The following is a 72089-nucleotide window of genomic DNA, read 5'->3' on the forward strand; positions in this document are numbered from 1 at the left end:
GCTGTCTTGCATGAGAGCATGCGAGCAGTATACACTGTGTACATTGTTTCTTCTTCCATCTCCAGTCAGCTCCTTCTCTAATCTCTTTTCTTAGGTCTTTTTTAATACACACAACGATGCATCAATTTGAGATAAGCTCTACATGAAAAAGATGCGCATCGATATTATGGTTTTATTTTTGTGATCTATTCATAGTTTCGTCGACCGTAAATGTTTAATTTTGTGTTCATGTTTGAAGCTATTTTTGATGAATTTTGTCAAATTCTTCGCGCACGGTCGACCGTTTGAATTCTTCTTTGATCAGTAGCTTTACCTTACAGTTTCGCACAACTTTCGTGTTGGACATTTTCTGTTTCGACAATCGTAGATGATTAAATCCGACATCGTCCTTGTGAAGTATATACGCATATGTGTGATTTGTGTTAATGACACTCCTTAAGCTCGATCTCCTCTCCTCTATCCTGCTACACATGCGTCACCGCCGGCGTCACTCCTCTCAGCCTCCTTTCCCGCGTGCTGTTACACTAGCGCCACCGCCTCCTCTCGGCCTCCTTTCTCATGTCCTGCTACATTGAAGCCATCACCGGCGTCGTTCATCTCGCCTTCTCGCTCACGTCCTACTACAATGGTGTCGCCGTCATCGTCGTTCCCTCATGCGTATTGTTGCATTAGCGCCACCGTCAGTGTCGTTCCTCTCAACCTCCTCTCCCACGTCCTACTACACTCGCTCGGTCGTCGTTCCTTTCTGTGTCGTCTCCCATATTCTGCTACACTGAAGCCATCACTGACGTCGTTCCTCTTGACCTTCTCGCTCGCGTCCTACTACAATGGTGTCGTCGTCGTCGTCGTTCTTCTCGGCCTGCTTCTCCGTGTCCTACTACACTAGCCCTGTCATTATCGTCGTTCTTTTCGGCCTCCTCCTCCCCGTCCTACTACACTGACGCCGCCATGACGGGCACACTGCATCTTTTCTTCATCATCCTCTGCCTCAACGCCCTTCTATTCGTTACTCCACACGTACTTTCTCTGCGGCGGTGGCGCTAGCAAATAGTTCACTACACCGACGATGAGGTCGCTCGCCCGCGACTCCATGCTCATCGTGTCGAACGCAGCGCCGCAACCACCGCCTACCGTTGTCGCCGAGGCACTCTAGTGTAACACTGCGTGTTATGGGTAGCTATTAAGTCTTAATCATATTCCGTGCAAGCAACCAAACAACGTGCACTCATCTGACCACATACAATGCGAGCAACCAAACACGATGCGTAGAGGCTTCGTTACGATGCAGGGAGAGAACATGTAAGCAACCAAACTAAGTGCAGATGTTGGTTTTTGGTCTGCATTTGCTCGGCCAGCCTCAACTGAGACAAGTAAGAAAAAGGGCAAAAAATGGTGCAGGTAACCAAACGTGCCCTAGGTATACCGGTTGGCCAAACTCGAAGACGAGTGTGAGGTTGCGATTTTGATTCACAGAGAGACACTTTTTTAGATGTTTTTTCGCCCACCAGGCGCTGCTTGGTTCAAGTTTGACACGTAGGTCGCTGATAGCCTGGTATCTGTATGGTCAGGCCCATTTTCGGGTTTCTTTCTCACTGGTTTTGGGAAGGTTCGTTGTTGAACCTTCCCTGAAACGGGTTTCCTTTTTTTGCATTTCTTTTTTCTTTTATTTTCATTTTCCTTTGTTTTTCCCTTTTCTTTTGTATTCTACGGACATCCTTTAAATTTGTAAATATTTTTTATACTCATAAGTATTTTTTGAATTTGTGATTTTTTTAAATTAAGAATATTTTTGAAATTATTCAACGTCTTTTATAAATTCGCAAAAACTGTTTTATAAACTGTGAATTTTTTTCAAATTCACAAACATAAACATATTTGGAAATTTTGTAGTTTTTTAGAACACATGATTTTTTAATTGGAGAACATTTTCTGAAATTGGGAAACAATTTTTAAAATTCACGTTTTTTTGAATTCTGTGAACATCTCAAAGATAATTATGAATAGTTTTTGAAACCATAAATATTTTTTGAATACACAAACATGTATTCGAAATCTCAAACATTTTTTGATCGGTGAACATCTATGATTGGGCATTTGTTCAAAATCCATATTTAAAAAAATGGAACTTTTTTTAAAATCCTGTTTTTTTTTTAAACATGAGGCGTCCCGCCTCGCACATGGGCCTGGAGCTCGGAATGGTTTGTGCGTTTTTATCCATAATTATCTTTACCGTTTTTATTACCAAGTAGGAGGGTCCCCAATGCAGCAACTAGCTACCTGGGGCCTGGGCCTGGGAATGTTTCGGCCGAAACTAGGGTGATGCGAACGATCTAGTGTGTTTGGAGTTCTTGGAGGCGTGCAAATACCTGGGGCCAGATGTCAGACCGTGCACATGAATTATATAGCACAAATTCATCATAATTCAATAGCAAAATAAATTATAGTTTAACAATCCGGGCATGGCAAAAAAGAAAAAGAAAAGAAATTCAAGTCCGAGGATGACAGATCAATTGCTGGACGGATCACTGGCCAAACGACATCCGTGCCACCTCCTCCACCGCCTCCTCCGCCTCCATTCGTGTTGCGTGCTCCGACGCCGTCCATGCGGCCTGCTCCGCTGCTGCCATCGCCGCCCTCATCGCCTCACACTCGTTGGTTAATCTCCTTCTTCCTCCTGGCGAGTCATATCTTTCCTTGTGCGTCCAAGAGGCTTGCGTCCGCCAAAATTATCCTCGAATCATTCGTGTTTGAAGCAAGTTGCAAACTCTCCTCCTCAATCTCTATTGATCCAAAAGTTTGGAACTTCTCTATCTCCCATTTGAGACACACATGTTTCTTATCCAGCTCTATCTTCTCCCTCTCAATTGTCAACTCGTTGTTCACGCTTTGTCGGTCCTGATCCATCCTTTCTTTTCCCGCATCCAACTTGTGTTTGTACCTCTCCTCTTTCTTGGTCTCCCCTGTGTCAAAAGTGCCCGTCCATGTGGTGGACATTTTTGTCGCCGCGGTGTCACGAGAGATCCTCCCCTTCTCCCACTTGTTCCCCATCACTTGCCGGTTATTCATTGGCACGTGGCTTTTTCATTCTTCCCTACAACTTTTTTCTCTTTTTCATCCAACCCAATTGACTGATGGGAGCTTGAGCCATCATTTTTCCTGTTGTGGGCCTTGAGTTTTTCAACAAGTGTTGTCCACATTGGTTTCCCATCCAATCACCCAACAATGGCCAAAACCGAATGGCTTCTTCTCCGTTTGTTGGTACATAGTGGCCGCCATCATCGTGTAGCAAACAATAACTATATGACGATGCAAATAAGAAATTCAAATGATGTAAAAAAATGAAGCAATTGAACCTACATTGGTTGCCACTTCCATCGCACTTTGAGGCCGGCCAACATACCGGTTCACTTCCCCTTGAATGACCCCCATCGATGTTGGCGAGATGCCACATTGTGTGTGGTCACGATAGGATGCGGCTCATGACAATGCTTGTAGATCTTCTCACAATACTTATTGCCCTTTTTCTCCGTGCCACATACAGAGTCCATGCTTGTGGCCAAACAAGCTTTGACAACAATATATCCTCAAACGTTGTGAATGTCGGACCTCTTGCCTTGGCTACCTTTGGCTTTCTCTTATTGTTGGGGTTTGATGTTCCACCAACTTCAAACGTCGGACAATTTGGATTCCCCCAATCCATAGTCCATTTTGGTAGTTTCTTGATTGTCATTGATCATGTCCAACATGATATTGTCCTAAAATTGTCATGATCGCAAAGAAACTAACGGTGTATGCAACTAATTGATCATGTCCGATAGAGAATGCAAGGTATTGGCCGGAGAGGAGGAAAAATATACAGAGCTCTGTTGTGTCATTTCATCGAAGAGGATGTGGGTAGCCGGGCGCTGCCACTACCCGTGCTTATCCGTGCCCGTTAGAGCTGCGGCGAGTGACCCACATTGTCCACCGGCGCATGTGTTGACGAAAAACCATCCGGAATGGCCCAGTCGGCCGTGGGGTTGACCTCTCCCTAGAGTGGGACGAACGAGGCCTTCCTTGTCGGTGGCTGGATGGATAGGGTTCAGGGGCCCATGCGCAGTGGACGACACCGCCACATCCCTCTCATGTTGCCTCCTTTGCCGGTCGCTTCGGGCGATGTTCTCCGGCTTGCAGGCCGGAGCCAAGGATGGCAGCCCCACGCACGAGGCCGAGGTTGTGTCCGTGGCGGTGGTTGGGGATGGCCTGGACGACATCTAGGGCGAGGGATGGGGGCCGGCGGCGAAGACGGGGGAGAATGGTGGATGACGACGAGTGCTCGGATGTGGGAAATGGTGGACGGACGCGAGAGTAGGGCGGTAAGGTTGGTGGACTATGTCATTTTGGAGTAATTTGGGGTAGGCTCCACCTGTCTGGTCAGACGTTGGAGCTCCTATACGGTGCAGTACGCGCTCGGACGAGCGGTAGCGCACAACCCTCACTCCCCCAATGCACCCGTTTGGGCCGGTCCATGTCTGAGCGCTTTTTTTTTAATTTTGATTTCTTTTTCATTCCGTTTTCTTTTTCTGTTATGTTATATGTTTAAATAATTCAGTGTTACAAAAAGTTCCAAGATTTTAAAAATGTGCATTTAAAAAAAATTAAGAAATCAATAAATATTTGTGGATTCAAAACATGTTCGTGATTTCAAAAAAATGTTCATGAATTCAAAAAAGTTTATGATTTCAAAAAAATGTTCAGAAATTCTGAAAACATTCGTGATTTTAAAAAATGTTCATGATTTCAAAACAAAATTTTCAAAAAATGTTCAGGGTTTAAGAGAATGTTCACAAATTTGTAAAAAATGTTCATGAAATTTTAAAAACGTTTATGATTTAAAAAAAGTTCACAATTTAAAAACAAGTGTTCGCAAATTTAAAAAAGTTCATAGTTGAAGAGAATGTTCATGATGTCTGAAAATTGTTCTTGAATAAAAAATGCTCACGAATTTGTAAAAATATGTTCAAGATTTTGAAAGAAATGTTTGTGAATTTAATAACTGTTCATGATTCAATTTTTTTCACGATTTTAGAAAATTTTTGCGCTTTCAAAAAATGTTCACGAATTTGTGAAAAATATGTTCATGATTTGGAAAAAATGTTCATGAATTTGTGAAAAATATGTTCATGATTTGGAAAAAATGTTCATGAATTTGAAATTTGTTCATGATGCAAGACAAATAATGATTTCTGAAAATGTTCACAAATTTAAAATATTTCCATGAGTTGAGAAGTCAAAGAATAAAAATGAAAAAGGAAAACAAAAAAGAAAACTGAAAAAGCAACATAAAAGAAAAAAGAAAATGGAAGAAAGAACTGACATAAAATATAAAGAAAAACAAAGAACCGGGGAGGACGGACGCGCGCGGTCACTTAAAAGAACTTTCCCAAAACCAGAAAATCTAGGCCGACCAATGCAAAAAAATAGCTAGGGGGAAGGGGGGGGGGTATGCGCGCGGTCCCTTACTGGCGACCTGCACGCCAAATAGGATTCGTCGTCAGACGTGACAGACAGATCCGGAGCTTCCTTCATCTGTCCTAAATTTGGGCTAAATATGAGGGTGGCGGTCAACCCGGTCATTTTAGGCCGGTATGAGAAGCCTGCTTGGGTCGTTTTTTTACCGGTCAGTGATTGAGCCGTCCACCAGGACGTTGGAGGCCCATTTGAGGCGACAAGCTGTAGATGCTTTTACAAGCAATCAAACACGTGTGTCATGCGTCCGTTCTTGCACTGCATGGATGGATGAGAATGCCGGACTTCTTGCCTTGGCTACCTTTGCCTTTCTTTTCTTGTTGGGGTTTGATGTTCCACTAACTTCAAAGGTCGGACAATTTGGATCCCCCAATCCATAGTCCTTTTGGGTAGTTTCTTGATTCTCATTGATCATGTCCGACATGATATTTTGCTAAAATTATCATGATTGCAAAGAACCTAATGTGTATGCAACTAATTGATCATGTCCGACAGAGAATACAAGGTATTGACCGGAGAGGAGGAAAAAATATACCGTGTCTTGTTGTGTCATTTCGTCGAACATGAGGTGGGCAGTCCGGGCGCCGCCACAGCCGGTGCTTGTCCGCGCCCATTGGAGCTGCAACAAGTGACAAACCTTGTCCATCGGCGTTTGTGTCGCCCAAAAACCATCCGGAATGGCCCAATCGACCGTGGGATCGATCTCTGCCTCGGGTGGGACGAATGAGACCTTCCATGTTGGCGGCTGGATGGACGGGGTTCAGGGGGCGAGCGCGGCGGAGGGGACAATTCCTACTTGAGGTCCACAAACGAACTCCTTGCGATGCCGTTGCTCCTCTCTCATGTTGCCTCCTTCACCGGTCCCTTCGAGCAATGTTCTCCGGCTTGCAGGCCGGAGCCAAGGACGGCAGCCCCGCGGACGAGGCCGAGGCTGCATCCATGGCGGCAGTTGGGGACGGGCTGGCGACATCTAAGGTGGCAGATGGGGGAGAAGGGTGGATGATGACGACTGTTCGGATGCGGGAAATGATGGACATACATGAGAGGAGGGCGGTGGTTTTGGTGGACTAGGCCTTTTTTATGCAATTTGGGATAGGATCCACCTGTCTAGTTAGACATGACCGACGCACCTAGGCCTCCCCTTGTCCGTTCAGATTTGGTTTAGATATGAGGATATCAGTTAGCCCAGTCGTTTAAGGCCGGTATGAGGAGCCCGTCTGATTTTTTTTATCAGTCAGTGATTAGGCCGTCCGCACGCGCGCAGAGGCGGACGGCTGTAGATGCTCTTATACAAGCAAACAAAAGAAGCAATCAAACACGGGCGTCATGCGTGCATACAAGAGCATCGTCCGTCCATTCATGCGCTGCATGGATGGATGAGAGGAAAGATATGCTCGAGGTTCTTTTGAAGGAAAACTCCAGCTGCCACATCATCCAGCATATCCACAACTTTGGACCCTAGCTGCCGCCGCTGCAACTCTCATCATCGTTCATATCCAATTATCCAACAACTAGGCGTTCGGTGGACACATGCCACGACAGTGACAGTGCCACATCAAGCAAGAAAGATACACATGAACTCGCAAGGAGGGAGGACGTGCTATATATGAAAAGCAGACCCCAGCACACGTATACACGCAAGAGGAAGAAGAACCGAAGGCGATCCTCAACTGCGAATCTGTATGTGTGCTGATCTGAAGGAGATTGGTTTGCCTTCCCTTCATCGTTCTCTGACAAGGTCGATCTGTTTCTGGTACTCAGGTTGTGATCTAATGATGGAGCTGACCATGGAGAAATGCCGGCCGGCCGACAAGCTGCAGCATGGCATCGGTGATGGCACCGTCGGAGTACCTGGCGGCGCGACGGCGGCGTGCTGGGACTGCAGCATCTGCCTGGAGACGGCGTCGGAGCCGGTGGTGACGCTGTGCGGCCACCTCTACTGCTGGCCCTGCATCTTCCGCTGGCTCACCACCTCCTCCAAGTCCAAGTCCCGCGCCTCGCCCTCCGCGCGCTGCCCCGTCTGCAAGGCCGCCGTCTCCGAGGACCACCTCGTGCCGCTCTACGGCCGCGCTCGCGCCGCCACCCTAAGCCCCGCCGGAGGCAGAGGAGGCAGCGTCTGTCGGGTACCGCGTCGTTCGCCGGTGCCGGGGCCGAACGTGGAGGAGCGCCTTCAGGGTGCGGACTTGCACGACGGCGGCAACTTCTACTACTACGAGAATATTGGGATCAATGGCCTGGACTGCTCCAACGAGGAGCGCTTGCTCGGCGGCATCGCGCTGGCGGTGCTACTCCCATGGGCGACGAGGGGCGGTGGGACTGGGAGGCCGCCACCGCCGTCGTTGTACCGCGACGGCGAGGGCTGGAGGATGGCGCGCCAGCAGAGGCGGGTGGCGCGCAGGTTGCGGCAGATGTGGGTGTTCCTCGCCATGGTGGCGTTCCTCTGCTTCCTTCTTCTTTGAAGCTGTGCAGAAAACGATGTAATTTTTTTTTGGAATTGGCAGGAGCGTTACATTTCCATTAGAAGGAAAATATGTACATATTGTATATCATGTTTAAAGGAGTACAAGCCGGAAAACCAACAAAAAACAATTACCACGGTCTACTCGTGATTTTAAATAGCTCTCAGTCGAAAAGTTAAATCTCACCGCGCAATCTCCTCGAAGGTGAGGTGGGCCACCTCAACGCAAGTCAATCTCATGCCGTTGAAAATGCGTCGGTTTCTTTCTTTCGAGGCATTTCACATGATGCAGATGAGGACACCGCTCCGACACTTTCTTTGTGGGTTGTCGTTATCTTTGAGCCCTCCCTCCCTCCCACCTGGAGTCCATTGAGGGGAATTCAACCACGGGGCCGCCAAAGGTTGGCTGGTCATCCACCCAGCTGAGCACCAGGCCACGGGCTGTTATAGTGAAAGGGCAGTCTTTGCAGAGGTGAGATGCAGTCTTGAGGGCACTAAGAAAAAGCTGGCACACAAGGTAATGCTGCCAGGCCTTCCTGGCAAGACGATCAGCCGTGAGGATCTTGTTATGAAGGATGGGCTAGAAGAACAATCTACACTTTGGCCCCGCGTGTGCCTTCTAGATTTTGTCGGTTGAGAACTTCAGATGCGAGCCCATGATTTGCACCTGGTAGGCCAAACTTGACGAGTATTCCCCACTTTGATGACAGGTACATGAGATGGAGTCCTGTGTAAGTGGGTACAGAGTTGTGGAGGTGACGATAGTTGCTAGGTCAATGAACTCCCGCAGTTGGCCAGGGCGGCTCAGCCTAGCCGCCGAACTGATCTCGTTGTCATTATGGAGGTTGATATGTACCGATATGTTCTTTTGGGTGGCAATGTCAAATAGGCCTGGGCACTGAGGGCACAAATCACCATAACCAGACCAGTTGTCATGACAGAATGTAGCCGTATGCCCCATCGTCGATGTTGATAGCAGTGGATGCTCTGAAGAGGGCTACATCAGATGCACCACATGGGAGCTAGGAGCTGGGACCCGGACCACGGCCGATCATGGTCATTCCATTGCAGCCAAAGCCAATGAAGCCTTAACGTCCTACCAAAGCGATCCATGTCCACGATTGCCAAGCCCCAAAATGCCTTAGGGCGGCAGAACCTCTTCTAGTTTACAAGCAAATGACCGCCACCCGCAGTCTTGATGTCATCACCACACAAAATGAAGCCCTTAGAGATCTGGTTGACCTTGGCACTAGCCCACTTTGGCCAAGGGATGACTGTCATGTGAAAGATGGCGATGGAAGTAAGGGTCGTCTTCGCGGGCGTGACTCTCCGTGCTCTGACAATGTTTTTACCCTTCTAGCCAGGAAGCTTTCCACCAATCTTTTCAGCAAGTGGTTGCGGGTGGACCTTACGAAGCCGGCGGAAGTGAAGGGGGATGCCTAGATGCTGACCCAGAAATGAGTAGATCTTGGCCTGGAAAATGGTGAGCGGGTCTTGAAGGTCAATGCCCTCACAGCAGATGGGGAAAACCGTAGGCTTCAGGAGGTTGGAGATCAAGCCAGAAGCATTTCCGAAGCAGTCGAGAATATATTTTATTCTTGTGAGCTCGACCTTGCCGGGGTTGGCGAAGATGCTGGCATCATCAACGTAGAGTGAGATCCTACATCACGCCACCCTCGCCTTGACAGGCATGAGGATGTCTAAGTCCGCTGCAAGCCTGATGAGGTGGTGGAGGGAGGGTCGATGGCCAAGATAAAGAGCATGGGTGATAGCGGATCCCCTTGCTGAAGACACCTTCTATGGGCGAAACGGGGCCTCGACTGCCGTTGAGGAGGACGCGTGAGGTCCAAAAAATTGAGTACAAGTAGATCCAGTCACGCTGGCACGGGCCAAAGCCAATATGATCCATCACCTCCTGGAGGTAGGCCCAATTGACTAAGTCAAAAACGTTTGAGATGTCCAAGCTTGAGAAAAAAACTTGGTGTCTTAGATTGGTGGAGCTCTTTGACGAGGTATTGCACGAATACGAAGTTGTTGTGGATGCATCTTTTCTTAATGAAAGCACTTTGGCTTGTGAAGATAATGTCGTCAATAATAGGGGCATGTCTGTTAGCCATGAGCTTGGAGAAAATCTTTGATAGGCCGTGGAGCAGACTAATTGGGTGATAGTTCTTTGTGTAGGTTGCGTCTGCCATAGCAAAGATATCATCGAGTTCAACATGGTAATGATATTATAAACGTTCATAACACCACAAAAGCAAATCACTCTTTGAGATTAAGTTTAGGATGAAGAACACGGACATGAGAGGACAAGTACTAAGAGCATGAACTAGCTAATTAATCACTCGTGCTGCTCTCTCTCAGGTAAAATAGCATAGAACATGTATAGCTTTGCTGATTCATCATATTGGAGCATGCAGATGAACATGTCTCCTAATCGTGGGTTGCGCTTCTGATTGCTGCCCCCTAGTACTTCTCTGTGATCGTTCACAATTTTGCTCCAGTCTTTTACTATTAAGCATTCCTCGCTATTAGAAATCCTGAATGCACTAAAGTGCATTGTAGGATATCTTGGCCGTAAGCTAACAATATTCATGGTATCTTTAGTCTCGATCCAATCAGGCACAACATTCATCGAGAGTCCCTGTTGAAGAACATCGTATAGTAACATACTTAGCAATGAATTTAGCTTAAAAAAATAATGTATGCAAAAGATGCACTGAGGAGAAATAGTAGAAATCTTACCATCTTTCCTAAATATATGTGACCGTAGTTTAGTACGAACACTATTGGTCGCACGTTTTGAGTACTAACATTTCTAAGTGCAGAAAAGAAATTTGTCTTGACAGCATCAAGATCCTCAAGCCATGAAACATAATGACTTGTCTCCTCGTAGTTTAGTTCAGCCCCGGGACAGTGGACGGTCCTGTCTACCAAGCGCCGGACATGTTTGCTTGATTGGAAATAAGCTGTCAATATAAATTGAGATCTATTAATTATTCAACTGGTTCAAATAATCTCACATCGAAGACATAAATATGGTTGAGAAACTCACATAATGGTAGAATTGGAGGCATCTGTACATCGACACAGATGTCTCTATTACCTTCAGTACCATCATCCGGACGAATATTAAAGGTGATAACCATATCAGGCTCAAATGCATAAGTCTTGCATTGTGACGCCCGAATAATTAAGCTACAGTAATCCCCTTCTAATGGTGCCATGTCATCAGGCTACTATTGCTAATCTCGTCTGGATTCAAAACGGTTCAAATTCAAATTTGAAGTTTAAGTCAAAAATAAAAGTTTTCAAATGTCAAAACTAAAATGTGCAAACCGGGGAAAATAATTCATAAGTGTTATTAGTGAAGAAACCATATTTTTATAAAAGTTTTAAATGCCTTAAAATAACTAAAACAATGGCTTAAACAATTAGTTAAATGCCTTTTAAAAAAATTCTAAAACGTTGAACTATTTTATTTGAGTACCAAACTTTTTGTGGCTGAGGTATCAGTAATAGTACTAATTTAGAAAGTAGTTTTGTATTTTAATTAACCCAAATAGTGTGGAGATTAAATAAAACATGAAATTTGTAAAAAGAAAAATTAATAAACCAAAAACAGGAAAAAACAAAAGGCCCCTCCCCACTACCCTGGGCCAAGTGGCCCAGCTGCCAACAGGCAGCCCGCCCTAGTTTCCCAGTTCCCCCTCTCCTCTCCCCTCGCTCCCTTTTCTCGATCTGGACCGGCGCCCGAGCGCTGCCATGGCTGTGTCGCCGACATTCGCGTAGCCGCCGGCCTCCTCTTGCCTCTCCGTCGAGTCCACGAGCTCCGCCCGCCTCCGCTACGTCTTCCTCGACCACGAGCCCGAGCCGGGGAGCGCTGCATCGAGCCCCACGACGCCTTTCCTCCTCCTCGGGTCGCCGGCGAACTCCGTCGATTTCGGCCACTCTGCTGCTACTAACCTGTCGCCGGCCTTCGTGAGCCGCCCGGTGAGCTCCTGCTCCCTCCCCTCCCTTGCGTCGTCTTCAGTCGCCCGTAGCTGTAGACGCCGTCGCCCCGACCACCCGCGTCGTCCGTCCCACTACATCGGCCGCACCTCGTACAGGCCCCCCACGCGCCCAGGCGCAAGTGCTCGCCGCCCCGCACTGCGCTCCTCCTCGCCCCGCGCTGCAGTTATTGCTGGTGCCTCTAATGCCCCGCTCGCCGGCACGCCCGGCCGAGCCGCTGCCGCCTACCCGCACGCACACGCGCGCCCCACACCCAGCCGCACAGCCCGCATCGCCACTGCCTGCCTGCTGCTTGCTCTGCCTCGCTCGCCGACCGCTTGCTGCTACGCGCTGCTACTGCGGTGCCTCGCGCGCGAGCAGTCGCGTCTGCCGCAGCTCCGGGCCTCCCGCGGTGGCCTGCTGCCGCTGTTGCCTCCGGCGGCCGCTCGCTGCCTTGCACACCCGCGCACGCACCTAGCCGTGCCGGCCCTGCTTGCCGTCCCGCGCGCGCCCCTGCGCCTGCCTGAGCTGCTTCTGCTGAAGCTCTTGCCCTGCTTCTACGCTAATACTGCTGCTGCTTACTGTACTGCTAGCTAGCTTTCAATTTTTACATTGACTAACCTCCTAGACAGACCCTAATCTGTGGTTGAACAACCGGTAAAATGACTGAATAAAATATGAGTAGGTAGTATACTCGACAAACTCCATTTTATCCCATTGGACCAAACTCCATTTTATCATATAAAAATCACAAAATGCTATGTTCAGATAACAGAATTAACTCCTAGCTATGTGCGTGTGTGTCTGTGTGTTGTGTGTGCCTTGTACAGCGTGGTGTGTGCGCGCCGTGCGTGTGGCCGGCTGGGCTATGCCGAGTAACAGGGGCGGAGCTAGCCTAATCCAAGGGTATGCAATGCATACCCAATATTTTATACAGAAAAGTTTCAGTATATATGCTCATATATGCATTTATATAGTGTATGGCCATCAGTTACGTACAGCGCTGGAGACAAACGAAGCAGAAAACAATCCGGCTGCCACCTGGGGCCAACATAATAATTAGGCTGGTACTCTACTATCTATTGGGCCTTAAGGGCTTGCCGCTGGCCGATTAACCCCAAGTCGAGGAGATTAGGAGCCAGCCGAGGTGTGCGGTTCCAAGTTCCAATCGCAAAACCGGGCATCGCCTAATTGCTGTACCCGGATGAGGGCGCCGTCGTCCGTCGTGGATTAGGCTGCCGTCGGTAGATTGTCTCCCCAATCACCATTCCTCCATAGTTCACAGCGACCCAGGCACACGGCGCATCGGGCATCCAGCAAAGCAAAGGCAAAGTTGCCAACATCAGTGTGCTAAATGCCTCGATCATCTGATCGTGGTTGGTTAGAGTTCTATCCATTTTTCATTAATCTTGATTTCTCCAAACTACCAATCGAGAATAGATCATTATTTTGGTTCCTTATGTGAAGAATAAGTTAAGAGACAAAACGGGGAATAATATTTAAATGATTGCTTGGTTAATTGTGAGCACAATTTTTTCATGAAAGAAAAGGAAGACACAATCATTTCTCGCTTTTGTTATGTTATTGTGATTCTTCTTGTTCTGCAATGTAACCAAATCACTGAAGACACATTTGCTACAAAGAAAAAATTATAGTTTAATTGGTATTATTGTCTACTCCCTTGGTCTCAAAATTTATACTAAAGCTGTACTAAATCAAAGGCAGTACTTTTGGGATTGGGGGGGGGGGGGTACATTTTTTTATGTCTTGCATTATTGTACATCAAAAATATATTTTTTGACTTCGCATACCCATGTCGAAAATCCTGGCTCCGCCACTGCCGAGTAATGGCCGGCCCTTACTTAGATTAGTACTACTAGTAGGTCTTAATTAGTGCTAAGTTAGTCTAGTAGTAGATGACATGTAGGCCCTGATTAAATAAATTAGATTTATTTAAATTGGTTAGATAAATAGTCTATGACATGTGGGCCACACATGCCTTTTTGACTAGTCAAATTGACTGGGTCAATTCGGATTAAACTAAATATAATAAATCCAGAAATTTCAAAAAATATTTAAAACTTTGGAAAATCATAGAAAATTAACTGTAACTCCGATGAAAAAACTTTGTACATGAAAGTTGCTCAGAACGACGAGACAAATCCGAATACGCAGCCCATTCGTCCGCCACACATCCCTAGCATAGCGAACACGTAACTTTCCCCCTCCGATTCATTTGTCCGAAAACACGAAACACCGGGGATATTTTCCCGGATGTTTCCCCCTTCACCGGTATCATCTCATACCGCGTTAGGTCACCTCTAGCACCGCGTATTGTCTTGTTATGCTTTGTGATACTTTGATTGCTCTATTATTTATTGCATTCCCCCTCCGTTACTCTTTTCCGGTAGACCCCGAGACTGCCGGCGACCCTAGTTCGACTATGGTGTTGATGACCCATCTTCTTGCCAGAGAAACCAGGCAAGCCCCCCCCCCCTTGATCACCAGATATTGCCTACTCTCCTCTATACTGCTTGCATTAGAGTAGTGTAGCATGTTACTGCTTTCCGTTAATCCTATGTTGATGCATAGCCTGTCATTGTTGCTACTATTGTTGATACCTTACCTGCAATCCTACATGCTTAGTATAGGTTGCTAGTAATCAATCAGTGACCTTTCATTCTTGTCCGTCTGCCATGCTATACTATCGGGTCGTGATCACTCGGGAGGTGGTCACGGGTATATACTTATATACATAATATATGATACTTGAGGTGACTAAAGACGGGTCGGCTCGTAGGAGTACCCGCGAGTGATCCACGGATTGGGTCTGAAAGGACGTTTGTCCCGACGGCCCTCTGAGTGGATCTTTGTGGCGAAGCGACAGGGCAGGTTGAGACCACCTAGGAGAGAGGTGGGCCTGGCCCTGGTCGGCGTTCGCGGTTATTTCAAAATAACACGTTTAACGAGATCTTGGTATTTGATCTGAGTCTGGCTACTGGCCTATACGCACTAACCATCTACGCGGGGACAGTTATGGGCACTCGACGTCGTGGTATCAGCCGAAGCCTTCGTGATGTCAGCAACTGAGCGGCGCGCGCCGGATTGGACTGGAACGCCTGCTAGGCTAGGTCTGCTTCCGGCCGCCCACGCAACGTGCAAGGGCGATGGGCCCAGACCCCTGGGCGCTTAGGTTTAGACCGACGTGCTGACCTCTCTGTTGGTCTGGGTGGGGCTGCGATGTGTTGATCTTCCGAGGCCGGGCATGACCCAGGAAAGTGTGTCCGACCAAATGGGATCGAGCGTGTTGGGTTATGTGGTGCACCCCTGCAGGGAAGTTAATCTATTCGAATAGCCGTGATCTTCGGTAACAGGACGACTTGGAGTTGTACCTTGACCTTATGACAACTAGAACCGGATACTTAATAAAACACACCCTTCCAAGTGCCAGATACAACCGGTGATCGCTCTCTCATAGGGCGACGAGGGGAGGATTATCGGTTATGATTATGCTATGCGATGTTACTGGGTGAACTTACCATCTACTCTCTTCTCCTGCTGCAAGATGGAGGTTACCAGAAGCGTAGTCTTCGAAAGGACTAGCTATCCCCCTCTTATCCCGGCATTCTGCAGTTCAGTCCACATATGATAGCCTTATTCCAGTTGATACCAATGCATACATATGTAGTGTAGCTCCTTGCTTGCGAGTACTTTGGATGAGTACTCACGGTTGCTTTCTCCCTCTTTTCCCCTTTCCCTTCTACCCGATTGCTGCGACCAGACGTTGGAGTCCAGGAGCCAGACGCCACCGTCGACGACGACTACTACTACTCGGGAGGTGCCTACTACTACGTGCAGCCCGCTGACGACGACCAGGAGTGGTTTAGGAGGATCCCAGGCAGGAGGCCTGCGCCTCTTTCGATCTGTATCCCAGTTTGTGCTAGCCTTCTTAAGGCAATCTTATTTAACTTATGTCTGTACTCAGATATTGTTGCTTCCGCTGACTCGTCTATGATCGAGCTCTTGTATTCGAGCCCTCGAGGCCCCTGGCTTGTAATATGATGCTTGTATGACTTATTTTATTTGTAGAGTTGTGTTATGATATCTTCCCGTGAGTCCCTGATCTTGATCGTACACGTTTGCGTGTATGATTAGTGTACGGTCAAATCGGGGGCGTTACATGCATAGTGATTGCCAAGTTTTGCATTCAAAATAGGTGTATGTGTCTACATTGTATAATTTGACGTTGAAGGTATAACCATGCTCGGTCTTCAAGTAAACTCTTTTTACCTCCATAGTTTCGTTAGGACTGAAACCTATCTTATCCAAGACAAAAAATTTTGCATGGCAAGGGATACGCTAGTAGAATAGTGAAAAATTAAAATTAAAAGTTGAAGCAAATGAAGCATAAGTCATGCTTAATTACGAAAAAAGACTTGTCGTTGTGACTTACTGTATCCACTTCGAAGTTCTCATCCAGCTTGATGCTGAAGCGTCTATCATTAACTAGAAAATTTCTGCCGCACAGGCCGCGCTGGTCTTCGCAGTATTCGCACATAATGAAATCGTGTTCGTCGTCAGACGACATTTCTATGTTCATAGGTGAAACATTAAACACTTATTAGTTCTATTAATTCAACTAATTCTGTTAATTCAACTAGTTCAACTAATTAATTGAACTAATTCAACTAAGTACTTACGAAAAATATACCTAATTAATTGAACTAATTCAACTAACTAGTTCAACTAATTAATTCAACTAAACTAGTTCTATTAATTTTCTTACTAAAAATAAGGTAGCTAGTTCTATATAATAAAATGTTAATTAGATAATAAAATCTCATATAACTAAATTAAATATATATCTAACATATAATTTATATCTAATTCATCTAACATTTGACATTAATATATAACATATGTTCATATATAGGTGAAACATTAAACACTTACTAGTTCTATTAATTCAACTAAATAAACTAGTTCTATTAATTCAACTAAGCATTTACTAAAAATAAACTAGTTTTATTAATTTCTTACTAAAATAAAGTAGATAGTTCTATATAGTAATATTTTGATTAGATCATCAAATCTCATATACCTAAATTTTCTTACTAAAAATAAACTTGTTCTATTAATTTTCATACTAAAAATAAACTAGTTATATTAATTCAACTAGTTCAAATCTCATATATATCCCTAATTAATATCTAGCTATACTAATTCAACTAGTTCAAATTGTTCTAATTCATGTAAAATTGATATTAATATTTAACATCTTTTCCATATAATTCATCTAACATTAACATTCTAACATTATTATCTACGTAATTTATCTAACATTAATCTAAACAACAGAAAATAGAAAATAAGTAAAAACAATGTGTGTGTGTGTGTACGAGCGGGGGGCGGCGGCGTACGGGCGGCGGCGGGCGATGCGACGGGGACGGGCGGCAGGCGAGGCGGCGGCGGCGGGCGGCGGGGGCGATGGCGGTGACGACGATGACGGGTGGCGGGGGCGACGGCGGTGACGGGTGGCGGGGGCGACGACGGGCGGCGGGGGCGGCGAGGGCGGCGCGCGATGGGCGACGGGCGCAGCGAAGAAGTTGGATCGAGAAGAAGTGGTGATCGATGAAACTGATTTTTTCGTAAGTGCCATATATATAGGAGGGGTCTTTAGTACCGGTTGGAGCCACCAACCGATACTAAAGGCCAATTTTCGCCAGGCCAAGGGGCGGAAAACGACCCCTTTATTACCGGTTCGTGCCACGAACCGGTACTAAAGGCCCAATGGCTCCAACCGGTACTAATGGTTGTGCGCTGCCACAGGCGGTGCATAATGTTTAGTCCCAACTCGCCGAGCGAAGGGAAGCCGCACTGATTTATAAACCCAGCCGCGGCTGCTCCTTCGAGCTTCTCTATATATCTGTCTTCTGGGCCTAACTAGGGCGCGCTGCCCTGTGAGTCTGCTGGCCCTTCTGGGCCTGCATTTGCACACTCTAGGTCTGGCAGGCCCACTGGGCAGCGCCCCAACAATTTTTTTATATAGTTTTTTCTTTTCTGCATTATTTATTTTCTTCTATTTATTTTTGAGTAATTTTTTATATAGTTTTTTCTGAATTATTTATTTTCTTCTATTTGTTTTTGAGTAATTTTTTATATAGTTTTTTTCTTTTCTGCTTTATTTATTTTCTTCTATTTATTTCTGAGTAGTTTTTTTCTGACCCTCTCTACTCTGATACTCTGAAATGATAATACCATTGCAAGTTTCAACATTTTCAGAATTCATTTTGTAGTGATTTTCAATTTCACGGTCATTTAGCTCTCTAAACAATTAGGTAAATGACCAAAAAACAAAAAATGATGTCAGAACATTTTGGAAATTGATGACGTCGCTTTGAATGCTGCATACTGAACACAAAAGAAGTCCGGAGTTCAAATAAGTTTAAAAAACATTGAAGTGCCCGTGTAACAGATGAGTTCTCGTCCGAAACCCTGATACTCCGAAAGAGTTTGTCCAGTTTGTACACGAAGTGCGTCCAGTTTTTGCCATGACCCTCTCTACTCTTTCGCACATGCTATGCGGGTGAAATGATGATACCATGCCAAGTTTCAACATTTCCAGAGTTCATTTTGTAGTGATTTTCAATTTCGCGGTCATTTAGCTCTCTAAACAATTAGGTAAATGACCGAAAAACAACAAATGATGTCAGGACATGTTGGAAATTGATGACGTCACTTTGAATGCTGCATACTGAACACAAAAGAAGTCCGGAGTTCAAATAAGTTTAAAAACATTGAAGTGCCGTGTAACAGACGAGTTCTCGTCCGAAACCCTGATACTCCGAAAGAGTTTGTCCAGTTTGTACACGAAGTGCGTCCAGTTTTTGCCGTGACCCTCTCTACTCTTTCGCACATGCTATGCGGGTGAAATGATGATACCATGCCAAGTTTCAACATTTTCAGAGTTTATTTTGTAGTGATTTTAATTTCACGGTCATTTAGCTCTCTAAACAATTAGGTAAATGACCAAAAAACAACAAATGATGTCAGAACATGTTGGAAATTGATGACGTTGCTTTGAATGCTGCATACTAAACACAAAAGAAGTCCGGAGTTCAAATAAGTTTAAAAAATATTGAAGTGCCCGTGTAACAGATGAGTTCTCGTCCGAAACCCTGATACTCCGAAAGAGTTTGTCCAGTTTGTACACGAAGTGCGTCCAGTTTTTGCCGTGACCCTCTCTACTTTTTCGCACATGCTATGCGGGTGAAATGATGATACCATGCGAAGTTTTAACATTTTCAGAGTTCATTTTATAGTGATTTTCAATTTCACGGTCATTTAGCTCTCTAAACAATTAGGTCAATGACCGAAAAACAACAAATGATGTCAGAACATGTTGGAAATTGATGACGTTGCTTTGAATGCTGCATACTAAACACAAAAAAGTCCGGAGTTCAAATAAGTTTAAAAAACATTGAAGTGCCCGTGTGACAGATGAGTTCTCGTCCGAAACCCTGATACTCCAAAAGAGTTTGTCCAGTTTGTACACGAAGTGCGTCCAGTTTTTGCCGTGACCCTCTCTACTCTTTCGCACATGCTGCGGGTGAAATGATGATACCATGCCAAGTTTCAACATTTTCAGAATTCATTTTGTAGTGATTTTCAATTTCGCGGTCATTTAGCTCTCTAAACAATTAGGTAAATGACCGAAAACAATAAATGATGTCAGAACATGTTGGAAATTGATGACGTCGCTTTGAATGCTGCATACTGAACACAAAAGAAGTCCGGAGTTCAAATAAGTTTAAAAAACATTGAAGTGCCCGTGTAACAGATGAGTTCTCGTCTGAAACCCTGATACTCCGAAAGAGTTTGTCCAGTTTGTACACGAAGTGCGTCCAGTTTTTGCCGTGACCCTCTCTACTTTTTCGCACATGCTATGCGGGTGAAATGATGATACCATGCCAAGTTTCAACATTTTCAGAATTCATTTTGTAGTGATTTTCAATTTCACGGTCATTTAGCTCTCTAAACAATTAGGTAAATGACCAAAAAACAACAAATGATGTCAGAACATGTTGGAAATTGATGACGTCGCTTTGAATGCGGCATACTGAACACAAAAGAAGTCCGAAGTTCATATAAGTTATTAAAAATAAAAAAGAGGTGCAATGCTGGTTAATTTGCTTCAAGCCTTTTGGAATAGTGTAGACTGCACTGTACATAGGTCAGTGCAATCTATACTATTCCGAAAGGCTTGAAGCTAATCAACGTGCAAGTGAGCATTGCGTCTCGTTGTCATTGTCTCTGCACTCATGGCTTATAAACCGCTCATACTGCCTCTCTCTTGGCGAGGTGGGACTAAAAATCAGCTTACTAAGAAACTCTAGTACCGGTTCATGCCATGAACCGGTACTAAAGGTCTTCATGGGGGCCCCAGCCTGACCACAGCCGCACTGGCCTCATTAGTACCGGTTCATGGCATGAACCGGTACTAAAGGTTTCCCACGAACCGGTACTAATGATGCCCGCCCGCCTAGCCATTGGAACCGGCGCTAATGGTCACATTAGTGCCGACTCAAATTCAAACCGGCACTAATATGCTTCACATTTGACCCTTTTTCTACTAGTGGGCAGTAGTCTGTGACCAGGATCTCGGAGGCATGGACCATGAGCAACCTACTCATGAAGGTGAGCCAGATAACCTTCAGGCTGGCGCTATAGTTGGTAGTCCAAATCCACACATCCAGGGTCTCGGTCGACTCCATAAACGCTGAGCGCCGCTCCAGGCAGACGAAGGAGCAGCGGCGGCCGATGATGCAATCGACAACATGCAGAGTCCAGGCATACGCCATCACGTTCTCCATCTTCAGGAGCACGCAAAAGGACATGGCCACGGCGAAGGCACGCGAGAGAGGGGCCACCAATGCTGAATCTGAAACAAGGTGTTATGGACCTTGATCCCGACCTTCGCTTGTACCTCGTCGACATGCGCCTTGTGCACGAACTTGATGAGGGACACCTCGGTGTGGTGCGAGGTGATAGCGGGGTGCATGAACGATGTAATTATAAATATCACTTTTAAAAAACACTCATAAGTAGGAGTAGTAGATAGTTTTATTTTATAATCAAATAGGAAGAATACTAAGAAATTGTTACTTTTAAAAAACAAAATGTGCCTTGTATTTTATTTTGAATTGGATTAAATATTTCGTTTGGTTACAAAATGAGTGTAAAATTGCCTCTTTTTCTTCAACCGTAGAAGGGACGTCAAAGTCTCATTTGAGGAGAGCGCAAATGAAGTGCCAAAAGTGGACGTTCCCGGTCAAAGAGGAGGTGTGTGTGTTCCTTGAACGGGAATGACAAACAAAAATCAAAACCTTAGGAAATCTCCTCCTCTTCTCCACCACAATGGTGTTGCCAGTGTCACCCTACCCGGATGTCTTGCCAATGTCGAAGCTTACACCGATTTCTGTTGCTCCTTCCTCCCCTTTCTAGCTTGACATCGTTCTGACTTTCATGACTACCGCGCTCCAAGGCCATCCCTCGGATAAGAACCTTAATTATCGTATGCAACCCGATGTCAATCTGACAGAAGAATAGGAAGAGGATAATAGTTGGACGAATGTAAAGCGAGTTGAGAAAGAAGACGGTGAAAGGAGCGGAAGGAAGGAAGCATATGACAGGAAAGAAAAGAGTATTGCATCAAGATAGTGCACCACATCGACCAATGAAGAAGAAAGTGAACATGAACAATTGATAAAAACCCAAACGAACAAAAGCACCGACTGTGAATGTGTGTGTGTGGGGGGGGGGGGAGACAGAACGGGAAGAATTGGATGAATGAAAACGAGTTGAGGAAAAAGACAATGAAAGGAGCGAACGGAAGGAGGCATATGACAAGAAAGACAAGAGTACTGCATCGTGATAGTGCACCACATCGACCAAGGTAGACGAATGATAACATTAACAATGGATAAGAACTCGAATGAACGGAAAGCACTGGCTGATAACACATGGTGAAAACGGACAAAACATATAGAAAAGCAACATATAAGAACGGTTACACAAAGTATTAGCACAAGTATATTGCGTTGTATTCACATGATAACTAATTTTCATCTATTTTTCATCCAATATAAGTGGAAACAAGTTTTCGGATCACGACACACATAGACGACTGCAGACATTTCTGTAGGTGCGTGCCCCACCTGCTAGGTTTGGGGTAGTCCTGGTGCATGGTTCTTTCGACTACAAATTTATCGTCTCTTTATTGCAAGTCCTTAATATGGTATGGCAGATTATGCCATCTCACACATAATCCTCGTCCTATTGTGACTTAATTAGTTACATATACCACTGGAATTACATTGTTCCACCCACAGTTGTTCTTCTTCCATTTGATCTTATTCTTAGTGGTAACCTATTAGATCTTGTTTTCTTAAGTTACGTTCTATGAAACTTGCCTTTCATTTCTTTTTTATCATATCTCCCTTTAACTCCTAAGTTCTATGCTCCGAAACTTGCCGGCTAAGTTTCTGTGTTTGAAACTTGCCATACAAGAAGGGCATTATATATTATAATGATATAGAATTACGAAAATATTGTTAAGGGTATTCTATCCCAATAAATCCATAGAACACGATGAGGTACCTCGACTACATTTAAGAACATAACTAAATTAGAGGGCAACATTGAAGAAAGAGTATTCTATCATAACGATATAGGCTGCACAACCATGCTGGGTGAACAATATCATTCTCTGTGCAATTTTTATTTGCTTTCATACAATACTTCCGCCCATCTGTTAATGATTAGACTTTTTTTCCACATAATATGTCTATGTGCCTGTGAAGTTCATATCAGGATGGAGAATAACCATCATTTCACTTGGTTCAACTAGCACACTGAATAGAATAGTATATGAAAATTTACTGTATACGAAGAGTACTTGGAAACTTTAGAACTGAAACATCTGCAGAATACTATTGTATTGTCTATCTCTGCGTGATCCGATTGAAGAGGAAACATCTGCCACACCTCAAAGAATTTAAGCATGAAACTAGAATGAAGGTTTCATATAGTAAGCTACAATGCTAAATATCAGAGGAGATAGACAAAGGCTCCTAGTTGAGTTTTCCTCAGTTATCAAGGTTAGGAATTTGGATCATCATTCTCATTTTGATACACAAAGGAAGGTATGTAGTACGATGATACAGAAAGGGGGATCCATTACCTTAGCGGAAGACTTCAACCCCATCAGATAACTTCACTTTCAAAGTAACAAGTTTCCTTGTACATTTGCGAGTATTAAATACTCCGACCTATGATGCCAAACACATTTTTTAAGATATTGCTGAAATAAGACCTAAAATATCTTGATACTCAACACCCAAAGCTCGTGTGTGCTGCTATGCGGGAGTTTAGCTCCATGTCAGGTCTTCAATTATTTTAAGCGTAAGTGATAAAACATCAACACCTTCACATAGAAGTGGGATATAATGTGTATGGTTGTGAAGGGTTGTTTGGTTGTAGGCAGTGTCGGAGCTTCATGGAGTGCAACCTGGGCCACCGCCCCCCAGCCCATGAAGAAATCTGTCACTACCCCTAGGTATTTGGGCCATAAGTACAGGAAAATAAGGCCAAGCCTCATAATTTAGCTCCCCTAAGCCTATTGCCCCTCTAGAATTTTGGCCCAAGCTCCGCCACTGGTTGTAGGGGTGGTAAGTGCATGCTATGAAGCACCACCATCACTTCATGGTCACATCTCTAGATAGGGGCACATATGTCACCTAGTCACCTACGTAGGCACAATGCATAGAATATCAGCCATCATACTTATGGTGTGAAGCATGCCCCTCACTGGAGGGCCACATGGCTAGTCAGGGCATGGTGGCATGGCACCTGTGTGGGCACAAATAAATATTTGTCAGTGACCATAAGATTTTCGCTTACATGGCACCGCTACAAGCAACCAACACAGTTCGAGACCACAGTAGGTACTTGCCGCACTACCAAAGCGACAAACATTAATTGCTTGTCTTAGACCGTTCAAACATTGTTTGTTGCCTTTTAATCTCTACGAAATTTTGATTTGAACTTAGGATCTCTTAGATTGAAAGGAAAATAAGGGAAAACATAGGAAATTAGGAATATTTTCTATGGTGACACTATTCATCAGTTTGATTTAAATGAATAGACCATAGGAAAAATGAAGTTTTTCCCCCCTTGGATTGGGTTTCATAGGAAAAAAAAGGGATTCTACAATCCACTTTTTTACATTCCTATGCACAAAGAACAAAGCAAAGGTCATAAGTAGCATAATATTACCTTAGCTTACCTTTGGATATGCTTTGACTTTATTTTGACCATGATTTCTGTGTTTTACCTATTACTGTGATTAAACACCCAATTCTGCAGATTGTTTTGCACATGCAATCCTATCGTATTTGCATATTTTTGAAATCATGTGAATCAGGAGTCCCTTAAGCTTTCAGTGAGTACGCATGTAAGTGTCCATCTTCGTTAAGCTTTTAAATCAAGGTAGAACCCTCTGCCTCGTTTTTAAAGGCTCCGTTTAGCATTGAGGTGGATTGTGGTAATTCCTTTGTATTGCACTACTTTTGATATTCTGGAGGCTTGGCTATATTTGGAGTTTTGGACCGTAGAGGATGTAAGGCAAGAGGGAACCATTAGTTAACAGAATTTACCTATGTATTAATTTAATTTACAAAACATAGTAATAGACTTGTGAATTCTTTTCTATAGCAAGTTAACAAGAATATAGAATAATTCAGCAACTGTGAAATGAGCCTTAACCCTTTTGTGTGTGTGTGTGTGGTGGTGGTGGTGGGGGGGGGGGTCTAGAGTACATGGCATTTTACCTGCACATCAACTTTGCACCTAAGATCATTGCTCTTCTCAAGATGTTCCTCACCAACACGTAGCAGTATATCTTCGAACTGAAACAAACTGTCAGGACCATATAAATAAACACAACAGGATTAATACATATAGAAGTACAATCATTACCTGAGCTATACTTGAAACACTCTCTCCTTGGCATGATAAAATAACGTCCCCCACTCTAATGCCAAGCCTCTAAGCGACACATTCTGCTGAAACCTGAAAAGATTTCAAAAGAGTTATATAACATAATATAAGAATTACTAAGAGACTATTAACCAATAGGTCAATAACTTTGTATACCTCTCTTACTATAAGACCAGAGGAGATGTTAAAATTATGTGACAACTGCTCAATACGCGACCTGCCTAATAAGTCCAACGTCTTTAGCTTTAGTCCAAGCTGGGGTCGCACAATTTTCCTGCCAAACAATCGTCACTAAATCAACAAATGTACTTGAAACAGGGTATATTGCATTCAGGACCATACATTTCTACCATTGTTGTAATTTGAACCAAATGTTTTCCGAAATATGAAACCACGTTGTTAGCATAAGGTTGAATCGGCACAAACCAACAGCTTTAGTGTCACCCCGCACCTCTATGCCAGATTAAAGTTGTGCAACTACCCTTACCATCTCGCCTCGCCTTGCCTCTTTCAGGCCGGTGTTGTGGCATTAGTAGAACCCATTTGGTTACTACATCAGTCTAGCCGGATTAAACAAACAGGAATGTGAGTACGTGACTGAGTAAGAGTCAAAGCAGGGTCCCGAGTTGAGTACTACTACCTCCGTTTCTAAATATAAGCCCTTTTAGAGATTTTAATATGGACTACATACGCTCATTTTGCTCTGTATGTAATCCATATTAAAATCTCTAGAAGGGCTTATATTTGGAAATGGAGGGAGTGCATTCTAGTCTATTCGGTTTATATGCATCAAGTGCTGGTTCTCATATAAGAGGGTATGCATTTTGTGTCTTTTGGGCCAAGCAGAAATAAACCCTCCATCTTCCTATCGCTAATCCCTATCCCTCTAAATTCTCTAACCTATCCCCCGTTGTCTCTCTCAACTTGCCAATCAGGCCACCTGGATGCAGAGGATGAACTCGTCCTCCCGTATCGCACCGCTACTACCTTTGAAGCTCTAAGCATTCAGGACCATATATTTCTACCATAGTTGTAATTTGAACCAAATGTTTATCAAAATATGAAACCACGTTGTTAGCATAAGGTTGAATCGGCACAAACCAACAGATTTAGTGTCACACCGCTTCTCTATGCCATATTAAAGTTGTGCAACTACCCTTACCGTCTCACCTCGCCTTGCCTCTTTCAAAATTTCTCCATCATTGGTCAGGGCCGGTCCATAGGCCGGTGTTGTGGCGTTAGTAGAGCCCATACGGTTACTACATCAGTCTAGCCTGATTAAACAAACAGGGACGTGACTAGAGTCAAAACAGGGTCCCGAGTTTTTTTGGAAACGGAGACAAAAGCTTTGCCTTATCCATTAAATAAGAGATAATAGAGTTTGTTACAAGTCACACAATACACGGCATGAGATCACTCTCGCAAAATAATGGACCCTAATTTTTTGGCACCTGCGATGACCCAAAGGTTGGCCTCGGTCTCGATGGAGGCAAGCAATATAGTTGGAGGAGCGCTCCTGTGCTTGAAGACCCTTGCGTTTCGCTCGTTCCAGACAGTCCACGAAACAAGCATGGTGAGGGACGCCTTGGCTTGGCGGTTTGGAGTGGCGTTGTCGCAGGTACTTGCCCACCAAACCTGGCAAAAAAAAAGGTACTTGCCCACCAAGCAGGGTCCCAAGTTGAGTACTACATTCTAGTCTATTCGGTTTGTATGCATCAAGTGCTGGTTCTCATATAAGAGGGTATGCATTTCGTGTCTTTTGGGCCAAGCAGAAATAAACCCTCCATCTTCCTATCGCTAATCCCTATCCCTCTAATTTCTCTAACCTATCCCCTGTTATCTCTCTCAACTTGCTAATCACGACACCTGGATGCAGAGGATGAACTCGTCCTCCCGTATCGCGCCGCTACTACCTTTGAAGCTCCAAGCATTCACATCATGGCTTACTATGCGCACAACAGTCTAGCTTGATTAGAGAAATAAGGACATGAGTCGGCTCTGTAAAGGTCAAAGCAGAGTCCTAGTCCGAGTTGAGTAGGACAGGTCGTAGTCTGTTCGATTTGTATGCATCCGTTGATGATCAAGGGGATGTAATGCTCTTTTAGTTATGTCAAAGCAGAGTAATGCTATCTTCTAATCAGTGAAGACATAAGTGTGACATGCTCTCTTCTGATGTAATCCAAAGAAAGCATGATATAAAGAAAGCATCACTGACACTTTCTTCTGATCGTTCTAGCTTACCCAAAGCAGAGTCCTAGTCCTAGTTGAGCTGTTTGGTTTGTATGCATCAGTTGACGATCGAGGCGATGCATCAACATAAGCGCGTGCCACATTAGAAGATAGCACTATTGACATCCAGAGAAAGCATCATATAACGAATCGTTTCAGCACTGAAACTTAATAAAGTAAAAAATCTTACCCAAATTTTCTCAACAATGTTGAACACTTCGTTATAAGATAGCTTGGAATAAACGCAACAAGAGGAAATGTGTAGGATACTAACCCTACAATTTTCCCATTAAAATCCAACAGTCCACCTGCAGCTCCACACTACATTTAGAGGCACACTTATTTGATAACTTGGATTAGGTAAGAATAATACAAAAGAACAAATATAATTACCTTGTTAGGAATTGAACAGGTGATGAACTTATAATGATTGTGTTGGAATTCACAAGGGCCTACAGATGCCAGCTTGGCTTCTTTGTAGATTAAATCTAGATTTGCATCCCTAGCAACTAACACAAGTGTTTCATTGCTGAACTTCGAGTTACCTTCCAATGGTAAACTCTGCAAGTGTAAACCTCCCGTAGTCTCAAAGAAGGCGATGTCATAATGTTTGCTAAAGTATATCAGTTGACTATCGACGGTTGTGCCATCCAATAGGTGAACAATAACCTAAAATGAAACAGTCGATTAGAAGCAGAAAAAATATTGCACATATTGCAGTAAACTATAACGTCTAACACTTGCCATTTAAGTAACAAAGAAGAATGTAATATTGGTCGCACGATAAAGCAACAACTAAATGTACACACAAACATCAAAGGGAGACAAAAAAAGGGTAATATAAGTTATACCGTGAATGCAAGAGGGCTGAATGTAAATACAACATCGAAGAAAGATACTTATAAGTTATAAGATTCAAAGAGAAGTACATTTATTGTCCCCATTCATATCCAAATAAAATAAAAAGAAAATATTTGTATAGCTAGCTAACATGATAGTTGAACATCACTTTTACCTTAGCTTGAGGAGCATATTCTTTATCCAGCCAATCATTAGATGGTTTCTCTGTGCACTATTTAATATATATATTTTCTGCACCACTATTTTGCTAATTCTCATCACATCTAACTCATTATTTAATATATTTTGCTAATTCTCATCACATCTAACTCATTATTTAATATATTTTGCTAATTCTCATCACATCTAACTCCTATGCCTTAGATTAATGGACCGCTTTTGTGTTTTTGTCCTTTTCTCCCCTGCGTGCTGGACCATTTTTTCTAAGTTGATGCAGGCTGGAGTGTATAATTGTTTTTATTTTCATGAAATAACTAATATTTAAACTAGATCACATGTTAATAGGCTCCGGTGTTTTTTTTCTAAAACAAAAAAGCTGGGAATTAGAAGAAAAAAAGAGCAAAAAAAAACAAGAACCAAGAAGCATAGTTGTATTTTTCACTTTCTTGGAAGAAAAACTATGCTTACCCTTCTTTTTTCGGAAAGCACAGTTGTGCTTCTCGTAGAAGCACACACTGTGTTTTTTTCTTTTCAGGAAGCACAGTTATGCTTCTCGTGGAAGCACAGGTTGTGCTTTTCCCTTTTCAGGAAGCACAAATTGTGTTTTTCTTTTCTTTTCATGAAGCAGAGGCCGTGCTTTTCTCTTTCGGAAAGCAAAGTTGTGCTTCTCGCTGAATCATAACTATGTTTTTCCCTTTTTGAGAAAGTATAGTTGTGCTTCTTGTGAAAGCATAGCAAAAGCACATGTTGTGCTTCTCGCGGAAGAGCATTACTTCTAAAAAAATCGAAGAAAAAACCCTGCCAAAACCTAGGAAAAATCAAGTGAAAATCGGAAAACCAACAAAACTCACAATACAAAAAACCTAAATAAAATCAAAAAATGCGTGCAGAAAAAAACCAAAATCCTGATGGTACACCATTGCATGACATATGGTGGCCTTGGGTGATGCGCTCCCAGACAAAAAAGTGACATTTAGCGGATCCCTCCTAGGGGTACTGATAATCCCTAGGTGCAAGGAATTGTCATATCACTTTTCAATGATGGACGTGGTAAGTATAAAGTGTTGAATCCACAAAGAGCTATATGAAAGATCAATATTCTCTCATGTCCTAACTACCACTGATACAACCCTACATATACCGAGCGTTTGCTTTATCTAAAAACAAGAAATAAAACCACGTTGCGGGTATAAAGAGATAGCTTTGCAAGATAACAAAGAACATAAACATAAAAATTAGGTATTGCTTAAGTAATAGTACAATATAATACAATCTTTTCTACTTATAAAGGTTGGAGTTCGTGATGAGTTCATATGTGAGACCAATAACAGAATAAATAAATATACATCTATCCACATGTGGACTATAAACCTTCTAAGAAACTTAAATAAACAAATCTACTTTTCGTCCCATGTCATGCCTGACATGAATAAAAAAAATACTCCCTCCGTCCCATAATGTAAGACGTTTTTTGACACTACACAAGTGTCAAAAAAACGTTTTACATTATGGGACGGAGGGAGTACACTATTACTTTTATGTGAGAACTACACTCTTGTACAAAAAACTTAAGTAACAAATGCAGAAATATGATTTCACCCAAAATCGTGCTCATGGTTTTAGTTTCTCTTCCTAACAAATTCTGTTGGGGAACGCAGTATTTCAAAAAAATTCCTACGATCACGCAAGATCTATCTAGCAGATGCATAGCAACGAGAGGGGAGAGTGTGTCTACGTACCCACGTAGACCAAAAGCGGAAGCGTTTAGTAACGCGGTTGATGTAGTCGAACGTCATCGCGATCCAACCGATCCAAGTACCGAATGTACGGCACCTCCACGATCTGCACACGTTCAGCTCGGTGACGTCCCTCGAACTCTTGATCTAGTTGAGGTCGAGGGAGAGTTTCGTCAGCACGGCGGCGTGGTGACGGTGATGATGAAGTTCACCGGCGCAGGGCTTTGCCTAAGCACTACGACAATATGACTGAGGAGTTTAACTATGGAGGGGGGCACCACACACGGCTAAGAGAAACTTTGGTGTGTCTTTGGGGTGCCCCTCTCCCCTGTATATAAAGGAGGGAGGAGGAGGAGGCCGGCCTAGGAGGGGCGCGCCTATAGGGGGAGTCCAACTAGGATTCCCAATCCTAGTTGGAGTCCCCTTCCTTTTCCAAGAGGTGGAGACAGGGAAGGAGGAGGAGAGGGAGAAGGAAAGAGGGGGGGGGGCACCGCCCCCTTCTAGTCCAATTCGGACCAACCAATGGGAGGCGGGCTGCCTCCCCTTGTGGGCCTTCTCTCATTTCCACTAAATCCCAATAAGGCCCAATACTTCCCCCGGTGAATTCCCGTAACTCCCCGGTTCTCCAAAAAAAATAACCGAATCACTCGAAACTATTTCAATATTCGAATATAGCCTTTCAATATATGAATCTTTACCTCTCGACCATTTCGAGACTCCTCGTCATGTCCGTGATCTCATCCGGGACTCTGAACAACCTTCGGTACATCAAATCACATAGCTCATAATACAAATCATCATCGAACGTTAAGCGTGCAGACCCTACGGGTTCGAGAACTATGTAGACATGATCGAGACACATCTCCGGTCAATAACCAATAGTGGAACCTAGATGCCCATATTGGCTCCTACATATTCTACGAAGATCTTTATCGGTCAAACCGTATAACAGCATACGTTGTTCCCTTTGTCATTGGTATGCTACTTGCCCGAGATTCGATCGTCGATATCACCATACCTAGTTCAGTCTCGTTACCGGTAAGTCTCTTTACTCATTCCGTAATGCATCATCCCGTGACTAACTCATTAGTCACATTACTTGCAAGGCTCATAGTGATGTGCATCATCGAGAGGGCCCAAAGACAGCTCTCCGATACACAGAGTGACAAATCCTAATCTCGATCTATGCCAACTCAACAAACACCATCAGAGACACCTGTAGAGCATCTTTATAATCACCCAGTTACGTTGTGACATTTGATAGCACACAAGGTGTTCCTCTGGTATTCGGGAGTTGCATAATCTCATAGTCAGAGGAACATGTATAAGTTATGAAGAAAGCAATAGCAATAAACTAAACGATCATAGTGCTAAGATAACGGATGGGTCTTGTCCATCACATCATTCTCTAATGATGTGATCCCATTCATCAAATGACAACACATGTCTATGGCTAGGAAACTTAACCATCTTTGATTAACGAGCTAGTCAAGTATAGGCATACTAGGGACACTTAGTTTTGTCTATGTATTCACACATGTACTAAGTTTCCGGTTAATACAATTCTAGCATGAATAATAAACATTTATCATGATATAAGGAAATATAAATAACAACTTTATTATTGCCTCTAGGGCATATTTCCTCCAGTCTCCCACTTGCACTAGAAGCAATAATCTAGTTCACATCGTCATGTGATTTTACACCAATAGTTCACATCTTTATGTGATTAGTTCACATCTCCATGTGACTAACACTCAAAGGGTTTTACTAGAGTCAATAATCTAGTTCACATCGCAATGTGATTAACACCCAAAGAGTACTAAGGTGTGATCATGTTTTGCTTGTGAGAGAAGTTTAGTCAACGGGTGCCACATTCAGAGCCTTATGTATTTTGCAAATTTTCTACGTTTACAATGCTCTGCACGGAGCTACTCTAGCTAATTACTCCCACTTTCAGTATGTATCTAGATTGAGACTCAGAGTCATCCGGATCGGTGCAAAAGCTTGCATCGATGTAGCTCTTTACGACGAACTCTTTATCACCTCCATAACCAAGAAATATTTCCTTAGTCTTCTAAGGATAATTTTGACCGTTGTCCAGTGATCCACTCCTGGATCAATATTGTACCCCCTTGCCAAATTCATGGCAAGGTACACAATAGGTTTGGTATATAACATAGCATACTTTATAGAACCTATGGCTGAGGCATAGGGAATGACTTTCATTCTCTTTCTATTTTCTGGTGTGGTCGTGTTTTGAGTCTTACTCAACTTTACACCTTGCAATACAGGCAAGAAATCCTTCTTTGACGGTTCCATTTTGAACTACTTCAAAAATCTTATAAAGGTATGTACTCCTTGAAAAATCTTATCAAGCGTCTTGATCTATCTCTATAGATCTTGATGCCCAATATGTAAGCAGCTTCACCGAGGTATTTCTTTGAAAAACTCCTTTTAAACACTCCTTTATGCTTTCTAGAAAATTCTACATCATTTCCATCAACAATATGTCATTCACATATACTTATCAGAAAGGATGTAGTGCTCCTACTCACTTTTTTTGTAAATACAGGCTTCACCGCAAGTCTGTAAAAACTATATGCTTTGATCAACTCATCAAAGCATATATTCCAACTCCGAGATGCTTGCACCAGTCCATAGATGGATCACTGGAGCTTGCACATTTTGTTAGCACCTTTGACATAACCTTCTGGTTGTATCATATACAACTCTTCTTTAATAAATCTATTAAGGAATGCAGTTTTGACATCCATTTGTCAGATTTCATAAAATGTGGCAATTGCTAACATGATTCGGACAGACTTTAAGCATCGATACGAGTGATAAAATCTCATCGTAGTCAACACCTTGAACTTGTCAAAAACCTTTTTCAACAATTTGAGCTTTGTAGATTGTAAGTGCATCTAGTGCCCCTTAGTGATTTTGGTGTATTGAAGACTTATAGGTTAAGGGACTAATGCGTTTGTGAGTGTACACAGGTCTATAAGTCTATGCGGAGTTTGATATTTACAGGAAAAGTCGACCCCTGAAAATGAATATCTTCGACTGAAGATTTTGGTATTTCTGAAGACTTTCATGAAGACTTTGAAAGTGAAGAAATTGGTGTGTCCGTGAAGACTTGATATTCATGCAAGGAATATGAAGCTTGAAGACTTTCGTTTTCATAGTTTTGTTTTTCTCTTTCTTGAGTCATAGGAAACACCGTACTGTTAAAGGGGGTCGAGGAAATACTAAGGAAAAATTTCCATGTGATGCTCAACTCAAAATCCTACATCTACCAATCCCTTCGAGTGAAGCCATTGGAAATCTCATACAGTTCAGTCAATTTCTTCAGTGACAGAGACGGAGTTCTTCTGGTCTCTGAGGAATTTGTCCTGACTAAGGAGTTAGGAATTCACCAGTGCGGATTGCCTACACAGTGAGGAACATGATAGCCCTGAGGATTTTGCTACTCAAAATTCCGACCATTGCTGTGCTATGCGCCATCTGTCCCAAAATATCTATCCACCTAACGGTCATATCATTGAAGGGCATTTATGTCTTATCATGTCGGGCTGCTCCCTAGGCTATAAATAGCCGCCCCCTACAACCACTAGCTGGTTGGCTGCTCCAAGTGAAACTGACACTTGTCATTTGAGAGCAACCCATCCTCTGAGGACTTTGAGCGAAAATTATCAAGTGAGGAAAAACCCAAAACCCAAACACCTACAAACCCCAAGTGATTGAGCATCACTGAAGAGATTGATCCTGCGTGGATTCGACGCTTGTTACCTTTGAAGACTGTGCTTCTTCCAGACGGTTAGGCGTCATGGTCTAGAGCATCCAAGAGGAATTGTGGATCGCCGAGTGACCAAGTTTGTGAAGGTTTGGAAGTCACCTGAAGACTTACCACGAGTGATTGGACGAGGTTTGTGTGACCTTAGTTCAAGGATAATACGGTGAGGACTGGGTGTCTTGGACTAAGTGTCCTTGACTGGGTGTCCGGGACTGTGTGTCCTCGAGTTTAAATACTCAGCCGCTCCAACCATACGTATAACTGAGACAGCAGTTGGAACTGGTCTACCAAATCATTGTCTTCACCAAGCTTACTGGTTCTATTCCCTCAACTCTTTCATTTCCTCATAACTGTGTTGTGTGTTTGTTCATATATGTGTTTGAAGACTTTGACTGAAGACTTTCTCAATTTCCTCAGTTCAATTTCTTCAGTCTGTTTGTCTTCATCCCGAGTTATCATGTGCTTACGCTTCCTGTACTCTGTGCCTGTCTTCATTTCATCATGATGACTATGCTTGTATTCTGTTATGTATACTTTTGAGTACTTATTCCGCTGCTAGTAGTTCTTCGCTAAGGAATTTCCTCACCGGCAAATTCCTCAGTGAAGAATTTCATAAAAATCGCCTATTCACCCCCCTCTAGTCGATATAACGCACTTTCAATTGGTATCAGAGCAAGGTACTCCCTTGTTCTGTGTGATTTTGGTTTAACCACCTGGAGTTTTAGTTATGTCGACCGCAGGTATGATCAAGGTCTCTGCTGGGTGTCCTACCTTCGATGGGACAGACTACCCCTACTGGAAGAATAAGATGCGAATGCATCTTGAAGCAATTGATAACGATCTCTCGTATGTTGTGGAAAATGGTGTTCCCTCAGTCACACCTTCTCTGAATGCTGCTGATGTGAAGAGATTCAAGCAACTCGACTCTCAAGCGAAGAATATCATATGTGGCCATCTGAGCAAAGGACAGTACGGCAGAGTGAGTGCTTTGGAGACAGCAAAGCTTATCTGGGATAGGTTGTCCAAAGTGAATGAAGGAGTCTCAACTCAGCGTGACTCTCGAGTTGATGTTCTTCGCAATCTCTTCAACCGCTTCAAAAGACTCGACAATGAAAATGTTCAACAAACCTTCGATCGCCTCACTGGCATCTCAAATGAGCTTCAAGCACTTGGTGCCACTGACATCACCGACCATGAGGTGGTGAAGAAATTGCTGAGATCGCTTGATTCCTCATTTGACACTCTAGCATTGATGATACAAGAACGTGCTGATTACAAGTCACTTGATCCCGCTGATATTCTTGAGAGGCTAAATACTCATGAGTTCCAACTTGCTGAAAAGAGAGATCTCTATGGTTCAAGCTATGGCAGAACATGTGCACTGAAGGCCAAGGCAGTATCTGAGTCCGAAGATGAAGACTCCGGTAGCAGCCTTGGTGATCCTGAAGAACTGAGCCATGATCTGGCTCTGCTCGTGAAGAAGTTTCAAAAGTTCTCAAGACGTGGTCGCCTTGGAAGATCCTCAAGGAGCAATGATTCCTCACCCAGTGACTACAAGAAGAGGTTCTGTCACAAGTGCAAGAAACTTGGACATTTCATTCAAGATTGTCCTCAGTGGGAAAAGGAATCAAAGAAGAAGAAATACAAGGATTACCGTTCTGATGATGCGAAGAAAAAGAAGAAATCCACAAAATCTTCATCATCAAAATCCTCAAAGTCTTCATATCACAAGAAGAGCAGCTCCAAGAAGGCTAGGGCATTCATTGGCAAGGAAATGGACTCTGAGGCTGAATCTAAAGAAAATGAGGAAGAAGGGACATCTAAGGAGTCCGAATCCGGAGTGGCGAGCCTAGCTCTTGCTACTGCATTCTTCAGCAAGTCTATCTTCAACACTGAAGAAAATGACCTCACCAACAAGGCTGATGAAAGCGATGATGACTACGCTCCCACCTATTGCTTCATGGCAAAGGGTGCCAAGGTACTCAAATATACCTCCTCTGAATCAAGTGAGAATGAATCTGATGAAAACCTTAAGCCCGGCTATTCTAAACTTGCTAAGATTGCTATAAAACAACAAAGGGCTTTAGAAGAGGTTCAAAACATGCTAAATAAAAGTGATGATATGTTGGGTGAAGAAATGGATCGCACTGAAACTTTGACTGAAAATCTTTAGAGACTTCAGTCCAAGCTTGACAAACTTCAAAGTCATCATAACACTCTCTTATCGGATCATGAGAAGCTTTCTTATGAATTTCTTCAAAGAAAGCAAGACCTTGAGAAGCTAAGAGTGAGTTATGAAGATCTTCAGAAGGAGCACGATTCATTACTTGCTCAACAAATCAGCGCTTCTCAGGAAGAATTTGTTCCTCCATGCTTGAAGTGCATTGAACGTGAATCTGCTAATTCTTCACCTGAATGTTCAAATGCTGCTAATGTTTCAAATTCTTCACATGCCTCTACTATCACTAATTCCTCATCTGAGGACATTGCTAGTATCACTGACGATGCAGGGCTGAAGGAATTATACACGACAGGCATGTACAAAAGCCTCAAAGGGCATCAGGCTCTTTGTGATGTGCTTAAAAAGCAGATCCTCAACAGGAACCCTAGGAAAGAGGGTATCACCTTTGAGAGGAAACTCAATGTTGATGGTACATATTGGAAGCCTGAGCAGTACCCAAAAACTACATGGGTTGCTGCAAAGGGACCTCCAGTTGATCCATCTAACTTATCTGGATTTGCATGTGAATCTCCTCATTCTGATGATGAGTCAATTAACTCCAACTATAAGCTATTCAAAAATCAGAATGGTGAAGTAATTGGTAGATATGTTGGCACTAACTGCAGGAACGGCTCCCCTATGAAGAAAATATGGGTTCCCAAAAGATGCCTTGAAAATCTTCAGGTGAATGTCATCATGACGCCACCTGTGAAGAATAGGAACCCCAGATCAAATTCTTCATATGGACCAAATTCCTCATATGGATCAAAGTCCTCATATGAACATCATCGTGCTAACCCGTCTGTTTCGCATGGAAGATCTAAGGATTATGGATATGTGCATTATTCTTCAAATCATTATGTCCATAAGTCCTCGAAGAATTTCTCTGCATACTCTTATGCTTACTCTAACCCCTCTTATGTGAAACGAAATGGACTGGCCTCTATGCCATCCTTCTCGTATGGAGCTCGCAGAATGATGAACTCTTTGCCACCCCTTCAGATATGGGTGGTGAAGAAAAAGAACTAATCTCTTCTGCAGGGTCAGGTCTCCAGACGCACGTAATCGTCTGAAGAATTTGCTGGAGACCTGAGCATGCCTGATAGGATGCAGGCTAATCAGGAAGAAATGAACTTTCATTTCTCACATCCTCATATTGCTTTATCAGTTCTTTTACTTGATGAAATTGATCTGATGAATTGATTTCATATTCTTCACTGATGAAGTATATGAGTTTGTAAGCTGCACTAATTCATCTGCAGGATGATCAACCCAAAGCCACTGAGTGGGTCCTCGATAGTGGATGTACAAACCACATGACTGGTGAAAAGAATCTATTGATGGATGCTCCATTATCTCCGTCACATCTGAAGCATATCATCTTTGCTGACAAAGACAAAAGTCAGGTATTGGGTCTAGGTAAGGTTGCGATCACAAAGGATCAACACATGGACAAAGTCATGCTTGTTGAGTCCTTAGGATACAACCTTATGTCTGTCTCAATGCTTTGTGATCTTGATATGGTTGTTGTCTTTGGCAAGTACCGTTGTGTTGTGGTTATGGAAGCTGACAATTCCAAAGTCTTCGAAGGCTTTAGGAGAGGAGACCTGTATATTGTTTATTTCTCTACAGGACCACAACCAGCCGTGTGCTTACTTGCAAAAGCTTCAGAAGGCTGGCTCTGGCATCGACGACTTGGTCATGCAGGCATGAGGAATTTGCACAAGCTTGTTAAGAAGAAGCATGTCATTGGCATTGAGAATGTAAAATTCCTCAAGGATCACCTATGCGGAGCCTGTGAAGCTGGGAAGATGACGAAGGACAAGCATCCAGCGAAGACTATCATGACCACCACTCGCCCATTTGAATTGCTTCACATGGATCTCTTTGGTCCTAATCATTATTCTGCTATTTCAAATGAAGCATCTCAATATGGCTTTGTTATTGTTCATGATTACTCTCATTACACATGGGTACACCTTGTTACTTACAAACATGAAGTGCAGGAAGTATTCAAACGATTTTCCTCGAGGGATTCAACCAACTTTGGTGTGAAGATCAAGCACATCAGAAGTGACAATGGCACCAAGTTCAAGAATTCTTGTCTCGATGACTATCTTGATGAACTTGGTATTACTCATGAGTTATTTTCTCCTTATACTCCTCAGCAGAACGGCGTCGTGGAGCGCAAGAACATGACTCTTGCTGAGATGGCTCGCACTATGCTTGATGAATACAAAACGCCTCGTCGGTTCTGGACTGAGGCAATTGATACTGCGTGCCACATCATCAACAGACACCTGAGGAAACTATCAAGTTCAAGGCTACTGAGGATGTCATTCCCACTGAAGAATCTGCTGAAGAATTCATTCCAGAACATGAAGAACGTCGAGCTAATGCACCTGAAGAAAATGCTGAAGAAAACGCTGATCAAATTCTTCAATGGCAACCAGCTCATCCTCGCATTGCAAAAGAAGTGCAAGTTGAAAAGATCATCAATGACATCAAAGCGCCAGGTCCTCTCACACGCTCAAAAGCTTCACATTTGTCTAACTTTTGTGGGCACTATGCTTTTGTCTCTATTATAGAGCCCACTAAGGTAGATGAAGCATTTCTGGAGTCTGAGTGGATTCAGGCCATGCAAGAAGAATTACATCAGTTCGAGCTCAACAATGTCTAGGAACTGGTCAAACGTCCAGATCCTTGCAAGCACAATATCATCGGCACAAAGTGGATCTACCGCAACAAGCAAGATGAAAATGGCCTTGTGGTGAGGAATACGGCACAGCTTGTAGCTCAAGGCTACACACAGGTTGAAGGAATTGATTTCGATGAAACTTCTGCACCTGTTGCTAGACTTGAGGCTATTCGCATATTACTTGCTTATGCTAACCATCATGATATCACTTTATATCAAATGGATGTGAAAAGTGCATTCCTCAATGGTAAGCTTGAGGTAGAAGTATATGTTGCTCAACCCCCAGGTTTTAAAGATCCAAAGAATCCTGACAAAGTCTTTAGACTCAACAAGGCCCTCTATGGCCTCAAGCAGGCCCCACGGGCTTGGTATGATACCTTGAAGGAACTCCTCATGAAGAAAGGCTTCAAACTTGGTTCACTCGACCCTACTCTTTTCACTAAATCTTATGATGGTGAATTGTTTGTGTGCCAAATATATGTTGATGATATTATCTTTGGCTGTACTGACCAACGTTATAGTGATGAATTTGCCTATATAATGAGTGAAGAATATCAAATGTCTAGGATGGGAGAGTTGAAATTCTTCTTAGGTCTTCAAATTCGTCAACAACACAATGGCATATTCATATCTCAGGAGAAATACCTCAAGGATGTACTGAGGAAATTCGGCATGCAAGATTGCAAAGGTGTCAAAATTCCTATGCCCACAAATGGCCATCTGTGCACTGATGAAAATGGTATTGACTTCAATCATAAGGTATACCGCTCCATGATAGGTTCCTTATTGTACTTATGTGCATCTAGGCCAGATATAATGCTTAGTGTTTGCATGTGTGCCCGATTTCAAGCTACACCGAAGGAATCACACCATAAGGCTGTGAAGCATATTCTTCGATATCTAGCTCACACACCAACACTTGGATTATGGTACCCCAAGGGCTCGGCTTTTGATCTTGTTGGATATTCTGATTCTGACTATGCTGGTGATCATGTGGATCGCAAGTCAACATCTGGTACATGTCATTTCCTCGGACGATCTTTGGTCTGTTGGTCCTCGAAGAAACAGAACTGCGTATCACTATCTACTGCTGAAGCTGAGTACATTGCCGCTGGTTCTTGCTGTGCCCAATTGCTATGGATGAAGTAAACTCCCAAGGACTACGGCGTCAACATGAAGAATGTGCCTCTCTTCTGGACAATGAGAGTGCCATCAAGATTGCTCACAACCCAGTTCAGCACTCGAAGACAAAGCACATCCAGATTCGTCATCATTTTCTTCGTGATAATGTGTTGAAAGGCGACATTTCTATTGAGCATGTGAAGACTGAAGAACAGCTAGCTGATATCTTCACAAAGCCCTTGGATGAGAAGAGATTTAGCAAGTTGCGGTGTGAGCTAAATATCCTAGAATCTTTGAATGTTCTTTAAAAAGGACACTCATCCTAACACCTATGCAAAATTGATGACTTAGATGTGCAACACATGAAGAAACGTTTTTCTTCAATCAATGAAGAATGACACTCTTAGTGTGAAGAAATTAATGAATAATTTGATTCCCAGAACCCTACGATAATTGTACGCGGTGTCTGAAATCATCATTCTTATACGGTGGGTCACGCCACCACCAAAAGTTGAAATTCCTCAAATTATTCATATTCTTCAACTTTGCATAGTCTTCACTGGTTCCGTCGTTTTTCTTCATTGGATATATATATATATATGAGTTTATGTCCTCTACAGCATTCACTTATTGCTATTTCTTCAAGTTGGTTTTCTGCTAAGTGAATGTGATCGGACCCTTCCCCTCTATGCTATACTCAACCCAATCTGTTCACAAATTCTTCATGTGCGTTCTATTTGAAACTCGTTCAAAATCTTCACTGTGTCCTTGTCAGCTGAAGAAATTGCAAACGGAACTTTAAAACCTATCTTATCTAAATTTTCGGCTTTGCCGCTCAAACCATTCCGCATCCCACGATACACTTATCCACTCACCCACGATCTAACACGATCTCCACCTCTCACTACGTGGGTGACACATGTCATGCGAATGAGAAGGGTCAGGGGCACGTTCGTCCAATTTCTTCGGGCGAGCAGTTTTTCACCGTGGCTATAAATACCCCTCCTTCCCTTCCTCACTTTTTTTACTCCGCTCGACCTCTCTCTCCAGCTCGAGCTTCTCAAACCCTAGCGCCGCCGCTACTTCATCGCCGCCGGTGAGGAAGAGCTTCACTGCCTCGACCTCATCGCCGACGTACTCGCGCCGACCGCGGAAATCTTCACTCCGCCGCCACCGTAGTCGTCTTCCTCCGCCAAGTTAGGGCGTGGAAGATCTGCACAGACGAACTTCACATCTCCTCGCTCCAGTTCACTGCCTCGACTTCGTCGCCGACGTACTCGCGCCGACCGCGGAAATCTTCACTCCGCCGCCGCCGTAGTCGTCTTCCTCCGCCAAGTTAGGGCGTGGAAGATCTGCACAGACGAACTTCACATCTCCTCACTCCAGTTCGTCGTGTTCTTCGTTTAGGGTAATTAAAAGTTACTTTTATTGCGCTCATTGATTCGAATGATTATCAACAAAATCTTCAAATGTGTTTTTCTTCATATCTTCACACACTGAACACCTCACAAGTCATCTGTTCTTGATTCGTTTCTCTAAGCATCATTTTTCTTCAAGATTCCTCAATTGTGTGGATCTTCGATCTATACAACTCTGGAACCTAAGACAAAGAACGCTTAGTGAAAATCTTCAAGACTCATCTGGTCAAATTCCTCAAACTTGTTCTTTTTGAAAAACCTTCTGAGAACGCATATGACCTCTCCAAATTCCTCGCAATTATACTCTGTTCACAGGTACACATGTCAGCTGCTGAATCACTAGGTTCTCATCAACTTAACTCATTTGCAGCATTCCTCCAAGAAAAGTTGCATACTTCTTCAGAGAATTTGATTGTTCAAATTCCTCAACTGAAGAAAATGGTTGATGGTAAAAGGCCACAGAAGGGAGGAAAGAGGCCAGAGGTAAATACAGCGTTTGAGATCCCTGATGAAATATATGATGGGTATTGCACACCTACTGAGGAAACCAAGAATGAGCGCAAAGTGCGCATTCAGAAGATAGAGAGGAGATGGGCAAGAGAATGGAGGGAGTACAGATATGTCACTCCTAAGTATATGAAGAAATTCGCACTCAATCCTCCATGCCCAAGAGCTCCATTGGCACCTGGCCAAATCGCTGATCCCACCAGCCTCAAGCGCGGTGAGGACTATCCTGATGAATGGGCCAAGCGCCAAGCCAAGTTGGCTTAGCAAGCCAAAGAAGCAGTGAGGAAATTCAATGAAGACTTTGCTGCTGCTGCTGCCTCCGCTGAGGCCTCTGCTGTCAAGCCAAAGAAGGCTATGTCTAAGAAGCCTGCGCGCAGGCCAAGTTCCACAGCAATGCCCTCACGACCAGAATCATCAAAGCCCTCACGGCCAATTCCTCATGCTGCTCCTGTTCCTCCCAAGTCCTCAGCTCCTCCGCCAAAGCCTTCAGCTGTTCCGCCTAAATCCTCAGCACCTGTGCATCTCGCCTCGTGCCAAAGGACTGCCGGCATCTCCATTGCCTCGGGTGTCTCAGCTAGTTCCTCAGCTGCACCAAATTCCTCAGCTGGCCCCTCACCGCTGAAGACAAAGGCCAATGCTGGACGAGGTCCTTGCCCAAGTCCTCAAAAGAAGCAAGTCGCTTTCCAAGTGTCGTCTGATGAAGACGAAGCTGATGATGATGAACTTGCAGAAATCATCAGAGACAGGCAAGTCAGGGTCGCTAGAGCCAAAGGATCAGAAGTGCCACTGCTTTTGGATCCCAAGCTGATCCTCGACTACATTGATGATTGGCACAAGGACCCCAACACTCCCTTTCCTGACTTCAAGCTGACTCCTGGCCAGAGTCACATGCTCACCCACTTCATTCAAGAAGAAAAGTGGAAATTTGAGAAGGCTAGGCAGATCAAGAAAGCGCAGTACAAGAAAGAGCGCTATCTGAAGAAAAACGTTGTCTCTATGACAACTGAAGAACTTGTCACTATTCAGACTGAGATTAAGAAACTCAGTGATGACTTTGAAGCATATCGCGCTGATTGGCTTGGAGCCAAGGTTCATTTTGTGAAACTTGCGGATAACTTCACTTCCAATGTTGCAGCCCCAACGCAACAGGAAATTCCTCAGGCTGAAGCATCTGCTCAGCCTACTAAAGAAAATGCCAGCACCGCTGATGACAATCAGGCTGCTGAAGATAATGTGAGTTCCAGGGCTGATGATTGCAGTCCAGCCACTGAAGAAACTGCTAGGGCACCCACTAGTGGTGTGCCTGAAGAAACTGAAGAACTCAGGGCAACTGCATCAATTGTGCCTGAAGAAAATCAACCAGATTCCTCAGCTGCTCCTGCACCAACTTCAACTCTAATCCTTCCATCTGCATCAGATGTGAAGAAGACCAAGGCTGTAGAGCGTGCTGCAGTGAAGAAAAGGAAAGCATCAGCTACTTCAGATTCTTCAGCTCCGAAGAAAATGAAGCCTATGACAAGTTCGTTTGCAAATCCGATTGATGATGTTCCCATCTCAACCAGGCCATCAAAGGACCTTGTTCCTTTTGATGAAGAATATCTGATCCCTAGCGGATCTGATGAAGAAACTCCTTCTGCTGCTTCGTCTGAACCGTTGGATGAAGAAATTGAAGTGGATGCGATCCCTTCAACACCTATCATCTCCTCGCCTATGCCTCAGTTCACAGCTGAGGAGGCTGGCGTTGAAGAAATGGAAGATGAAAATGTGGACATTGGCTGCTCCACACCCGTAATCAGTGATGAATTCTGGGAAAGTCAGCATCCAAACTCTCCAATGTTCACCCCTCTACAGCAAATTCCTCAGTCCCCCACACAAACTGTTCACATGGGCTCTGAAGAAACTCATCCCATTGCATCTGTCCATGAGGAAATTCCAGCCACTAGCGCTGAAGAAACTGCTGCTGCTGAACAACCAACGACGCAGACTGCCACTGAGGAGGAACCAGAAATTCCTCAGCCTGAAGAACCTGCGATTGAGATTCCTAAGGTCGTGATGCAACTCACTGACACTCCTCTGCCGAAGCCAAATGATCCTTTCTCATGCAAGCAAAAGTTCAAGGCTGATGATTTCTTCGGCGAGCACGTATTCTTCGAAGATTACAACCCATATGACTCTGCTCGCATTAGGAAGAGGCGTTTCTGGACTGCCAGTCAAGCAAATTTCTATTCCTCAGTGTTGTTCAACAAGGAGAAAATCTTCTACCATGAGCATATTCCTCACGTGGATATGGAATCTCTGCCGTGCTTCGCACCAGTCCTCAGTGTTCTTTACGATGCTGGACTGCTCAACTTTTGCTCTAACATCTGCGATTGGAATGAAGAACTGATTCTTCAATTCTATGCAATGCTGCACATCACCGGAGATGCTGAAGATGTGAATTCATGGGTGCTGGACTGGATGTCTGAAAACACTCACCACACTGCACCAGCCTCTGAATTGCTTCGTGCTCTACCACTCAGTCCTCCCCTTGAAGAAGCTCGCTGCATCTACAGTGAACCTGAGCTCACACATCATTACATGCAGGTGCTGATGAAACCTTTGAAGCCAGGTCAAGCACCAAGAACCAAATTCCTTGTGAAGGAATTGCTGTACGTGCCCAGAACTGTCTATCGTATTCTTACGAGGACAATCAGTCCCATCAAAGGCCACGACTCATCTGATGAGGAAATTATTGGCATCATGAAGAATCTGGTATTCAACATCGTTCATGGCATTCCTGTCAATTATCACGATTTCTTCATGAGGACTATGGCCAATGTTGCACTGTCTCCGTTTGAGCTGAAGCCTTATGCACCTTGGATTATGAGATTCCTCAGGACAAGGTCTTCACTCAACTACAAAGCTGATTTCCAGAATCACCTCAGCTACTTACCTCCAATTGAAGTCCTCAAGCAGACATATTCCTCAGTTGATGGAAAGGGCAAGGCACCAGCTGTAATAGATGAAGGCATTCGTCCATTGGATGGTCAGTTTCGCAAAGTTGCATCTTATTCCACCAATGATGACTCTGCCACACATGACTCTGCCAATGCACCTAAGTCCACTCCTCAAGCCACTGCTCCGCGCGTGATGACTGACCGAGAACTTCTGCTTAGTGTTCACCAGAAGGTGGATCGAAATCACAAATGGGTTAAGCGTCAGTTTGGTTCACTTCTTCACAACATGACTGCCACACACAATGCAGTGAAGAAAAACCACTACTACCTCCATCAAGTCTTCGGTCACACCTGGGCAATCCTGTCACATCTGTATGGTGAAGAAGATCTGAAGAACATGGGTCTCAAAGAAGATTTTGACTGGTCTGCACCTCCACCGAAGAAATTCAAGAAGGTCCAGGTTCCTTCTCTGGTGGCCAGCTCATTTTCTTCATCGCGCGACACTGATGAACACGAAGATTTGGACGACACTGCAGCAGGCCCTACATCAACAAACGACCCCAACAATGCTGGCGCTCCTTCATCAACCTAATTATCTTCAGGGGCGTTAGTCCTCATTTTCGATCCTTTTGGTCATTCGATGACAAAGGGGGATAAATATGAGTTACTCTTCAAGCGGGTCTACTATATGGGCGTTTTTTATTTGCTAAGTTACAACTCTCGTTCTTCTGAAACTTTATTGGATCGAGTTGTAATCTTAAACCCGATGGTGCTTTGATACTTTTGATGCACTATTCTGCATGCTTATTCCTCGTTACTATTATTGCACGCATGTTGAATTTCATCAGGCACCATATTTCATCATGCATTTCAAATTCTTCATGTTATATGTTAAATGCGTGTATGAATTACAAGATATAGGGGGAGATCTCCATGATTCAACTCTTCAAGTGTGCATTGCTTCAAAGGAAAATTCCTCACTATGCACATCTTCAGGGGGAGTTCTTCTATATCTTGCAATCAAATTCCTCAATATTAGTAGTTACACTTCATATGTTTATCCCCGTTGAAAACTTAACCTATATTGTCATCAATCACCAAAAAGGGGGAGATTGTAAGTGCATCTAGTGCCCCTTAGTGATTTTGGCGTATTGAAGACTTATAGGTTAAGGGACTAATGCGTTTGTGAGTGTACACAGGTCTATAAGTCTATGAGGAGTTTGATATTTATAGGAAAAGTCGACCCCTAAAAATGAATATCTTTGACTAAAGATTTTGGTATTTCTGAAGACTTTCATGAAGACTTTGAAAGTGAAGAAATTGGTGTGTCCGTGAAGACTTGATATTCATGCGAGGAATATGAAGCTTGAAGACTTTTGTTTTCATAGTTTTGTTTTTCTCTTTCTTGAGTCATAGGAAACACCATACTGTTAAAGGGGGTCGAGGAAATACTAAGGAAAAATTTCCATGTGATGCTCAACTCAAAATCCTACATCTACCAATCCCTTCGAGTGAAGCCATTGGAAATCTCATATAGTTCAGTCAATTTCTTCAGTGACAGAGACGAAGTTCTTCTGGTCTCTGAGGAATTTGTCCTGACAGAGGAGTTAGGAATTCGCCAGTGCGGATTGCCTACACAGTGAGGAACATGATAGCCCTGAGGATTTTGCTACTCAAAATTCCGACCGTTGCTGTGCTATGCGCCAGCTGTCCCAAAATATCTATCCACCTAACGGTCATATCATTGAAGGGCATTTATGTCTTATCATGGCGGGCTGCTCCCTAGGCTATAAATAGCCGCCCCCTACAACCACTAGCTGGTTGGCTGCTCCAAGAGAAACTGACACTTGTCACTTGAGAGCAACCCATCCTCTGAGGACTTTGAGCGAAAATCATCAAGTGAGGAAAAACCCAAAACCCAAACACCTACAAACCCCAAGTGATTGAGCATCACTGAAGAGATTGATCCTGCGTGTATCCGACGCTTGTTACCTTTGAAGACTGTGCTTCTTCCGGACGGTTAGGCGTCATGGTCTAGATCATCCAAGAGGAATTGTGGATCGCCGAGTGACCAAGTTTGTGAAGGTTTGGAAGTCGCCTGAAGACTTACCACGAGTGATTGGACGAGGTCTGTGTGACCTTAGTTCAAGGAGAATACGGTGAGGACTGGGTGTCTTGGACTAAGTGTCCTTGACTGGGTGTCTGGGACTGTGTGTCCTCGAGTTTAAATACTCAGCCGCTCCAACCAGACGTACAACTAAGAGAGCAGTTGGAACTGATCTACCAAATCATTGTCTTCACCAAGCTTACTGGTTCTATTCCCTCAACTCTTTCATTTCCTCATAACTGTGTTGTGTGTTTGTTCATATCTGTGTTTGAAGACTTTGATTGAAGACTTTCTCAATTTCCTCAGTTCAATTTCTTCAGTCTGTTTGTCTTCATCCTGAGTTATCCTGTGCTTACGCTTCCTATACTATGTGCCTGTCTTCATTTCATCATGATGACTATGCTTGTATTCTGTTATGCATACTTTTGAGTACTTATTCCGCTGCTAGTAGTTCTTCGCTAAGGAATTTCCTCACCAGCAAATTCCTTAGTGAAGAATTTCATAAAAATCGCCTATTCACCCCCCTCTAGTCGATATAACGCACTTTCATAGATAGTAACACTACTATCAGCGTTTGTCTTCCTGTTGAAGATCCATTTATTCTCAATGGCTTGCCGATCATTAGGCAAGTCCACCAAAGTCCACACTTTGTTCTCATACATGGATTCTATCTCAGATTTCATGGTCTCAAGCCATCTCTCGAAATCTGGGCTCATCATCGCTTCCTCATAGTTCGTAGGTTCATCATGGTCTAGCAACATGACTTCCAGAACAGGATTACCGTACCACTCTGGTGCGGATCGTACTCTAGTTGACCTACGAGGTTCGTTAGTAACTTGATCTGAAGTTTCATGATCATCATCATTAACTTCCTCACTAATTGGTGTAGGCATCACTGGAACTGATTTCAGTGATGAGCTACTTTCCAATTCGAGAGAAGGTACAATTACATCATCAAGTTCTACTTTCCTCCCACTCACTTCTTTCGAGAGAAACTCCTTCTATAGAAAGGATCCATTCTTAGCAACGAATATCTTGCCTTCGGATTTGTGATAGAAGGGTACCCAACAGTCTCCTTTTGGTATCCTATGAAGACAAATTTCTCCAATTTGGGTTCGAGCTTATCAGGTTTATGCTTTTTCACATAAGCATCGCAGCCCCAAACTTTAAGAAACGACAACTTAGGTTTCTTGCCAAACCATAGTTCATAGGGTGTCATCTCAACGGATTTAGATGGTGCCCTATTTAACATGAATGCATCTGTCTCTAATGCATAACCCCAAAACAATAGTGGTAAATCGGTAAGAGACATCATAGATTGCACCATATCTAATAAAGTACTATTACGACATTCGGACACACCATTACGCTATGGTGTTCCAGGTGGCGTGAGTTGCGAAACGATTCCACATTGTTTCAAATGAAGACCAAACTCATAGCTCAAATATTCGTCTCCGCGATCAGATCGTAGAAACTTTATTTTCTTGTTACGATGATTTTCCACTTCACTACGAAATTCTTTGAACTTTTCAAATGTTTCAAACTTGTGTTTCATTAAGTAGATATACTCATATCTACTCAAATCATCTGTGAAAGTCAAAAAATAACGATACCCGATGCGAGCCTTAATACTCATCGGACCGTATACATCAATATGTATTATTTCCAATAAGTCAGTGGTTCGCTCCATTGTTCCGGAGAACGGAGTCTTAGTCATCTTGCCCATGAGGCATGGTTCACAAGCATCAAATGATTCATAATCAAGTGATTCCAAAAATCCATCCGCATGGAGTTTCTTCATGCGCTTTACACCAATATGACCTAAACGGCAATGCCACAAATATGTTGCACTATCATTATCAACTTTGCATCTTTTGGCATCAATATTATGAATATGTGTATCATTACGATCGAGATTCAATAAACCATTTATATCAAGTGTATGACCATAGAAGGTTTTATTCATGTAAATAGAACACCAATTATTCTTTGACTTAATGAATAACCGTATTGCAGTAAACATGATCCAATCATATTATGCTCAACGCAAACAACAAATAACATTTATTTTAGGTTCAACACTAATCCTGAAGGTAAAGGGAGTGTGCGATGGTGATCTTATCAACCTTTGGAATCACTTCCAACACACATCATCACCTCGCCCTCAACTAGTCTTTGTTCATTTTATAACTCCTGTTTCGAGTTACTAATCATAGCAACTGAACCAGTATCAACTACCCAGGTGCTACTATGAATACTATTAAAGTACACATCAATAACATGTATATCATATATACTTTTGTTCACTTTGCCATCCTTCTTATCTGCCCAGTATTTGGGGCAGTTCCGCTTCTAGTGACCATTTCCTTTGCAGTAGAAGCACTCAATTTCTTCATGGGAGTGACAACTTGTTTGCCATTCTTCTTGAAGTTCCCTTTCTTTCCCATGCCCTTTTACTTGAAACTAGTGGTCTTGTCAACCGTCAACATTTGATGCTTTTCTTGATTTCTACCTTCGTTGATTTCAGTATCACGAAGAGCTCGGGAATCATTTTCTTCATCCCTTGCACATTATAGTTAATCACGAAGTTCCAGTAACTTGGCGATAGTGACTAGAGAACTCTGTCAATCACTATCTTATCTGGAAGATTAACTCCCACTTGATTCGAGCGATTGTAGTACTCAGACATTCTGAGCACATGCTCACTGGTTGAGCTATTATCCTCCATCTTTAGGCAAAAATACTTGTCAGAGGTCTCATACCTCTCGACTCGGGCATGAGTCTGAAATACCAATTTCAACTCTTGGAACATCTCATATGCTCCGTGACGTTCAAAACGTTTTTGAAGTCCCGGTTCTAAGCCGTAAAGCATGGCACACTAAACTATCAGGTAGTCACCATACCAAGCTTGCCGAACGTTCATAATGTCTGCATCTGCTCCTGCAATAGGTCCGTCACTGCTACCTCTTGAGCATGCGTTGGTTTTCCCTTGAAGAGGAAAGGGTGATGCAGCAAAGTAGCGTAAGTATTTCCCTCGGTTTTTGAGAACCAAGGTATCAATCCAGTAGGAGACTACTGATACGTCTCCAACGTATCTATAATTTTTATTGCTCCATGCTATATTATCTACTGTTTTGGACATTATTGGGCTTTATTATACACTTTTATATTATTTTTGGGACTAACCTATTAACCAGAGGCCCAGCCCAGAATTGCTGTTTTTTTGCCTATTTTAGGGTTTCAAAGAAAAGGATTATCAAAAGGAGTCCAAACGGAATGAAACCATCGGGAACGTGATTTTTGGAATGAACAAAAGATCCAGGAGACTTGGACCCTACGTCAAGCAACCAACAGGGAGGCCACGAGGTAGGGGGGCGCGCCTACCCCTCCAGGCACGCCCTCCACCCTCGTGGGCCCCCAGTTGCTCCACCGACGTACTTCTTCCTCCTATATATACCTAGGTACCCCCAAACGATCAAATACGGAGCCAAAACCCTAATTCCACCGCCGTAACTTTCTGTATCCACGAGATCCCATCTTGGGGCCTGTTCCGGAGCTTCGCCGGAGGGGGCATCGATCGTGGAGGGCTTCTACATCAACACCATAGCCTCTCCGACGAAGTGTGAGTAGTTTACCTCAGACCTACGGGTCCATAGTTATTAGCTAGATGGCTTCTTCTCTCTTTTTGGATCTCAATACAAAGTTCTCCCCCTCTCTTGTGGAGATCTATTCGATGTAATCTTCTTTTGCGGTGTGTTTGTTGAGACCAATGAATTGTGGGTTTATGATCAAGTTTATCTATGAACAATATTTGAATCTTCTCTGAATTCTTTTATGTATGATTGGTTATCTTTGCAAGTCTCTTCGAATTATCAGTTTGGTTTGGCCTACTAGATTGATCTTTCTTGCAATGGGAGAAGTGCTTAGCTTTGGGTTGAATCTTGCGGTATCCTTTCCCAGTGACAGTAGGGGCAGCAAGGCACGTATTGTATTGTTTCCATCGAGGATAACAAGATGGGGGTTTTTATCATATTGCATGAATTTATCCCTCTACATCATGTCATCTTGCTTAAAACGTTACTCTATTCTCTTGAACTTAATACTCTAGATGCATGCTGGATAGCGGTCGATGTGTGGAGTAATAGTAGTAGATGCAGGCAGGAGTCGGTCTACTTGTCTTGGACGTGATTCCTATATACATGATCATAACTAGATATTCTCATAACTATGCTCAATTCTGTCAATTGCTCAACAGTAATTTGTTCACCCACCGTAAAATACTTATGCTCTTGAGAGAATCCACTAGTGAAACCTACGGCCCCCGGGTCTATCTTCTATCATATTAATCTTCTAATACTTAGTTATTTTCATTGCCTTTTATTTTACTTTGCATCTTTATCATAAAAATACCAAAAATATTATCTTATCATATCTATCAGATCTCACTCTCATAAGTGACCGTGTAGGGATTGACAACCCCTTATCGCGTTGGTTGCGAGGATTTATTTGTTTTGTGCAGGTGCGAGGGACTCGCGCGTAGCCTCCTACTGGATTGATACCTTGGTTCTCAAAAACTGAGGGAAATACTTACGCTACTTTGCTGCATCACCCTTTCCTCTTCAAGGGAAAACCAACACAGTGCTCAAGAGGTAGCAACTACACGCAAATCGCCTAGTACCTGCACAAACAATCAAGAACATTGCAACCAACACGGTAAAGGGGTTGTCAATCCCTTCATGACCACTTGCAAAAGTGAGATCTAATAAATATAATAAGATAAATATTTTTGATATTTTTGTTATATAGATTGGAAAGTAAAGATTGCAAAATAAACGGCGACAGAAATTGGCAAGTTGACGGGAAACTAATATGATGTAAAATAGACCCGGGGGCATATGTTTCACCAGTGGCTTCTCTCAAGATAGCATATATTACGGTGGGTGAACAAATTACTGTCGAGCAATTGATAGAAAAGCGCATAGTTATGAGAATATCTAGGCATGATCATAAACATAGGCATCACGTTCGTATCAAGTAGACCGAAACGATTCTGCATCTACTACTATTACTCCACACATCGACCGCTATCCAGCATGCATCTAGAGTATTAAGTTCATAAGAACAGAGTAACGCATTAGGCAAGATGACATGATGTAGAGGGATAAACTCAAGCCATATGATATAAACCCCATCTTTGTATCCTCGATGGCAACAATACAATACGTGTCGGTTCCCTTTCTGTCACTGGGATCGAGCACCACAAGATCGAACCCAAAGCTAAGCACTTCTCCCATGGCAAGAAAGATCAATCTAGTAGGCCAAACTAAACCGAAAATTCGAAGAGACTTGCAAAGATATCAAATCATGCATATAAGAATTCAGAGAAGAATCAAATATTGTTCATAGATAATCTTGATCATAAACCCACAATTCATCGGATCTCGGCAAACACACCGCAAAAAGTATTACATCGAATAGATCTCCAAGAACATCAAGGAGAACTTTGTATTGAGAACCAAAGAGAGAGAAGAAGCCATCTAGCTAATAACTATGGACCCGAAGGTCTGTGGTAAACTACTCACACATGATCAGAGAGGCTATGGTGTTGATGTAGAAGCCCTCCGTGATCGAATCCCCCTCCGGCAAGTCGCCATAAAAGGTCTCTAGATGGGATCTCACGGGTACAGAAGGTTGCGGCGGTGGAAAAGTGGTTTCGTGTCTCCCCTGGATGTTTTTAGGGTATTAGAGTATATATAGGCGAAAGAAGTGGGTCGGTGGAGCTTCGTGGGGCCCACGAGGGTGGGGGCGCGCCTCCCTACCTCGTGGTCGCCTCGTTGCTTCCTTGACCTCCACTCCAAGTCTCCTGGATTGCGTTTGTTCCAAAAAAAGATCCTTACGAAGGTTTTGTTTCGTTTGGATTCTGTTTGATATTCCTTTTCTGCGGAACACTGAAATAGGCAAAAAACTGCAATTTGCACTGGGCCTTCGGTTATAGGTTAGTCCCCAGAAATAATATAAAAGTGCATATTAAAGCCCATTAAGCATCCAAAATAGATAATATAATAGCATGGAACAACAAAAAATTATAGATACGTTGGAGACGTATCAGTCACCTAGCGGTGCATCAAGGACATAATTCTTCTATGCAGTAATGAGGATAATCCTCAAATCACAGAGCTAGTCCGCATCATTGCTACTAACATCTTTCAACATAGTTTTCTCTATGAACATATCATAAATAAAATGGGGAAGCTATATGCGAGCAATTGATCTACAAATAGATATGCAAATACTATAAGGACTAAGTTCATGATAAATTTAAGTTCAATTAATCATATTACTTAAGAACTCCCACTTAGATAGACATCTCTCTAATCATCTAAGTGATCACGTGATCCATATCAATTAAACCATGTCCGATCATCACATGAGATGGAGTAGTTTTCAATGGTGAACATCACTATGTTGATCATATCTACTATATGATTCACGCTCGACCTTTCGGTCTCAGTGTTCCGAGGCTATATCTGCATATGCTAGGCTCGTCAAGTTTAACCCGAGTATTCTACGTGTGCAAAACTGGCTTGCATCCGTTATATGTGAACGTAGATCTTATCACACCCGATCATCACCTGGTGTCTCGGCACGATGAACTGTAGCAACGGTGTATACTCAGGGAGAACACTTGTACCTTGAAATTTAGTGAGAGATCATCTTATAATGCTAGCGCCGTACTAAGCAAAATAAGATGCATAAAGGATAAACATCACATGCAATCCATATAAGTGATATGATATGGCCATCATCATCTTGTGCCTTTGATCTCCATCTCCAAAGCACCGTCATGATCACCATTGTCACCGGCTTGACACCTTGATCTCCATCGTAGCATCGTTGTCGTCTTGCCAACTATTGCTTCCACGACTATCGCTACCGCTTAGTGATAAAGTAAAGCAATTACATGGCGATTGCATTTCATACAATAAAGCGACAACCATATGGCTCCTCCAGTTGCCGATAACTGTTCAAAACATGATCATGTCATACAACAATTTATATATCATCACGTCTTGACCATATCACATCACATCAAGCCCTAGAAAAACAAGTTAGACGTCCTCTACTTTGTTGTTGCAAGTTTTATGTGGCTGCTACAGGCTGCTAGCAAGAACCGTTCTTACCTATGCATCAAAACCACAACGATTTTTCGTCAAGTGTGTTGTTTTAACCTTCAACAAGGACCGGGCGTAGTCAAACTCGATTCAACTAAAGCTGGAGAAACAGACACCCACTACACTACTAGATTTTCCATTATAGCCGAGGGTCCAATCACTGTCGGATATCTAACTTCACCGTTGGATACTCTAATGACCGACGGGTCACTGTCAGCCATCTCCCGTCGGCCTTCCTTCGTCGGCCATTACACTTATAGCCGACAGTACCGTCAGATAAAATTGTTTCCTACGGTAATAGGCCGACGGTGAACCGTTAGACATAATTTGGTCATCAGAAGTTGGACGACGCTTATAGCCGACGGTTCCCCGTAGGATATTGATTTTCCTGCGGTTATTGCTTCCCGTCAATTTTCTTAATAGTCGACGGTATATTTGACTATCAAGGTTATTTGTAATCGAGAGGTGTGGCAAACCGTCAGTTAGTATGATTACCCAGGGTCCATAGAACCCTTCGGGGATTCTTTTAGTTGAGAGGTTGCCAGCACCATCAATTGATAAATTCACCAACGTTTTGAAGTTCCCGTGGATATATTGCTTACCCAAGATGTTTGTTGCACCATAGGAAATATGTCACCCTTACAAATTGCTTGCATTGAGGGTTGTTGTATACCAAGAAATTGTGATTCATGATGATAGTATTTCAAAATATTGGCGTTTCAAATACATCTCATAATCACACAACTACAAATGACCAAAGAAAATATATTATATTCAGCATAACATCAAAAAGTATAACATGTCTAATGAGTTGAATCAATATTACAATGACCATAGTGATGCATCTAAGAAGTGTCCAATGCAAAACAAAATGGTAACTAAGATATAATGGTCCAAGCATTTCGCATAAGCTAATTGTCGATGAACTTCATAACTTTACTTTGTTGCATGACTCGAAGATCATCAGACTCATCACCATTATCGTCGTACTGATCATAAGGTTCCTCACCATATATATAATCTCCCATATTGCCATAGATACCATCGTCATTATTAGTATCACAAGCATTATCACAACTCGATTTATCTCCAATATTACTTCCCAATACCTAAGAAGTTATAAGAGAGATGAACAATGATATAATGGGCTGGAATTTAATTGAGCTAGAGGGAACAAACTTACTTGTTCAGGAATCATCACATTCATATAGAAATCACATCTTAGTAAGAATTATTAGTGTCACACCAATATTTCAATCCTTTTTCAACCATACATCTTGCGAATAGAAACTGAAAAGTCAACATGAACAAGAAAAATAAAACGACTGTATTGTTTTGCACACAATTGATGTGTTTCCCCCTTCTATCTCCCCCCCCCCGGACCTACACACACATGTCTCGGTATGCACCAGCCCAACAAACATAACACACGCACAAGATCCAAGAATATCTTCTAGGGAACAAGTAGTACGAAGCTAAGCTAGTACTATTCCCTTGTTTGTACGTAGTTGTTTTGCCAGCATAGTTCTGTGACTCGTACATATTTGACATCCTAGCTAGCAAGGATTTGACATTCAGAATCAATCAGACTAGATTATCTTGGGTTGAACCTTAGATTGCAGATAAGTACTAGTATTATTACTGGCGAGTAATTGGTACGATGGAACCAAAGAGGTGGTACGTACAACTACCAGAATTTGGCGATCTCACTGGTGGACGGGATCTGCTTGGACAATTTTTGAAACGAGCGATCTGCTCAGACAATGATTCGTAGAAAAATCCAGATGAATGGCAACATATGTACTCCAGCATGTATGAATTAAAAAAAAGGAGATGGATGGGATTTCATTATGGTGATACGGTACCTCTTCGGAAGGATCAAACTTCTGGCTAGGTGGGGAGAAGACCTTGCCTCGGGCGGCTGTTCGCTAGAGAACTGATCAGCGCAGAACATCAGCCCACGGCGCCGGTCGCTCATTAGCACGCCCCGCCGCTCGGCCATCAGCCCTGGACCCCAGCCCCCGCTAGCCCATCAGCCCGTGCCGCCGCCGCTCGCCGTTTGCCGCCACCACCACCACTCCCACAACACCATGCGCAGCCACTCGCCGTTTCCCGCCACCACCGCTCGCCGTACTTTGCTGCACGAAGAAAATAAAAATAAGAGATTAAGGCAAGGTGAGAGAGGAAGTCCAGGGGAGACAGATAAAGGAGGCACTGACCTAGCACCGTAACTTGCCGAGTGCTGTCGGCCGCTGCCAGAACGGCTGAGAGACGGGATCTGGGCGGAGAACGGCTCAAGGCTCCCCGGCCATAGGTGATGTGGAATGGATGAGGCTAAGCTGGGCGGTGGCGTGGTTCACGACGGCCCAGGGAGTGGTTAGAGGAAGTTGAGATCGTGGCTTCGTGCTGCGTGAGCTATTTCAATGTTTTTTTTCTTTTCGCGCGCGTGTCTTTTTTTAAAAAAAAATCTTCGCGTGTGTGGATTGAAACTTTCACCCGGGCATCTTGACAACACTTAAAAATGCGACGTAAAAAAAAATACTTAAAAATGTATACCTGAGAAAAGACACACTTACGAATACACATTGAAATACATCTATTTTACTAATTATTCATTGGGGCTGCCAAAATACATCCAACTCAATAATAGGTGGATGGGGCTGCCAAAGTGCATTTTTTTTTAAAAAAAAGGATGACCCCGGCCTCTGCATCGGGTGATGCACACATCTATTTTACTAATTGCTCATTGAAATCTTACAAAGTAATACATCAATAAGTCTGAAGCCACTTTGCTGGCAACATCCGTCGATACTCCTATCAACTTGATAAAGGTGCACATCGTCAGGGTCGCATGCCCAGACATCACACCAAAACCCAACATCTAAAATCGAAGGAGTAAACCAAGCCTCCCAACATCAAGTCGGGGACACAAACTGGTCAAGCGGACTCTCAGTGGGCACCGCTTACACACGCTCAAGAGACTGCCACCACCGGCTTCCACCGATCCATCTTTAGAACAGGTACTGACACATTGACCTTGCCAGGCTTGTCGTGAATGCTGCCACGACGCCAGACAACGCCACCTCCTTACGCTCGTCCAGCCTGACACAACCTCCACTGAGAGCCTTCTGCGCCACGCCGCCGAGACTCCACACCATCGATGCATCACCTATAACGCCACTCCATCGCAGAAACGTTCCACTCATCCCTCGAGCCGCTGCATACCTCCAAGAATGACGATCAAAAGGGGATAACGACACAAGAGCGCTGCCATCATCCGATCAACTGATCAAGGATTTCCACCGGAGGTAGCGGGAGAAGTTGGGAACTTCACCACGATAATGCCTTCAAGAAGGAAACGGAGTCAATAAGTCGCCATCCCCTGCTTCGGCCACTGGCCGAAGACAAGATCTTCACCCAGATCCGCCCCAAGAGACTCCAACTGACAAGTGCGCATCTGCCAGACCACCTTCAAAGCCCCAAATCTAGCGGCCCAGATCCAGCGACCACCCACCGCGAAGTCCTGATGCTCTAGCCAGTGCACCACCACTAGAGCTTGGAGGGAGGGCTGCCACCCCACCGCGCCATGCCGGATGAGCCATTTAGGAAGGATCCCAAACACATTCTTCACCATCTCTGAACCGAGCAGGAACCATAGTCAAAGCCATCAGACTGCCGAAGCAACTCCTCCTTGGACATGGGCATCTCAGTGATGTGCAACTGAGGACGATTTGGGCCTCACCGGCCGCGCCCCGGGATCCAGACCACACATGGCTGCCGCCACCAACCACGCCCAAGTCGCACTGCCCTCCTCCAGTCGTTGGTCCCAAGAGATGACCTACTCTTGTAGGCCTAGACATAAAAGACTGTCTGCCTCGAAAAATGTCAAAACACATAATTAGTCGGCCTAAAAAATACCACATATGTTGGTCTTCGCCATCTGTAAAATTGGTGTAGAAATACACATTCTACGCATTAATCAATGGTTTAACTCGACAACCATTACATCCACTAGCCATGCATGTGTTAGAATCTAATAAACTTCTTCACAATTCAATGACGTGGGAAAAAGCGTCGATCGATCAATATGTTTATTCCCATTGTCCACTGAAACATATCGCCAACAGTGAACGTTCACCATCGGTTATTGGTATTGCCCCTCACGTATCTTGTCAAATATCCGAGAGTATCGCATGTCCCGTCGGCCATCTTCACTCATGGCCGAGAGTTGTTTTTGTACCGTTGGTTTTTACACTTCACCGTCGGGTATTAAATTAGATAACTGTCGGTAGAGCCAAACCCGTTAGGTATTTGTAAGACCCATCGGGCATTACATTGGATAGCCGAGGGTTGGAATTTCACCGTCAGGTATTTTTACTCTACCGTCGGTTATAGCTAGCTATAACTATGAGTAGAGGATAACCGTCGGTCATTAATGCTACCGTCGGTTATTATTAAAATAGTCGACGGCCCCTCGGCTATTAAATTTCACCGTCGGAAATCTGGGGATTTCTAGTAGTGCTAGCCACATGTGTGCGAAGCACGACGATAGAACCTGTCTCATGAAGGCGGTCATGTAATGTCGGTTTGGGCCGCTTCATCCAACAATACCGCCGAATCAAAGTATGAGATGCTGGTAAGTAGTATGACTATTTTGCCCACAACTCTTTGTGTTCTACTCATGCATATAACATCTACGAGTAGACCTGGCTCAGATGCCCCTGTCGGGGAACGCAGTATTTCAAAAAAATTCCTACGATCACGCAAGATCTATCTAGGAGATGCATATCAATGAGAGGGGATAGTGTGTCTACGTACCCTTGTAGACCAAAAGCGGAAGCGTTTAGTAACGCGGTTGATGTAGTCGAACGTCTTGGCGATCCAACCAATCCAAGTACTGAACGTACGGCACCTCCGCGATCTGCACACGTTCAGCTCGGTGACGTCCCTTGAATTCTTGATCTAGTTGAGGTCGAGGGAGAGTTTCGTTAGCACGACAGCGTGGTGATGGTGATGATGAAGTTCACCGGCGTAGGGCTTCTCCTAAGCACTACGATGATATGACCGAGGTGTTTAACTATGGAGGGGGGCACCGCATACGGCTAAGAGAAACTTTGGTGTGTCTTTGGGGTGCCTGTCGGTGTCAAAACTGGCAGATCTCGGGTAGGGGGTCCCGAACTGTGCGTCTAGGATCGATGGTAACAGGAGACGGGGGACACAATGTTTACCAGGTTCGGGCCCTCTCTATGGAGGTAAAACCCTACGTCCTGCTCGATTGATATTGATGAATATCAGTGTTACAAGAGTGGATCTACCACGAGATCGTAATGGCTAAACCCTAGAAGTCTAGCCTATATGGGTATGGTAATGAGTATATGTGGTGTCCTTTTCGGACTATCCCCTTCGGTTTATATAGACACCGAGGGGATCTAGGGTTTACATGGAGTCGGTTACATGAGAAGGAATCTTCGGTCGCCAAGCTTGCCTTCCACGCCAAGTAGAGTCCAATCCGGACATGGTGCAGTCTTCGGCCTTCATGTCTTCATAGCCCATCAGTCTGGCCCATAGATAACAGGCCGGACGCCCGAGGACCCCTTAGTCCAGGACTCCCTCAATAGCCCCTGAACCTGGCTTCAATGACGAGGAGTCCGGTGCGCAGATTTTGTCTTCGGCCTTGCAAGGCGGGTTCCCTCCTTTTGAATTCCAGAATTGTCTTCGGACGAAGTAAGTATATCCGGACCTGTGTATATAATGGCAGAGAATATAATACCCCACGAGCCCAACTTGTTGGTAACTGTTCATGACATCATATCATGCCTGCCCGGTTGCTATTTCCAACCGTCGGTTAGCAAGCCGCCCCACGTCTCGGGGTGCGATTTTACTGGCACGTCTTGTCAAGGCAGAGATCATGTCCCTTTATTTACGGGATTTTCATTAACGCAGGCGTGGGTAACCCAACCGTCCCCTGGGTACAACTCCTTGGTAATAGGTAAGCTTAGAGACCCTGGGGGAGACGCCCAATACTTGGGGCCTTTATATAGAGACCCAGTCTCGTTTTCTTTCCTTGCGCTTGCTTCTTCCTCAACCCCAGCCACCCCAAGTTCCAACCCTCGGGCTCCAATCGCCACCAACCCTAGTCATGTTCGGATCCAGCCATCAGGGCCGGTGGGTGGCTTCTTCTGTCACAGAGGAGGATATTGCGAAGCTCCGCATAGCGAGGTATCTGACCTCAGAAACCTTTCATCAGCTTCCGGCACAAGGGCAAGTTATACCGACCCCCAGATCTAGCGAGAGGGTAGTATTTGTATCCCACTTCCTTCACGGGCTAGGGTTCGCGCTTAACCCCTTTTTCCGGGGGCTCATGTTCTACTATGGGTTAGATTTTCGCGATCTGGCCCCGGACTCTTTTCTCCTCATCTCGACATTTATCGTCACGTGTGAGGCCTTACTTCGGACTCCTCCACACTTCGGTTTGTGGCTCAAGACCTTTGATGTGAGGACGCAGGTGGCAGAGAAGGAGCAGACCAAGTAAGGCAGCATCACAATAGGCAAGCTGGCCGACGCGGTTTGGCCCGAAGGATCTTTCGCCAAATCTTCCGACTTATGGCAGCAGGGGTGGTTTTATATCAACGAGCCGCGGGGCCCCAAGTGGGCGGCCACACCTGCGTTCTGACCTGGCCCTCCAACTCAGCTCGCTTCGTGGGTCAATAAGGGATTGGACTGGGGATCCATCGATGAAGTGCAGACTCTGCAAAGTCGCATCCGAAGCCTTACCGAGAAGGGCATCGAACTTGTGAACGTTGTCCAAGTAATGCTGGTCCGCCGGATCCTGCCATGTCAGCGGCGGCCTCTTCGTATGTGGGAGTTTAACCCGGAAGGGCGGCGGACCCTACATCACTTCTTTGGCACTACACATGAAGGAATGTGGAAATTGTATTTTGGGGAATGAGGGCAATGGCCGGACACTACCGAAGATGTGGGCCTTGACTGCAATCGTCAAACTACTTCGGTAAGTAGTCGAGCACCTTTCATTCGAGCATCTTTTAATGAGATATTGAACAACCCATCCCTGTTCAGGACTGGATAAAGAAAGCGGTGCTAATCTGGTGTCCGGCGCGTCTTCCCGAAGACCCTGCGACTACCCTGCTGACGAGAATGCTGATTCTGGCACCGTACCAAGTGGTTGCGTTCGGGGAAACCGAAATCCTTTTGCCCAAGGGCAAGGGTGCAGAGGGAGTCCTCCATGGCAAGAAAAGGGCTGCTTCCCAAGATCAGGAGGGGAAGCCTTCCAAGAGAGTAAAAAAGCCATCGTCGAGCGGCTTGGGCTGGGCGAGTGAGGTTGCCGTAGAGCTTGATGACGAGGATGAACCTCGAGGCAAACCGTAAGTGAAGCTGGGGTACTTTGAACGTATCTCATTCTTTTCCCACTAGTGAAGTGATCGTATGTTCATCCACGCAGGTTAACGCCTCGTGTTTCTCAATCGTCCTCCTCCTCGGGAGATCTTCTTCTGGAGATGATGGAGAGTGACACGCCTCCTCCGGCCTCATCGCCCAACAGAGGAGATGATATCGAGGTATCGTCCCGAAGGGCGCTCGAAGGTGGTGCCTCCGTCACTCGAGGTTCCGGGATCGATACTGGCGTCCCCGAACCGTCTATTTTACAGCCGGAGACGGTTCTGGAGGCAAGCAAGCGGGTTCCTTCACTGGAATGTCGTAATCCGGCGGTGGTTTCCAAAGACCCAGGAGCGCCGGAAATACTGACAGACATGCTACGATGAGCGTCCATTTCAGAAGAGCACCGTTAATTGACGGTTATTGTGGTCGAAAGGGTTCTATCCGTGAAGAGTGGATTGAACGAGGCCTTCACGAGCCTTCTAAGAGGTTTTGAGGTTTGTGATGTAGCTTTGTCAATTGAATTTCATTGACAGAATGCACCTGTTGTATATGCAGTAGCCCCCGAGACTCGGATTGTCTTCCGAAGGGAGCGATCGGAGGATCAAAGAGATATGCTCAGGTATTAACCTTGGTTTAATTTGAAATACAGGCTGCTTCCCCTCCTGTGGCTGCCCGGAATACGGAAGTGGCCGAACTGCAGCGAAAGCTGGATATTGTGGAGGATGATGTTGCATTGATCAACAGGCGTCTTGACGAATCGCAAGGTATGTATTTCGAGCATTCTTTACACCAGTGTGCTTGACGCGGGAAAGAGCTTTATATGAAATGTGCATGAAATGCAGATGGTGCTGCCACCGTGGAGGCTCTTCGGGCGGAGCTAATCTGGGCCAAGGAGCAGGCCCAGTTTAGTGATGCTGCTTCTAAAGGAGCATCGGTTAAACTGAAGGCCGAACAAGTTGCGCGATGCCAGGGCGAGGAGAAGATATCCACGATGACACTCACTTTGGAGAATGCTACTGGCCGCTGCGAATTTCTTTAGAAGGAGAATAAAGCCTTAACGGCTGAACTGGACAAGGCCCGACAGGAGGCGAGAGAAGCGCGATCAGAGTCCAGAGCACTCCGTGAGGAGGTTCGGCAGGCGAAAGAGATATTGGCTGGAAATCCTTTTCTGCTACAGACTAAGTTCGGTGACCCGGACTATGCTCAGCTGAACCAAGTGTGGAGTTCTTTGGACGAGTATTTGGACTTGCCGAAGAGTTCTTCCAATGCAGCGCGGTATTACCAAGGGCAAGCTGGATATGCAACGGAGAAGCTTTTTTGGTCACAGTTTGGTGTGTTAAAGCATCCGCTGCTGCTCAATGAACAGATGTCCCAATGGGCCAAACTTCATAGGGTATCTGGCGCTACCATGAAGGATGTTATAGTCCGGCTATGGCCGACCGAGCCTGCGCCGAATAGCTATTTTGGTTTGGTGCAGAAGCTTGTCGATGTAGTGCTGCGCATCGATGCTATGAAGCGATCGGCGTGCATTGAAGGTGCACAGATGTCCCTTGCCCGAGTCAAGACATTCTAGGGGAAGATGAAGGCCATCGATGTCACGACGAAGGGTCTGCCCAAAGGTGAGGACCATCCGCAACCAGAGCATTATTTTGAAGACGTCCTGGAGGCCACCCGCTTGATTGAGGGCCAATGCTCGAAGAACATAATGTTCGAGTGAAGTGTATGATGATTGTAAAAGACAACTTTATAGTTAATCTATTTATGTTTTCTCAAAAAGCTTGAATTCCTCCTGTGCGGTCGTTTTAATATAATCTGAAAGTTTTCCAGTCGTCGGCTTCAGCCCCCTCGTAGGAAGTACGGGGGTGTTCGGAAAAGCATTTAATCACTCTTTATCCAACGTCTTGGTCCATGAAGGAGGTGATAATGCGGCGAACCAGGCAATTGGACTATAAGGCGTTAACACTTTCACTTAACCATAGGAGTTTTATGGTGGGGCTACGACATAGCCCCTGATGTGTATGCGGCGTGTGGTGCCTTACATATCTGATCTGAAAAAGATCCCTTGTATTACACGGAGAATCGCTAGAGATTCCAATAAGTCGTCAAGTGGTTGACCAGCTCTCGCCGCATCATGACAGTCAGTTTTCGGCTTTCTCTACTGAGGTGCTCATCCGGTCTAGGCTAGGGCACAATCGCAGTAGTTCTCCCTTTACTACCCTAGCCGATAGAGCGGAACGTAGGGTAGCCAACACAGGAGCCGGGCAACCAACTATTGACCCAAGACAATGATTCGGAGCTGATGCGTATAAGGCAAAACTTGCGACGCCGAAGTACGCTATAGAGTTGTTCGGACTTTTACTGGCAACTCATTCGTTCCCATGCCGAGCCCCTGGCAGGGTGTGCCATGGTGCATCTGCAAAGCAGCCGTTGAGGCCGTACTTTATTGTTGAAAGGGTATGAGAGTTTGGCTCGGGTGAGGCTTACTGAGAATGGAGCGATGTGTCAATGATAAACTTATGTATATATATATAAAGAGAAACCACAGACCCGGCTATTTGACATGCTCGTGGTCGGGATCAGAGGAAAAGGGGCATAGTACAGGCTCGGAATAAAGAGTGCAGTCTACAAAAGGTAATTTTGGACCTCCTGTCGCACGTCTGCGTAGCCCATCCTTGGGGAGGGGGATCCTTAATGGAGGTAACCCCTTAGGTGAGTGTATGGATCCGAACTCCGATAGAGTCTGCTGTAGATGCTTTCCAGTTGTTCACCTGTTCTTTAAACATGATACAGAAAAAATGAGAATAAAAAAACGTTACGGTAATGCTTGTAGGGTTGTCCGTGTTGTGCTTCCACCGATGCCCATGGTATCTTGAGTGCGTAGTGATGTGCGCGTGGTGCAAATTTCGCCCATACAGTAGGTGGGTGGCGGAAGCAGAACTGCTATTTGTGCTCTGGGAGTGGTCGAACGTCAGAGGGGAACTTTTTCTGGCCTCTGGTGTTCTGCTGGCAAGCCGATCTGTCGTCTTTGCGCCCGGTGGCCTCCTCCCCTTGTGATCAGCGTAAAGCTTGCCTGCCTGCTTGAAGACCCAACAGTTACAGTTGGTATGATTAGCTGGCCTATCAGGGTGACCGTGAAATGACAAGGTCGTCCAATATCCTGTCAAGGGTGCATGGCCCATCCTGGTTTGCCTTTAGTGGCTTCTTCCATTGACCGGGCTTCGGATTGTGAAATCCGGCATTCACCGCTGTGTCGCGTATGTTGTTATGTTTGGTTCGTCGTGGCCTGCCGTTGCCATCTCGGATTTCGGAAGTGCCCAGGCCGCTGGCGTCGTTGCTTTTACAAGCAAGCCAGTTGTCTTCTCCCGCGCAGAAGCGGTTCATTAGAGCGGTGAGGGCTGTCATGGATTTGGGTCCTTCCTGGCCGAGGTGACATGCGAGCCATTCATCCCGGACGCTGTGTTTGAAGGCCGCAAGGGATTCTGCGTTCGGACAGTCGACAATTTGGTTCTTTTTGACTGAGAACCTGGTCCAGAGCTCCCTAGCTGACTCACCGGGCTCCTGGACAATGTGACTTAAGTCATCGGCGCATAATGGCCGGACATATGTTCCCTAGAAGTTGTCTCGAAAGGCGTCTTCCAAATCTTCCCAGTTGCCAATAGAATTTTCTGCAAACTGTTTAGCCAGTACCGAGCTGGCCCTTTGAGCTTGAAAGGTAGGTATTTTAATGGCGTGGAGGTCGTCTCCGTGGGCCATGTGAATATGGAGGAGATAATTCTTGATCCATACCGCAGGGTCTGTTGTCCCATCGTATGATTCGATGTTAATGGGTTTAAACCCGTCTGGAAATTCGTGTTCCATTACTTCGTTCGTGAAGCAGAGGGGGTGTGCGGCTCCTCTATCTTGGGCCACACTATGAAGTACCTCCGGCGGGCTCCGTTTACGGTGCTCGGACCGGGTGTGGTCAGCTCTGTAGTGTCCGGATAGGCGACCATCATCGTCGGTCGGGGTATGTCTTCGTGATCTGTGCATCGATCTTATGCGTCCTGCTCTACCCTCCGTGCCGGATGGGTTGGTATGGTGCTCTGCTTGGGCTGCTGCTTTGTCTGGACCGAACTGTGATCGCCCCGCCGCATTATTCGATGGTGGTATGGGCTCCATCGCCCTGCCATCGTGTTGAGGGAGCCATCTGCTCTTGGGGTGCCTTTTGTCTGGGCTGCTAAGGCCGTATTCTTCGGCGGCCAAGACCTCGGTCCATTTATCATTGAGCAAGTCTTGGCTTGCTTGAAGCTGCAGATGCTTCCTTCGTAGGCTCCTTGCAGTGGCTATAAGCCGGCATTTGAAGCGCTCATGCTCGAGAGGTTCCTTGGGCATGGTAAAATCCTCGTTGCCGAGGATCTCCTCTTCCTCGGAGGGTGGGAGATAATTGCTGTCCTCCGAGTCCCCATATGTGGTCTGTTCATCAGAGCTATCTTGCCCGCCTTCCTGTTCCTCCTGATCAGATTCTATCTCCACAGAGCCCTTGTTGTCCGAGGTATCGTCTTATCTGGTGCTAGCAGTGTTTTCTCTTGGGCGATGTGATCTAGGGCGCCGGCGTCCGGGCTGTGTGCCAAGTGGTTTATTCTCGATCGGATCCTCCTTGTCATCGTCGGGAGCGGCGTGAGGTGTGTCTATCATACACACGTCATACCAGGAAGTGGTCATCCTGTGTCGAGCGGGTAGTAAGCTCTGTGTCGAGCCCCTCATCGTCGTCCACACCATCGATGTCTTCGAGGCGGGGGTCGGGCATGTTGGTTGGGTTTTCAACAGTGGCTATGAAGTGGGTGGCGGGTGGGAAACAAAATTCTCCATTGTCTGCCGAAAGTTCGAACCGAACATAGTTCGGTGACGGGTCGTCTGCCAGGGATAGGGTTTTTAGCGATTTTAGCATGTCACCCATGGGTGAGTGTTGGAAGACATCTGCGGCGCTGAACTTGAAGATCGATAACCGATCCAGTTCGGTATACGTGGGCTCGCAGGGTTTGGAGTTCGGCGACGGAGGCGAGTCCGAGGTTCCGTTGATGTGGATACCGTATGAAGTAGGATCTGCGTGCGGCTCCAGCGCCGTTGAATCGGTAGCCCCCGTGACGGGGTCGAGCTTCCCATCTTCGGGCGACTTGACCTGCTCGGGATTTAATGCCATAGCTTCTATAGGAGCTATCTCCTGGATGCGGCCCGATGACAGGTTTAGGCCATGTTCATCGAGGCAATGGGGAGCGGTTGCCGCGGTCTCGAATCCGTCGAAGATCAAATCTCCTCGGATGTCCGCGACGTAATTCAAGCTTCTGAATCTGACCTGATGGCTAGGGGCGTAGTTTTCGATCTGCTCCAGATGGCCAAACGAGTTGGCCCGCAGTACGAAGCCGCCGAATACGAAGATCTGTCCGGGGAGGAAGGTTTCTCCCTAGACAACGTCGTTACTGATGATCGAAGGGGCCATCGAGCCTTCTGTCGATGGCACAGTGGAACTCTCAATGAAAGCACCATGGGTAGGGGGTCCCGAACTGTGCGTCTAGGATCGATGGTAACAGGAGACGGGGGACACGATGTTTACCCAGGTTCGGGCCCTCTCTATGGAGGTAAAACCCTACGTCCTGCTCGATTGATATTGATGAATATCAGTGTTACAAGAGTGGACCTACCCCGAAATCGCAATGGCTAAACCCTAGAAGTCTAGCCTATATGGGTATGGTAATGAGTATATGTGGTGTCCTTTTCGGACTATCCCCTTTGGTTTATATAGACACTGAGGGGATCTAGGGTTTACATGGAGTCAGTTACATGAGAAGGAATCTTCGGTCGGCAAGCTTGCCTTCCACACCAAGTAGAGTCCAATCCGTACACGGTGCAGTCTTCGGCCTTCATGTCTTCACAGCCCATCAGTCCGGCCCATAGATAACAGGCCAGACGCCCGAGGACCCCTTAGTCCAGGACTCCCTCAGTGCCCCCTCCCCCGTATATAAAGGACGAAGGAGGAGGAGGCCGTCCTAGGAGGGGTGTTTCAGTGTCAAAACCGGCAGATCTCGGGTAGGGGGTCCCGAACTGTGCGTCTAAGGATCGAAGGTAACAAGAGACAGGGGACACGATGTTTACCCAGGTTCGGGCCCTCTCAATGGAGGTAATACCCTACGTCCTGCTTGATTGACTTTGATGAGTATAGGGGTTACAAGAGTTGATCTACCATGAGATCGTAATGGCTAAACCCTAGATGTCAGCCTATATTATTATGATTATGACCGCCTCTACGGACTAAACCCTCCGACTTATATAGACACCGGAGGGGACTAGGGTTTGTACATAGCCGGTTTACAGAGAAAGGAATCTTCATATTCGCACGCTAAGCTTTCCTTCCACACCAAGGAGAGTCCCATCCGAACACGGGGAAAGTCTTCCATCTTGTATCTCCATGGCCCATTAGTCCGGCCCTTATCACATAGCCCGGACGCCCAAGGACCCCATAATGCTGGACTCCCTCAGTAGCCCATTAACCAGTTTTCAATGACGATGTGTCCGGCGCGCAGATTGTCTTCGGCATTGCAAGAAGGGTTCCTCCTCAGAATACTTAAAAGTAGTTGATCGCCAGTACTATATCTGGTTCTGTACAACAGCCATACCTCTGAATTACAAGGTCAGAACACGAATAAGTCCTGTCCTCCGAAGATTTTACTGGCGAGACGTTACGTCCGACCATTATTTCAAACCGCTTTTCGGCCTCCCATTTCACGTTTTGAGATGCAACCACCGACGACACGTCTTGTCAGAACAGAGATCGTGCCCCCTTATTACGGGATTCTCATCAATATGGGTTTGGGAAACCCAACCATGCCGTTTTGCATGACCCCTTGGAAATTGGTGAGCTTTAAGGCTCGTGGGGGACGCATGATATTATCTACCTTTATAAGGAGATAAGATTCCCCCCCTTTTACCCCACGCATTCCCCTTCCTCAGTCCATCCGCTCTCAAGCTCCAACGCTCAAGCTTCAATCCACTTCGTTCCCAGAAAGTACTCCAGCCATGTCCGGATCCGGTGCGCGGGGCAAGTGGATGGCCTCCTCCGTCACGGAGAAAAACATCAAGGAACTCCGGGAAGCGGGGTATTGATACGTCTCCAACGTATCTATAATTTTTGATTGTTCCATGTTATTATATTATCTGTTTTGGATGTTTAATGGGCCTTAATACGCACTTTTATATTATTTTTGGGACTAACCTATTAACCAAAGGCCCAGTGCAAATTGCTGTTTTTCTTCCTATTTCAGTGTTTCACAGAAAAGGAATATCAAAAGGAACGAAACCTTCGTGAGGATATTTTTTGGAACAAACGCAATCCAAGAGACCTGCAGTGGAGGTTAAGGAAGAAACGAGGCGTCCACGAGGTAGGTAGGCGTGCCCCCACCCTCGTGGGCCCCATAGAGCTCCACCGACCTACTTCTTTCGCCTATATATACTCTTATACCCTAAAAACATCTAGGGGAGCCACGAAACCACTTTTCCACCGCCGCAACCTTCTGTACCCGTGAGATCCCATCTGGGGACCTTTTTCGGTGATCTGCCGGAGGGGGATTCGATCATGGAGGGCTTCTACATCAACACCACAGCCTCTCCGATGATGTGTGAGTAGTTTACCACAGACCTTCGGGTCCATAGTTATTAGCTAGATGGCTTCTTCTCTCTCTTTGGTTCTCAATACAAAGTTATCCTCGATGTTCTTGGAGATCTATTTGATGTAATACTTTTTGCGGTGTGTTTGCCGAGATCCGATGAATTGTGGGTTTATGATCAAGATTATCTATGAACAATATTTGATTCTTCTTTGAATTCTTATATGCATGATTTGATATCTTTGCAAGTCTCTTCGAATTTTTGGTTTAGTTTGGCCTACTAGATTGATCTTTCTTGCAATGGGAGAAGTGCTTAGCTTTGGGTTCAATCTTGCAGTGCTCGATCCCATTGACAGAAAGGGAACCGACACGTATTATATTATTGCCATCGAGGATAAAAGATGGGGTTTATATCATATTGCTTGAGTTTATCCCTCTACATCATGTCATCTTGCCTAATGCGCTACTCTGTTCTTATGAACTTAATACTCTAGATGCATGCTGGATAGCGGTCAATATGTGGAGTAATAGTAGTAGATGCAGAATCGTTTCGGTCTACTTAACATGGATGTGATGCCTATGTTCATGATCATGCCTAGATATTTTCATAACTATGCGCTTTTATATCAATTGCTCGACAGTAATTTGTTCACCCACCGTAATATATGCTATCTTGAGAGAAGCCACTAGTGAAACCTATGGCCCCCGGGTCTACTTTACATCATATAAGTTTCCGATTTACAATTCTAGTTTACTATTTATTTCGCAATCTTTACTTTTCAATCTATACAACAAAAATACCAAAAATATTTATCTTATTATCTTTATCAGATCTCACTTTTGCAAGTGGCCGTGAAGGGATTGAGAACCCCTTTATCGCGTTGGTTGCAAGATTCTTCATTGTTTCTGCAAGTACTAGGCGACTTGCGTGTAGTCTCCTACTGGATTGATACCTTGGTTCTCAAAACTGAGGGAAATACTTACGCTACTTTTCTGCATCACCCTTTCCTCTTCAAGGTAAAAGCAATGCATCCTCAAGAGGTAGCAAGAAGGATTTCTGGCGCTGTTGCCGGGGAGATCTACGCCAAGTCAAGACATACCAAGTACCCATCACAAACTCTTATCCCTCGCATTACATTATTTTCCATTTGCCTCTCGTTTTCCTCTCCCCCACTTCACCTTTGCAGTTTTATTCGCCCTTTTCCGTTCGCTTATTTTCGCTTGCCTCTTGTGTGTCCGCGTGTTAGATCGTTTATTTGCCCTCATGGCTAGTTCTCCTATCATTGTTAACACTCCCGGTAATGAAGTTCTTAATTTTAAACAAAGGGAGGGAGAAAACTTAAAAGATGCTTGGTATAGAATTTGCAATGCTCAAAATAGATCTATTAAAAAGCAATCTACTTCCGTTCTTCTTTGCAATATTTACGTAGGCATCACTCCTTGGTATAGATATGTTCTTGACACCATCACCGGAGGTAATTTATTGGGAAGCCATACTTTTGTTTCTTATAATGCTACGACAGATTTGTTAGGCCCACCACCTCTTTTGGTCAATGGAACTATTTTAACTTTGGAACATGTGATGCAAAGGCTTGATATTATTGAAAATAAAATTTCCACTCTAGAGTTAATTGAAAATTTGGATAAAAAGATCCACAACCAAATTACCCAATATGGATCTAAGGTAGGAGTTACTCTGAAAAATCTTAAGGAAAAGGAACCCACAGTCAATGAAAAGATAGATCAAGATTCCACAAGAATTGATAAACTCGAAGAAATTATTACCAACTTGGGGTCCGCTTTTTCTGCCGTTAAAAACACCTCAAATACCCCTCCTACCAAAGTTGCCAAATTTATCTATGTTCCTAAAAATAAGGGTGAATCTTCTAGTAAGAAAAATGAAGATCTCAAGTCAATAAGTGTTCACCCCAAATTTTTAGATATCATTAAGGAACCTTTTGCTACAAATGAATTTCTTGATTTCCTACCTAGGAGTTTGATCATTTGCAAAAACAAAGAACCTCCTAAGGGTTATAAGTGTTCAGTTGAAGAATTGCATACCAAAGATGACAATACCTAGATCTATTCTTGTTTTTATGCCTAGCTAGGGGGGTTAAACGATAGCGCTTGTTGGGAGGCAACCCAATTTTATTTTTGTTCCTTGCCTTTTGTTCCTGTTTAGTAATAAATAATTCATATGTCCTCTGTTATGATTGTGTTTTTTTATGTTTTAGTTAGTGTTTGTGCCAAGTAAAGCCTTTAGGATCTTCTTGGGTGATTGTTATTTGATCTTGCTGAAAAAAACAGAAAGTATGCGCTCACGAGAATAATTTTCATTTTTTACCAGAGAGCAATAAAATACCAATTCCAACTGTAGTAGATCAACATAAAATTATTTAGTACGTCCTAATTTCTCAGGATTTTTGAAGTTACAAAAGTATTCCAAACCTACAGATTGCTACAGATTGTTCTGTTTTTGACAGATTCTGTTTTTCGTGTGTTGTTTGCTTATTTTGATGAATCTATGGCTAGTATCGGGGGTATGAACCATAGAGAAGTTGGAATACAGTAGGTTTAACACCAATATAAATAAAGAATGAGTTCATTACAGTACCTTAAAAGTGGTGGTTTGTTTTCTTATACTAACGAAGCTCATGAGATTTTCTGTTGAGTTTTGTGTTGTGAAGTTTTCAAGTTTTCGGGTAAAGATTTGATGGATTTTGGAACAAGGAGTGGCAAGAGCCTAAGCTTGGAGATTCCAAAGGCACCCCAAGGTAAAATTCAATTTCAACCAAAAGCCTAAGCTTGGGGATGCCCCAGAAGGCATCACCTCTTTCGTCTTTGTCTATCGGTAACTTTACTTGAGGCTATATTTTTATTCATCACATGATATGCGTTTTGCTTGGAGCGTCTTGTATGATTTGAGACTTTGCTTTTTAGTTTAACACAATCATCCTTGCTGTACACACCTTTTGGAGAGATACACATGAATCGGAATTTGTTAGAATACTCTATGTGCTTCACTTATATCTTTTGAGCTAGATAAATTTTGCTCTAGTGCTTCACTTATACCTTTT

General features: G+C 44.4%; 1 protein-coding gene, 1 long non-coding RNA gene and 1 pseudogene across 3 annotated transcripts; 1 reads left to right on the forward strand and 2 right to left on the reverse strand.

Moving 5' to 3' along the window:
• Positions 1-7033: 7033 nt before the first annotated feature.
• Positions 7034-8110, forward strand: LOC125507823 (E3 ubiquitin-protein ligase RMA2-like). The gene is made up of 2 exons (XM_048672340.1): positions 7034-7188; positions 7270-8110. Exon 2 carries the CDS (start codon positions 7281-7283, stop codon positions 7965-7967), a length of 687 nt encoding a protein of 228 aa, XP_048528297.1. The 5' UTR covers positions 7034-7188; positions 7270-7280; the 3' UTR covers positions 7968-8110.
• Positions 8111-22569: 14459 nt separating this feature from the next.
• On the reverse strand, positions 22570-54201 carry LOC125506761 (annotated as a pseudogene).
• Positions 54202-54731: 530 nt separating this feature from the next.
• LOC125555617 lies at positions 54732-56362 on the reverse strand. 2 transcript variants are annotated; one of them, XR_007304774.1, is made up of 3 exons: positions 56200-56362; positions 55846-56118; positions 54732-55089 (listed from the first exon to the last, which is right to left on the reverse strand). It is a non-coding gene; the product is annotated as an uncharacterized LOC125555617 (long non-coding RNA). The 2 variants fall into 2 exon arrangements; XR_007304775.1 differs by having other exon boundaries at positions 55666-56118.
• Positions 56363-72089: the final 15727 nt, after the last annotated feature.

The sequence above is a fragment of the Triticum urartu genome, chromosome 5 (assembly GCF_003073215.2).
Source record: "Triticum urartu cultivar G1812 chromosome 5, Tu2.1, whole genome shotgun sequence".
Classification (NCBI taxonomy): domain Eukaryota; kingdom Viridiplantae; phylum Streptophyta; class Magnoliopsida; order Poales; family Poaceae; genus Triticum; species Triticum urartu.

Coding starts and splice junctions, on each gene's coding strand:
- LOC125507823 (XM_048672340.1), top strand. CDS start 7,281: ATGATGGAGCTGACCATGGAGAAATGCCGGCCGGCCGACAAGCTGCAG.